A 60,948-nucleotide genomic window follows, 5' to 3' on the forward strand; every position below is an offset into this window, starting at 1 on the left:
CCTATCAGGCCCCAGGTTTGTCTCCCTCTGCGTTTCCAGCCTGCCTGTCTTTGCTTGAGCTGACTTTAGCTAGAAGCAGAGAACTGGCTCTTAATTATCTCTCAGCCATATTGAATTACTGGCCTCAGGCAGAAAGGGCCTCTCTGGGCAAAGGAGCATTTTCTTCCTCTCTGCTTTCAGATGGGCCCCTTTTAGCCAGAGTGTGTCTCTTTCTCCTTGGACATTTTTCTGCAAGTCCCCTAAAGTTCCAGCCTTGGTAGGAACATCTGAGCTCTAGAGGCCGTGGGAGAGTTTCATCAGCTGGTTTGCTGCTGTGTAGCAGGCTTCACCGACTTCTAAGCAGGGGAAGCAGTACGGTCCCTCTTCAGCTAATTCCTTCTAAAATTTTTTCCCCCAAAATTTGACTTCTGATTCTAATTTCTGAGTTTGGAATTTTTTCTGGTGCAGATAACACAGACCCAACTCCAACTGGCTAAAGCAAAAGGAATTGATTGGCTCACACAATTGAACAGACCAGGATCTCAAACAGTGTGAGGAATCTCTCTCCATCTCACTTCTACCTGTCTGTGTTGGCTTCATTCCCAGGTGGTTCCTCCCAAAGGAGGCAAAGATGGCCCTCACAGCTCTGGCCCTCCCCATCAGCTTTGAAACCTGAGCCCAAAGAGGATGCTTTCCCCAGTAATGCCAGAGAAGTCCCGGAGAAATGACTCATTGACTCAAGTTGGGTGATCTGTGCCCGTCTCAGGACTCTGATTGGCCAGGCCTATATCACATTCTTACCCCTGGAGCAAGGGTGAACCATCAACCCCCACCCAGACCACATGGACTGAGAAAGTGGGGAAGGAAGGATGGTTCCCCAAGGTCAAAGCAGGGTGCTGTTGCCAGGGGGATGACTGGGTGCTGGGCTGGCAAAGGGAACAGGCATCCGCCCATACATCCATGTGGAAAGCAAACGGAACTCAAGAGTAGGTCAGGATGGAAAGGTAGAGCTGAGAGTCAAGGCTTAAAGATGTGAGAAAACCAGACTGTGGGAGTGAACCAGAGAGAGGCAAAGGGGGCTTGAAGGCAGACCTCCCATCAGGAGATAGGAAGATTAGGAAGACAGCAAGAAGAAAAGGTCAGAGAACCCAAATGGGGCAGCTTCATGGCAGCCTATGAACATGGAGCGGTCAGTAGTATTATCCAAGGGATGAAGTAGGTGAAGACCCTTGATGACAACTACATTGATTAGCAGGTGGTCTGTGACTTGAAGAGCACAGTGATAGCAGAGGTGGTTGAAGCCTGGTAGCAGGCAGTTAGGAAGAGGAGGGCAGTGAAGAATAGGGTAGGGATCCCACAAGGCAGGGGAAGGGTGACCGGAAGCCAGAGAAGAGGGGGGATGGGCAGCAGGCATTCAGGGTGACCAGGAGTGGGATGCCAGGAAGGGTGGTGACTTGTGCCAGAAGGAACCTGGAGAAGACAAGTATCATGGCCCTTGAGGCAAAGGGCAGAGCAGGGATGGGAGGGAGTGGGACAGAAGCAGGAACGGGAACAGTGACATACACAGGTATCATCAGGTGAGGTGACATCTTGGTCACTGCAACATGGTACCAGTAGTCCAGCTGGTCTAATGAGTGTGGTTTGCAAGACACGAAATAAGCATTTTTTTTTGAGATGTAATAAGCTAGTACATATAGTACACTAATCGTAAGTGTACATATGTGTAAACTGTATAACCTTACATATACACCTGTATAACCACCACTCATATCAAGATAGAGAGCATTTTCAGCCTTACATAAAGTTCCCTCCTGCCCCTGCCCAGTCTGTATAGGCCCCAGGGGTAAACTCTATTCTGACTTCTGTCGTCATCAATTTAGTCTGTTCTTGAACTCCCTATGTGTGGAATCCAGCAGTATGCAATCTAGTCTGGCTTCTTTCATGCAGCATAATATTAAATGGATTCACCCATGTCGTTGCATGTACCACTAGTTCCTTTTCTTATTGCTGGGTAACATCCCATTATGAATATAACACAATTTATCCATTCTACTGGTGATAGGCACTTCGGTTATGTCCAGGTTGTAACTATTATAAATAAAACTAATGCTTTCTTTTTCTTTCTTTCTTTCTTAGAGAATTCTCATTCTTTCTCACTCTCATACATGCACAGCCCTCACACAGGTACTGGAGCAGGCCAGTCCCTTCTGGGAGGTCTGGCCATTGGTCTCCCCTCGCCTCTCGCTTCTGGGCACGTGTTTTCTGGGGAAGTCAATTTTGTCATGGGTGGGGGATACGGGTTGGAGGTGGGGAGGATACCAACCTCCTAAGGCTTGCTCCCTCTCTTCTAGCCTCCTTGCCCCTGGCCGCCAGCGCCCTGAGTCTGCCTGACCCCTCAGGGGGGCTCGCCCGCAGCCCCCCATGAGCGCGCCCGGCTGACCCTCAGGGCGGCCGCGGTGGAGCCCGGGAGCCGCGGGTACGGCGGGACCATGGCCTCGCTGGACCTGCCCTACCGCTGCCCCCGCTGCGGGGAGCACAAGCGCTTCCGGAGCCTGTCGTCGCTGCGCGCGCACCTGGAGTACAGCCACACGTACGAGACGCTCTACATCCTCTCCAAGACCAACAGTATTTGCGACGGCGCCGCGGCGGCCGCGGCTGCCGCCGCCGCCGCCGCCTCCGGCTTCCCTCTGGCGCCTGAGCCTGCCGCCCTGCTGGCCGTGCCAGGCGCCCGGCGCGAGGTCTTCGAGAGCACGTCCTTCCAGGGCAAGGAGCAGGCGGCCGGGCCGTCCCCCGCGGCGCCACACCTGCTGCACCACCATCACCACCACGCGCCCCTCGCCCACTTCCCTGGCGACCTGGTGCCCGCCAGCCTGCCCTGCGAGGAGCTGGCTGAGCCGGGCCTCGTGCCCGCCGCCGCCGCGCGCTACGCGCTACGCGAGATCGAGATCCCTCTAGGGGAGCTATTCGCCCGCAAGTCCGTGGCCTCCTCGGCGTGCTCGACGCCGCCGCCCGGGCCTGGCCCCGGGCCCGCCTCTGCCTCGCCCGCGTCTCCCTCGCCCGCCGATGTGGCTTACGAAGAGGGCCTGGCTCGCCTTAAGATCCGCGCGCTGGAGAAGCTGGAGGTGGACCGACGGCTGGAGCGTCTGAGCGAGGAGGTGGAGCAGAAAATCGCGGGCCAGGTGGGCCGGCTTCAGGCCGAGCTGGAGCGCAAGGCGGCGGAGCTGGAGACTGCGCGGCAGGAGAGCGCGCGGCTGGGGCGCGAGAAGGAGGAGCTGGAGGAGCGCGCTTCCGAGCTCTCGCGCCAGGTGGACGTGAGTGTGGAGCTGCTGGCCTCGCTCAAGCAGGACCTGGTGCACAAGGAACAGGAGCTGAGCCGCAAGCAGCAGTGAGTGGCCCGAAGGGCCTTGTGGGTGGGTGTGTCCGCGAATGTTCCTGAGTAGGTGACCACGCGTGTCACTGTGCCGCCACCACCACTGTGAGTGTGGCTATGTATGTGCCCAAATTATATGGGCTCTGTGGCCACTAGCATGTAATGGTGGTGTGCGTGTGGCCAAGAGTGTCATGAAGGTGTGTGTTTAGGACTCTGAGTCCATGGCAGTGTGACCGCGTGTGTAAAGACGGTTTCTCTTCGTTATCTGACCTCCTACCAAGGCCAGTTCCTGATTGTGACACCAGATCGTTTTCCCTTTTGCCTACTCAAAGACATGGCTCAATTCTCCCTTCTCCCTTTGCCCCCGTCAGGTTTTCCCTATCTACTGTATCATTACTGAAAACATACAGACATACGGTCCTTTCTCCACTCTGCCTAACCCTATCTCCCCCTTAAGCTACCACCCCTTCTCTCCTCCTTACAGAAAAACTCCTTGAAAATATTGTTTCTACTCCTCATCTTCAATTTCTTTCCCCATTTTCTCTCTTGAACCCACTCTGATCAGTTGTCCACCTCCATCACTATCCTCCACGTCATAAATGACCTTCATGTTACCGAGGCCAAGTCATCATCTTACTTGGCCCATTGGCAGCATTTGACACAGCTGATCCTTGAAACGCCTCTTTAACTTGGCTTCTTAGACACTCTCCTTGGAATTACCGTCTCTCTTTCTATTGGCTTCTTTTCAGTCTTCTTTGCTGGCTTCTCCTCATTCCTCTGGTCTTTCAGTGTAGAATTATGAAGTACACAGATGTTATTTATTTGTCCCCATTGTGATATAAGCTCCATGGGGGGCAGGAATTTTTCTCTGCTTTGTTCACTGATGGGACACCCCAACACCTAGAATGGTGCCTGGCACCTAGAAGGTGCCTGTAAATGGTGAATGGATGCATGAACAACTGTGAATGCACTCGGGAGTAAATACTCACGTGACTGTTAAGTGTACTGTGTGTCCGTGCAACTCCTGGAGGTTGGTGCAACTATAAGTGTGCTTTTCTGAATCTGAGAATGTTTCTGAAAGTGTGTGTGTTTGAATGTGTTAGTAGGACTGTGCCTCAGACTGTGTGCCTGTGAATGAACGGGATACGAGTACGTGTACATGAGCGTGGGGGGCTGTCTGCTGGGCTACGTGGACTGTAAGTGTGTGCCCGTGAGTGTTTCTGGAGAAGGGAGGTGGCTGTGTGTGACTGAGCACGCCTGTGAGTATTTGTGGGGAGCAGCGGTGTCTGGTTGTGTGTTTGGGCCTGGGTTGGTGGGGTGTGCGTGTATGACTCGGAGCATGTGCTTGCATTTCTGTGTGTGCCGTTGTGTTGTGTGGGGCAGTGTTCCTGGGTGTGTTCTGTGGGTACCCACGTGACCACGAGCGGACCCTGCGGCCAGCTGTGCCCCTGTCTCTCCCTACCGCTCAGGGTCTCCTCCGGAGGGTGGGTGGGCAGCCAGGCCAAGGCACTGGGGTAAAGAGACTGCTCCGGGCCCAGGGAGGTGGTGCAGATTGACCAGTTCCTGAAGGAGACAGCGGCGCGGGAGGCCAGCGCCAAGCTGCGGCTGCAGCAGTTCATCGAGGAGCTCCTCGAGCGGGCCGACCGCGCTGAGCGGCAGCTGCAGGTCATCAGCAGCAGCTGTGGCAGTACTCCCAGTGCCAGCCTGGGCCGCGGAGGTGGGGGAAGTGGTGCTGGGCCCAGTACCCGGGGCCCAGGCAGGACGGTGAGTGCCCACCTGCCTTCCCTCCTCCACCTGCACACCTGACCCCATACAACCATGCCTCACACATGGCCTGACAACCCCCCACCCCGTGATGCTCCGTGCTTCCTTCTTTGGCTCTTCCCCATGAGCAGATTCCAGGCCTGAAGTTGGGGTCCAGGAATAGGGGAGCCCCTCTGACAGCAGACGTGCCAGCCCTGAGGCTGTAGTGAGATACCATCCAGCAACCCCAGTCCTCAGGCAGGGGTTTGCCTCTGCCCATCCCTGCAAATGAGAGCCCAGGAGCCACAAGCCGGGGTCTGGGGTGCTTGGTGGGTGTGGGGAGGGGGCTGGGGAGCCTGCCTCTCTGGGCTGTCTATCTGTCTACTTGTCCATCTTTCCCAACTGTTCTCCTTCTCTCTTCTCCACCCCCCCCTTCTCTCCATCTTGTACCCTGTTTCTCCTGTTCCTTCTCATCCTCTGGCCTCCTCTGCCCCCTGCCCTTCCCTCCCACTCTGGGGGCCCACAGCGAGAACACCACGCGGGCCTGGCCATGCCTAGCACGTATGCAGTGTCACGGCATGGCTCCTCTCCCAGCACAGGGTAAGCCGCGGGCCTGGCCCGCCCCACACAGCCCACCCTCCCCCTGGAAAGATCCACTGGCTCGCTGGCTGGCTGGCCCATCTGGGCCGTGGCTTCCCCTTCTCCCCCTGTCCTTCTCGGGTCACCTCTGTCTGGCTTTCCACACTCAGAGGGGACTCTTGGAAAGTAAGGTGGGTGGGTTGCCCTTGGCCAGTGGTGGGGTGGCATGGGGAGTTCAGGCAGGCCTAGGACCCCTTGCTCCTCACCACCTGGTCCACCCTACCCCAGGGCCTGCAGTCGCATCCCAGCTGCATCCCAGAGCTCGGGCTGCTATGACAGTGACAGTCTGGAGCTGCCCCGGCCAGAAGAGGGGGCCCCTGAGGACAGTGGCCCCGGGGGCTTGGGCACACGGGTCCAGGCTGCCAACGGCGGCTTGGAACGGGCCCAGCCCCCTCGCAGCTCAGGCCTGCGGCGCCAGGCCATCCAGAACTGGCAGCGCAGACCTCGCCAACACAGCACGGAGGGGGAGGAAGGTGACGTCTCGGATGTGGGCTCCCGAACCACCGAGTCAGAGGCTGAGGGCCCCTCGGATGCCCCCCGCCCTGGGCCTGCTATGGCTGGGCCGTTGAGCAGCTGCCGGCTCTCTGGTGAGTCTCAGGAGGGGGACTGAGAGGCCCGTCTTTCCATGGTGCTGGGCGCTCTCGGGACACAGGGCTGAGGCAGTAAATCTCCTGGGCTTCTGCACCGCCTTTCGCCTTGCCCCAGACTTACCACAATGAGAATGACAAACTCCCTCCCGCACAGGGCCCAGCAAGTTTGGAGCAGGAGCTACTGGGACAGGGCGGTGCTGTAGCACAGGGGCACTCAGGTTGGGTATTGCACAAGGATGCCACAGCTAAGGGGGTCCCTTCACATGACATTCACAGGAGAGGAGTTGAGTGTTCAAACTGAAGCCTGGGGACAGCAGGGCGAACCCTCTCCTGTATCCACACAAAGCCATGTGCATATGTGAGTGGGTCAGGGTCAGGAGGCTGGAGAGTTCAGGTCAGGGTGCATGGCTGTGCCTTGGTGACTGCTCTGGGCAACCTCTCGCCAGCATTCTGTTCACAGATGCAGGGTTTCTGTCCAAGCCCCTTCCTTCTCCAACCTTGACTCAGTCACCTCATCTGGGGGATGACTTTGGACTATGTGATGATATACGACCTTAAAAAGAAAGTTCCCTTGAGGAAGGGCCACCTTTTTCTAATTTGCACAATTAGGAATGAGGGTGATGCAGAGGAGGGGGAAGCAGAGGCCCTTTGTCCCTCCTCCCAAGTTGCTGGTCCCCTGGGATGGATCTGTCATGCCCATTCCTCCTGCGGCTCCTACCCTACCCCAGCTCCCCACCCATACCCCACACTGACCTTTGACCCCATGATATTGTGCAGCCCGCCCTGAGGGAGGCAGTGGGCGGGGTCGCCGAGCTGAGAGGGGCAGCCCCTCACGCTCCAATGAGGTCATCAGCCCGGAGATCCTCAAGATGCGAGCCGCCCTGTTCTGCATCTTCACCTACCTGGACACGCGCACACTGCTACATGCCGCCGAGGTCTGCCGGGACTGGCGCTTCGTGGCCCGCCACCCTGCCGTCTGGACACGGGTGCTGCTTGAGAATGCCCGCGTCTGTTCCAAGGTGCCTGTCCCTGCCTGCCGCCCTGCCCTCCCAGTCACCCTTGCTGTGAACCCACCTTTTTCCTGGCAGAGTCTGGCCCCGCAAGGTCTGGTCCTTGCAACCTTTTCAGCACCCCGGCTCCAACCTGACTCCCCGAAATGCTCTTGTGAGGCCTCCTATCCTGGGTCTGGTCCACTTCCAACCAACCAAACTCAGATCCCCTCATCCCCAGGTAACCCCTCTCTCCCTGCAGTTCTTGGCAATGCTGGCTCAGTGGTGCACCCAGGCGCACTCGCTGACACTGCAGAACCTGAAGCCCCGGCAGCGGGGCAAGAAGGAGAGCAAAGAGGAGTATGCCCGGAGTACCCGGTGAGGCCACGGTGGGTGGGTGGGGGTTGCTTCTGGGCTGCAGACCCAGAGTGATGTTGGGATGCTTCCCAGAGGAGGAGCTGGCCACAAACAGTGCCCTGACCTCTTGGCTATCCCCAGGGGCTGTCTAGAAGCAGGGCTAGAGTCTCTGCTAAAGGCAGCTGGGGGGAATCTGCTGATCCTGCGCATCTCCCACTGTCCCAACGTCCTCACTGACCGTTCGCTCTGGCTGGCCAGCTGCTACTGCCGCGCCCTGCAGGCTGTCACCTACAGGTGGGTCCACACTGCAAGGAGCAAGGCCTCGGGCCCCGGGGATCCCTGGGCTCTGCATACCCTTCCCCCAGGGCTCTCGGGCAAAGGGACCCAAGAGCTCTGTGGCCCAAGGGAAAGGAGCAGAGGCCCTCAGAGTTGGTGGCCCCCGCTTTGTCTTTTCAACAGAAGCGCCACAGACCCGGTGGGCCATGAGGTCATTTGGGCCCTGGGTGCAGGCTGCAGAGAGATTGTCTCCCTCCAGGTGGCGCCACTTCACCCCTGGTGAGCCCAGGCATGGGTGGGGAAGGGCAGGGTTGGGGCTGGGTGTGGGGTTGAGGACTGAGCAGATCTGGGCCCATTCCATATGCAGTTTGGGGTGACAGACTCACATTCATCAGTCTGTGTCTTTAGGCGACAGGAGCAGGGCTTCAGAATCAGACTTGGGATCATGTCCTGGCCGGCTAGCAGTGTGACTTTGGGCTACCCAGTCGTGCCTTAGTTTCTCAACTGTAAAGTGAAGGTGGTATTAGATCTGTCTATCTTATTAGGACTATAGCTGGCTCAAATGGGATGTGTGCATAAAGGCTGCAGAGCCCACAGTGGGCTATTTCCCACACTAGCTGGCGATAGCCAGGTTTGTTTGGCCCATGAAAGGCAGTTCAGGGAGGTCATTGTATAATGTACAAAAGAGCTGGTTTTCCGAGAATCCAGGGTGTGAGATCATTCATCGTTTTACTTGGAATTCCTCAAACATGCCAGGCTTTTTCACTCCCTGTGCCTGCCCTTCAAGCCCCTCTCCACGTGACACCTCCTTCCAGGTCCCCCAGTGTCCTGTCACTAACACCCTGGTAGCATTTGTCACTGCTCCCCTGTCTCCATTCCTCTGAGAGGAATGGCCCCTGCTGTAGTCCATTTTACAATAATTTCTCTATATTTCAGTCTACACTAGACTCATGTTTCTAAGGGCAGAGGCTGTGAATGTCCCTTTCTGTATCCCTGGTACTGAGCACGTGACAGATGGTGGGCGATTGTTAAGTGATGAAGTGTTCAGGGAAGGAGCAAGTGTGGTGTGAGTGGTGGGCAGGGCCCAGCGAGCAGTGAGTGTGGAAAGGAAGCTTTGGGCCAAGGTCAGAAGGCCTTGCCTAAGGGGTTTTAGATGTTTGCATTTTGTCTAGAAAGCACTGGGAAGCCACTGGGGGATTTTAGATCTTAAAAAACGGGATGACATCAGACTAGGAATGTTCTGTGTCATACCCCCCCCCACACTGCCCACCTCTTGGAGGCAGGGACCATGTCTCTGTGTCACCACTGTGTCCCCAGAGCCCAGCTCAATTGTTCTTGGTTGTGACAGGCACTTGCGAAGCTTCCGTTGAATGACTGAGTGAAAGGATATGGGAATGCGTGGCTGGCTGTCAGCAGCTGCTGGATGAACTGACAGGGAGACTGGTTGTATACTCAGATGAATATGGATGGTGGTCTGAACTGTGGGTTGAAGAGTTATTCAGGAATCAGAGTCTGCAGGTCTTGGCAGGAGGTGAGGGGGAGGAGTCAGGGAAGATCCCAGGTTTCTGACTTGAACAGCTGGGTGGTTGGTGGGGCCTCGCCTTTGAGGGGTGGGTCCTGACAGAGGAGCAGGCTCAGGGTATCATGCAGCCAGGGGCTTCCCTGACAGCCCTCCCTCCACCCTGTTCTCCAGCCAGCAGCCCACGCGCTTCAGTAACCGCTGCCTACAGATGATCGGTCGCTGTTGGCCCCACCTCCGGGCCCTGGGGGTCGGGGGTGCTGGCTGTGGGGTGCAGGGCCTGGCATCACTCGGTGAGTCTTTCCTTGGGACTGGGGTAGGGGGTGATGGGAAGCGGGCGTGGATGCAACACTGAAATCCCAGAGGGACTCGGGGCTGCAGCCTGGGTGGTGGCAGGAGGTGACCTGGGGTTGTTTGTCAGCAGGACCTTGCCTCTTCTTCCCTCTTCCTAGCGAGAAACTGCATGCGACTGCAGGTCCTGGAGCTGGACCACGTGTCGGAGATCACCCAGGAGGTGGCGGCTGAGGTCTGCCGGGAAGGCCTGAAGGGACTGGAGATGTTGGTGCTCACGGCCACCCCTGTCACCCCCAAGGCCCTGCTGCATTTCAACAGTGAGTGATGGGTAGCGTGGGGTGGGGTCCCAGTGTCGCCTCTTACCATGTCTTGTCAGCAAGTAGCATAACCGACTCCCTCTCGCTCCTAGTCAGCAAACACCAGCACTGGGGTCAGATTGACCAGGGTTCTAGTCCTGGCTTTGCCACCAGTGCCTTCTGAGGCCAGTGTGGCATTTAAGACCTGCCAGCATCTGACCCAAATGGTTCCATTCAGTGGATTTGTATTGCCCTGTGCTCTGTGCACGCTGGAGGCATGAGCTGTTCAGTACCATCTACCATCTACCCCCACACGAGCCTCCAGCCAAGGGCAAAGGCAGAACAGATGGGTTCTGGAACTGGCTGACCTAGGTCTCAGTTCTGGCTCTACTGATTGTTAGCTGTGTGACTTTGGGCAAATTACTGTTCTTCTCTTGGGTTCTGTATCTGCATCTTTTTTTTTTTTTTTTTTTTTTTGTGGTACGCGGGCCTCTCACTGTTGTGGCCTCTCTCGTTGCGGAGCACAGGCTCCGGACGCGCAGGCTCTGCGGCCATGGCTCACGGGCCCAGCCACTCCGCAGCATGTGGGATCCTCCCGGACCGGGGCACGAACCCGTGTCCCCTGCGTTGGCGGCCTCTCAACCACTGCGTCACCAGGGAAGCCCTGTATCCCCATCTTTTAAGCTGACTTCTAAACCGAATGAGTGGGAGGATTAATGAGATAATGTGTGTGAGCCCCCTAGAACAGTTCTCAGGGGGCTTACACACACACCTCCGCTGGCCCCTGCCTCCCTCCAGCCCCCACTCCCCTCCCAGTCATTCCTCCACCTTCATTAAGGACACAGGTACCCAGCTGGGGCTACACACGCCCAAGGGTAGACCATCATCAGGGACCATTTGGCCCCTGGCAGGACCTCACGTCCTGAGCACTGAAGGTTCCTCGACCTTCTTATCATCTCCAGGATCCTCTTCCCCCAATTCAGCCTCAGGGCCCCGCCCTGGACTGACCACCAGAACTAACTCCTTGGCCTCCAAAATCATAACCTTTAGAATCCTCTCAGCCTCCTGACCTTCTTGCTTCTCCTCCCCTGACTTCATGGCAACGTCCAGTCCCTTAAGCCCTCTGCTCCCCGCTTATTTGTTCCCTGCCTCCCCCCTTCCAGTGCTCCAGCTGAGATCCGTCATCCTAACCTCAGCCACTCCGTCCTTGTAATTCATTTCCACATGCCCAGACCAGAGCACAGCGGTCTCCTCTGCCAGGGAAGTTGCTAGAGCCCCTGCACAACTGGCTGTTGTCCACTCGTCCTCCCAGAGTCCACCACAGCCTCTGCTCTTTGACCTCACCCTCCACCTTCTCCCCTTGCCCAGTTGAGTCCGGGGCAGCATGGATCTGCTCCCAGTGCCTGGCACACGACTGTCTCTCAGAGGGTTCTGATTCTGTTAATTAGTAAAAGGAGAGAAGACAGCCCCATTGCCCAGATCAGGCATGGGCCCCCATCTTACCTTTTCCCAGGCATCTGCCGGAACCTCAAGTCCATTGTGGTCCAGATTGGGATTGCCGATTATTTCAAAGAGCCCAGCAGCCCTGAGGCCCAGAAGCTGTTTGAGGACATGGTGACAAAACTCCAGGTGAGCAGCTGTCTCTGAGGCTGCCCAAGACCCCCAGTGGCATCCCTAGGTTGGGGTTGGTGACCTGGGTATTTGAAGGGAGGGCTCCACCTGTCTGCCCTGAGGGGAACTAACGCAGGTTTGGTCTACAGGCCCTACGGCGGAGGCCCGGCTTCTCTAAGATCCTGCACATCAAGGTGGAAGGCGGCTGCTAACCCGGGTGGGGGGCGGCAGGGCCCCTGCCAGCCCCACACCAGGGCACTCTCTTTGGACCTCCAGAGGGACCCTGATTTGTACTAGACCTTTGGAGGCCTAGTGTTATCCCTGGCTTCCGGGGAGGGGTTGTCAGTCTCCTGTCCTGCTGGGACAGTGGAGCAAGAGGCCTGACCCTGAGCACTGCCTCTCCAGGGCAGGGGCTTGGACAGCTGTCCCCCGACTCCCACCCCAACCCCAGCTGAAGCAGCTTTCTGGGCCCAGTCAGCAAAGAGCTGAGTCCCACCAGCACTTGGTGTCATCGCCCTGAAGATCTGCAATAACCACCAGTGGCGCCTCGGCCGCTCGGGCTGCTGGGGCAGGGCTCCCCTTTGTGAGGCCCAGCCTCCTGGTCGGGAGCCTCTGTTAAGCTCCAGGCCAGAGGGTTGCTCCACAAGGCAGCTCGGACTTGGCAAGGAGGGCTCTTCTCTTTCCCCTGCCGTGTCCCAGCCTTCTGTGGGGCACCCCCTCCAGGCAGCCCGTTGGGGCTCTGGGTCCGTATTTTCCAGGGATAACCCTAGGGGTCTGGGGATGCGGCCAGCCGAAAGTGAGAGGTAGGGGTGCAGCGAGGTAGTGGGGTGGGCGTGGAAGGGCAAGACGTTCGTCCAGAACTTCTCCCCAGGACATCGAGACCACCCCACCAAGGTAGAGAAAACTTCACGTTTTTATTGCTGTAGAAAAGACAAGATTCCCTCCCAGCCACCACATACCCACGACACACCAGAACTAAATTCAGAGCTAAAAGGTGCATGTTTCTATAACTTCCACCAATCCCGAGTCTCTGGGAAACGGTGTCAGCAGTTCCTGTCCTCAAGGAATGTACTTCTAATCTGGGTGCTTGGGCAGGAATCTGATGGTCTTTGGGTTCCCAAGGCTGTGTGAGAGGGAATCACTAGGCTGCCCTCTGTGCTAGGGCATGGAGGAGTCCAGAAGGAGGGTGGTTTAGTTTGCTTCCTCATCTGGCTAGCTTGCTTAAAGATGTGGCTTTGGTAGGGAGCCAGACCCATGGGGCCAAGAATGAGGAAGAGCCCCCGCCTCACTGGACTTGCCTCCCTCCTCAATCTCCACTGGCCTCACAGGCTGAGGGCTGTGTTGGGGGTCTTCTGCCAGGGGCAGTGCTGGGACCTGAGCCAGAACCACTGACTTAAAATGCAAGTGGGGGCTTTCACTGACCCTTGCACGGTTCCCAGAGGGCTAGGTCCTGGCACTATGGCTCTAAAGACTCAGGTCTCCCCAGTTCCACCTCTCAGGACTCACACAGTGGCGCAAAGGCCGTGGGTCCTGCCGACCTTCATTCGGAAAGTTCTTTCAAACATTGATCTAGGTCCATCTTAGGGTTTCCTTCTCTCCTGTTACAGGGTGGGCTCTCAGCCCTAATCATTAGGCCACTGTTCCTGGCTGGGGCTGGGCTCCTCTAGTTTCTCAGTCCTTTCCAGGAACCCAACTTTCTGCCATAACCTGGCACGGACATCAGCCCTGCTCTGGGTTGGTTGCCCTGCAACGAGGCCTCCAGAGCTGGGAACCCCACAGGATCAGAAGTGTACCCAGCTCTCCTGGCTCCCCACTCAGCTGTGTCCTGGCTGTTTTCATTGTTGATGATTTTCCTCCCGTGGCTTGTTCGGGCCCTGCCCTTTGAAGACACCAAATACCAACGGTGGCATGTTGGCAACTCCTTGTCCAGTCCTGCATGAAGCCTTGTCTGTGTGGCATCCCCACCCCAGAGCAGCTAGTTCCATTGGCTCTTACCTCCCCAGCCCTGTCCCCAGGAGTCACGAAGGAGAAGCACAACTTTCCCCTGTTCTGGGGCCTGGAACGGAGGTGGAGGTCCACTCGGCCTGGTTGCCCTGGGTGCCCTGGGTGTGTCTGTTCTGCTTTGCCAGCTGCATCCTCCCTCCATAGCCCCTGCCCCCTGTGACCCTAGGATGTCTCCCGGACAAAGCACAAAGGGATGCCCTGCTTGGCCTGAGCCTGTCCTACTGAGGGGCTTTTTCTGCCCTAGGTAGCCTCCATCCCTGAATACAAGGCTTTGGGCAATTTCTCCCTGGGAAGATGCCTGCTGGAATGCCTGGCATCAGTTCTGGGAGAGGTCAGGGTGCACAGGCAGCAGGCTTGAGTGGGAGAAAGGTGGTGCTGAGAGGCCTGACGGTTGTCGTAGGTTCCTTCTGTGCAGTAGCGCTGGGCACCACCAGCACTGGGGCAGCAGAGTGAACAAGACTCCCTTCTCCTGCTGGTGGGAAGTTTGCCTCAAGTATGGCTGTTTCCAGGAAACCCACCAAGCCCCCCGCCCTGTATTTTCTAGCTGAGTGTGTAAGGGCTGTGTGGGGAGCATATTGCACAGGTCCATGGGAACGAGGGGTCACAGCCTATACCGCTGCACACCTGGAGCTGACAGACTCGCGTGCCCTGGCCTTCATATGTGCCCTGAGAACTGGCGGGTTTGCGGGCTCCCCACCAGCTTGACGCTATTTTTGCCTCTCCTCAGGGGGCTGAGTCCTGCTGCTGAGTGGAGAGCTTTTGTTCACTTCTCTGGCAAGCACACAGCTAGGGCTGAGGGTGGCGAACAGGGATGTGGAGGGCCTGGCCGTCCCTAGGAGCACCTTATCCTTCACTCACCCACAGGAGAGCCCTCTTCCACATCTCACACCTTGATGAGGTGCAAAAGAGGAGTATCTGTGAGAGCAAGCCAACACAGGCCCTGCTCCAGGGGTCCCAGCATGTGTAGAGGCCCCATGGGTGATGGCCACTTGGTGTCCTTACCACCTCTCCTTGCCAGCCCAGCGCCTGGGAGGCTTGGGGTATTTGGCTTGAGTGTATCATGCTTTATTCAGGCTGCCTCCGCACAGCACTGGCAGAGAACAAAGAAGATGCTGTATCTGCATCCCTGAGGGAGAGAAAGTGGGCTACCCAGAACCATGGCTTTTCACTGGCCAGGAGACCACCTAAGGACCAAGGCAGCTCATGTTTTCCTAGTCCCATGAGAGTGGAGTTTGAGCCAGTCCCTCAGCAATTGCTGGGGAAAAAAAAAAAAAAAAAGCGCCACCTCCTTCCCAAGGCCTGCTGCTCCAAGGTTTGACTCTGTCCTTTGCCATTGGGTCGCGCCTGTCCCCCTGGTCCTGGTCTCTAGTCCTCTGGGCTGCCGGTGGGGAGCTGCCCATGCCCCAGTCCCTCTTGGGCGCTAAGTTGAAGATCTTTCCAGAGGGACTATTGGTGCCAAAGACCCAGTTCCTGGTGGACTTGGGGTGAAAACAGGAGAGATGGTGATTGGGTGCAGGGCCCAAGTGCCCAGAGGAGTTAACTTATACCAGTGGGATCTGTCCCAGCCCATCAGTCCCTGATGAGTGTAACTTCCCTCCCCCAGGGGCCTGGCACTTCTCTTTTTACCCCTGGTGGCTGTGCTTTCTCACCCAGCCTTGTCCCAGGCCCCATTTCTGTATATATTGCTGTGTATTGTGTGTGTTATTTATTCCCGGACAAGTGTGTGCATCTACAGCCTTGCCTGAGGATAAGGTTTAGGATTGGGTGAAGATCAGAATACCAGGGCCAACTAAGGCAACCAGCTCCTAGTCTGACCCCAACCCCTTGGGACCCTGGCCAGTCCCAAGACTGCCCCGACAATCAGGCAGGCTTCCCCGCCACAAGTCCGAGCCTTGTCTGCCACTGCTGGCAGGGCCCCAGGCCTCAGCTTTGCCCTGGCAGGGGTCTCGCATGCAGAGGCAGACTCGCCTCATGGCTAGTGCCAGTAGGCCTGGCTCTAGTGAGCCCTGCTGGCGGGGACCTCCACAACTGGCCCCAGGCCCTGCGTTCCCTGCACAGCCAGGCTGCAGTGGGCCTGAGCTGTGAGAAGGGAGCTTCCCTCACCCCAAGCACATCAGGCAGAGGGGTGGAGAGCATTTTTTGGTTTTGTTCCCGAAGTGGCGCCAGTACCTCCAGCCCCCAGGGGGCCTTCCCTGGCCCCACTTTTCTGCCCCACCCAGGCATCACCATCCCAGCACTTTGCTCCACATCACCCATAGATGCCCTTTGCTGAATGTACCCGAGCGTATGTATTTAAAAGGACTCAAATGGGCATCAGAATTTGTGGCTCTGTATCCAATAAAAGATGGTGAAACTGGAATCATATCTGCCTCAGGGAAGTAAATGGTAGGTGGCCACATTTCCCAGTCTGTCACCAAACATTCCTTCAGCTGAAATGCACTGAGGTAGGAAGGAGGTGGATGATCTGAATGGCATCAGTGAGGTGAACTGAAGCATTAGGAAGACCTGTATCAGGACAGTAGACATCATTGCTGGAGGAAGGCCATGCAGGTTACTGACCGTGCCACAGCTTTCAGTGTGTGCAGGCAGATAAAGAGCCTCAGGGTGTCCCTTCTGGCTCTCAGCCAGGAGAAGCCATCTTTAAGGTCAACCCCAGCACAAATATAGCAGGAACAGCACACGCTTGCCCATCCCCTCACTGGCTTGGTAACCTTAGGATGCTCTGGCCGCCAATCCGACTTTGGCCTGATGGAGACCAGTTCCCCATCATGATCTGGCTCAACTTTCCCATTTTACAAAATGGGGCTGCCCCACTGATTTAATTACTCAGGTCTTGAAACATTTAAAATCAGAAAAAAGAACAGGTGTTTAGGCTTAAACTGTGTGTGGCTCTAGCATCAAACAAGTAGACAATTTATCCCCACAACTCTGAGTCAGCTATTACCGTTATACAGGTAGAACGGCTGAAAAAAATTTACTTACAGACCATCAAGTTAGGAGGGATGCCAAACTCCGAAGTCTGGACCTGCCACCACCCCCATTCTGCTTTTGAGTTCATCTGACTTGGCTGGAACTCAAGAGATTTTTTAAAAAATCACTTCCCAGATTCAGGGAGCAGAAGCTTCCTATTAATTACAGGTAGCTGCAGGCCAACTCTCAGAACTAGCAATAAACAAGGAGGCAGTTAGACCGCCAATTTTATCCGTGCTGGCTGTTCTAAACTTCCTCTGGTCAGAAGACAGCAGAAAGGACCACTGGTGGCTGAAGTGAGAAGACCGGGTGGCTCCTTCAGCCTCCTCCTCAATGGACTTACTTCTAAGAAGTCACAAGAGTTTAGAAAGGATCTGTCCTCTCCGAAACATTCCTCCGAAAGCCCTCAAACCTCAAGGTCTTGAAAAAGAGGGATGAAAAGACTGAGCCAAAAGAATACGGAAGTAGAAGGGGGTAGACAAGGTAATGTAATGCATTTAACTCAAACCCAGAGAAACCCTGGCAGCAGAGCCAGGCGAGGCCAGGGCTAAATAAGGTGATGTCAGAAGAAAAGGAAGCAACTCCACACCCCCCAGCCACTGCTAGGACTGAGAAAACCACCAAAGCTAAACTTCCAGACAGGGGCTACTCAGGTGGAGCTCCTCCCCTGGCAGAGTGGACCTACACTCTGCCTAACAATGACTAGAGGTTGTGAAGGACTCAGCCCAAGAGGGAAGATGATTTTCTCTTTTCTACCTGTTGGGTGAGTACATATAAAGCTACAATTCTGAGCTGCAGTCAAGACATGTATGAGTACAACTCCTGTGCCCAAATAATTTGCAAAATGAATTCTAAGTCTTTTAAGTTTTATTTAAATAACCTCCAGTGAGAGCAGAGTGGGCCAAATACTACCCCTTCCTTGTAATACCATTTCACCAAGACAGAGTGAGCACAGCCTGCAGGCAGCCTGCAGTGAGAGCTGGGGTGCCACTCAATGGGGGTGGCCACGACCTCGGCCCCGGCCAGCAGCTGGGGGAACATCCACTGTTGAGCGAGGGTTCTTGATGGTTTCATCTACAGACACAATGAGGCACGCAGCCTCAGAGGCTGCAGTCAGGGCATTGATCCGCACCATAGCTGGCTCCCACACGAAGGCCTCAAAGTTGTCAGCAATGTCCTCATTGTTGATGTCCACGCCATACCACATGCCCCCCTGAAAGAGCAGAAAAAGAGGGAAAGTGACATGGAACTGCTCTCAAATTTCTTCTTGCACACCCTCTGAATGACTTGGATTGTTAGGAATCTTCAGGTTCTCTGAACCAGCTGGCATCTCCCTGAGGAAGGTGGCATTACAACAGGAGCCTGGAAGCCTCTTCCCACCCCTCCCCCACCCCCAACCTGAGAAGTGCTGACCACAGAAGACCTCCGGGCCCTCTCCCAGGCAAGCTGCTGGCTTTTAGGGAGGCCCCATCCTCAGGTCACCTGAGGACTGTGTATGTCAAACCAGGCTTTTCAAGAGGAACACTTTCCAATCCCTTATCTCATTGCTTCCATTAGTCCCGATTTTACAGACAAGGAAACAGACGCAGAGAGTGACTTACTTAAAGTTTTAACACAAGTCAGAAACTAAGTCACTCACTTAATGCTGCTGTCACCGCACTGAGCATTTAACAGACAGCATTTAAGAAACATCTCTAAATGAGTATTTGCTAAACAGCAGATGAACAAATTAAATTCTCAGAGAGATCACAACTTGGAGGTGGTAGAGCCATGGCTGGACTGCTGTCAACAGGGCCCTGGAGTGCTTCACCACCAAGGAACCCAGTACACACGGTATTTGCTTCCAGGCAGAAGGCCACAGGGTTCCTTTGGTTCCTCTCACTGCACCGTGAGGAGTGATCAGACTCTTAGAAGCACTGAACAAACCCTGGAACCACCAGTTCCAGCACTGGTCTTTCCTTCTGACCTCAGAGGAGGCAGGCAGTTGGTACTGGGTTTGGTTCCAGCACTATCACCTGGGCTGACCACACAGAGCTTGAGTAAGCACAACACACACTCAGAATCTAGCCCCGTCCACCCAGTCCCTGGACCCGGAGGAGAGGAATAACCCACCTGGGCGTGCCGAGCCCGCAGCTTGTTGAGGATGTTTGTGGCATCAAAGCCAGCGTTGTCACACAGCTGGCGTGGGATAATTTCCAATGCCTTGGCATAGGCCCCAATCAATAGCTGCTGTTTTCCTGGAATGGTCCTTGAGTAATCTCGCAGGTACTTGGAGAGCTCCATCTCAATGGCGCCGCCACCAGCCACCACTGAATCATTCTGCAGAGACCAGACCCACCTCTAAATGCAAGGGGTCCCCAGGTCTAAGCTCCAGCCCTGGCCAAATTAGGCCGTTCAGTCAATAGGCCGTCTAGCCCAGAAAGAGGGCTGGTTCCACATTCCCTCCCTCAGCCCAAGCCCCAGGAAGCCCAGACATGGACCTTGTCTAGCACATCCCAACTTCAATCTGGCGAACCTTATGGTTTCTGACCATCTTCAAGGTCACCTGTAGCTTGAGGGCACTGGCACAATCCCTGGGATGGCTGACTCTATCAGCTCCACAGCTGCTCACAAGAACAAGTCTTAGCTTTTAAGGCAGCATGACTTATTTTGAGAGACTGAGGCTGTTTCTTTATCATCTGTGAGACAAATCAGGGCCCACATGCCCCACATGGAAGGACACAAGTTATACAGGGAAGGAATCACCACACAAATCCAGGGTCTCAACAGCTCAAGAGGCAGAGTGAGCTGTGCAGGCTGGAAGCTCCCAGCCTAGTACCTTGATGGCCCTTCTGACAATCATGATGGCGTCGTGTAGGGACCGCTCTGTCTCCTCCATAAACTGCTCAGCGCCACCACGGAGAATGATAGTACAAGTCTTGGCCTTGGGGCAGCCTTTGAAGAAATTGTACCTACACCCAGGGTCAAATCATACTTGTGAACTCCTTTCTGCTGCCAACCTGCTGTGTTCTAACCTTACCAAGTCCTCCCAACACTCAGCAGCTGCTCTTCTGTTCCCCACTAAGGTTCTCCAAGCCCACTCTGAAAGACATGTTCTTGGGAAGGTCTAGGGCTGTACCACAGGGGCATAAAAGATGTGGAACCAGACTTTAGACCCAACTTGATCTTCTTCCCTCCCAAAACACTCTATATATCCGAGCTCTTTATGCCCCATGAGATATAAGACCTCAGAAGAGAATAAATAGCATGTGCTATATATACACCACACCCCAAAGATGGCAGAAGGCCATCAGGCAGGTCTCGTGAGCTAAGCAAACAGGGAGCCCAGGCCTACTGCTCACCTCTCGCCTCCAATCTGGGTCTCTTCAAAGACCTGGCAGCGGCCCAGAACATCTGATGATAGAGCGTTCACACTGGTCTGGATGGAGCCTCCGCAAGCCTGAGGAACACAAGACAACATCATCTAGCAGTGAAGGCTCACACGAGGCCAGAAGTGAGCTTCCTGCCACTTAGTCTTAAAGCCAATTCCCATGTTAGACTGCCATGGTGCCCTGGAGCTCTCCTCACTGGATGACCCACTCTCACCCTTGACCTCCAGGCTCCCTCTGGAAGAGGAGAAAAAACAGAGCTAAGACACACGAAGGGCAAACAAGCCTGGTTAAAAGGAGATGGTGACCCTCTGTTTCACCCAATACCCCCTCCCCTAAACTAGGGTGCTTTGGGCCCAGCGACTGAAGTCAGGATCAGTGCTTTAGACCTGAAGCATCTTTGGTGAGATGCTCAAGAAGAAAGGGAGGAAACCTGGCCGGAAGCATCCAGCCTGGAGTTTAGCCAGCTAATCGTAGCCCTACTGCTAGGTTTCCTTACAAATCAGCTTCCCTGACTTGTTTGGTTAGATTAACTCTTGTATACCGAGCATATACACACTGGAACTGGAGTGTTTCATGGCAAAGAGTTAAGAACACAGGTCTAGATTCACATACCAATCACTCCAGTACACCAGGGGTAAGTGAAAACCCCCCTGGGGCCACAAAGACCAAGAAGCAGCCTGTGAAAGTTTGGTTACCATCATTGTCCTCTTCAGGTCCTCCTCCGGCACTCGGCCAGCACAGAACATGTCCCTGTCAGCAAAGTACTGGGTGGCCACGTCCCCAATGGGGAGTTTGGACAAGACGACTTTGGCTCCAGAGTGATGGATCCTCTCTAACTTGTCATAAAGAATGTTCCATTCAGCATCAACAATTGCCTGATAATCCTGAAGAGACCCAGAAAAGGATGAGGATGCTTTGGAGTGGAGGTTAGCCTATACGGTATGTTAAAATAGAACACACCCCTGCCAAATAAAATACACTGATTTATTTGGGAATTAACAGGGATAAACAGAATAGCCTCCTCTCAGTCCAAATATACAAGGACCCTATAAGGTAACTTAAGAGTCACCTAAAACTTTCAAACACAAAGGCAGAAAGTAACCCCAGGACTGGGAGCTACTCCAGAGCTAGCACTTGCTACAGTGCGAGACCTACTTTAGCCCAGCTGAGTTCCAGCTCCTCTGAGGCACTGCACCCATGGAGTTACCAATGACAAGACCCTTTCCCCCAAAGGCCATTCTGTGTTGGGGATACATTTTCCAAGAATACTTGCTTACAGCTGGGTGACACTGCTACCTCCAGAGACAGCCTTGGTGATATCAATGTTGGGAGCACACCTGTCCCTGCAACACGGGACCCAGTATAGAAAGGGCAGAGTTCACATCTGCCCAAATAAGAGGAATCAAAATACTGGGCTCACTATATAGCTGAGAGGCCCCTGCAAGCCCCTTCCCTGGGGCCAGAGGATAATATTTCAGCATGTTTGCCCTATCCAAACCTCCTCAGGTCCAGGTCACTGAGAGAGAGCATAGAGTGAGAAAAGAAGTGGACCCAGTATTTAGACATTAATACTTAGGGGGATAGGAGGAGAAAGGAGCCCATAAGGTACCTGAGAAACAAAGCTAAGCCCAAGATGGCCACAAAGGTCCAAGGCTATGGCCCAGAATGTTGCCCATTTCCATGCCACTGCCAGCTGGTAGGGCCTACCTCAACTGTGTGGACTCTGATTTCCGCATTATCCTTCTCAGCTTTCAGCTCGAGCTCAACATTTAAAAGGGCAATCATTGGATTATGGTACTTTTTGGGTTGCATTTCAAACCCAGCGTAAGAGAAAGTCTTCTTGAATGCAACGCCAGCTACAAGCTGGGACTCCTGTTTAAAAAAACAAACAGTTCAATAGTTCAGTACTGGCATGAAATGAAATCAAGTTAGTGGTGTGCTGGACTAATAATGCATGTCCATTTCTGTGAACCTGAAAGAGTTAACCATGTTTTTATTTCACTGTTGTAACAAAGTTTTTCCATCATCCTAAAAGCTAGGAAAAATACAGAGCATATTTTGGTTGTGCCTTCAGTATAAGGAAAACCAGTTTGCTTGCAGAGACTAAGCATGGTAAAGGCCTGTTTGGGCTGTTCTCTAAGACTGACTTCCAAAGCAGGTGCCAAGGGATGCACTTTGATCCCAACTCCCCACCTCCCAGTCTTCTACACATACATACACATACATACACATACATACACATACCGGTACTGCACACGAGCACACACATACCTGTGTGCTGTAGCCTAGGTGCTTCCTCCTTCCAGGAGATGAAAACAAAAGGTCCTAAGGGTCAGAAATTTCCTGCAGTTCCCAGGCTGTCATTGTGGCTATTCCCATCTTGATCCCTCAGAATATGAACTACTACCACTTGTTCCATAACAGAGCTTGCTGTGGGGTGGATTTAATAGCAGGGCATAATAGAAAGCATGTTGCACTCGGGAGTGGCTTCAGCAGTATCAGAAGACAGGTTCAAATCTCAGATCTCTTTCTTACTAAAAAACCTAGTCATTTCCCACTCCGTAAAGAAGGGTGTATTCAGTATGTGAAGTAAGTCAGAAAGAAAAAGACAAATACCATATGATATCACTTACATGTGGAATCTAAAATATGACACAAATGAACTCATCTAAGAAACAGAAACACTCACAGACATGGAAAACAGACTTGTGGCTGCCAAGGGGGAGGATGGATTGGGAATTTGGGATTAGCAGATGCAAACTATTATATATAGAATGGATAAACAACAAGGTCCTACTATATAGCACAGGAAACTATATCCAGTATCCTGTGGTAAACCATAACAGAAAAGAGTATGAAAAAGAATATATACATATATATGTATAACTGAATCACTTTATTGTACAGCAGAAATTAACACAACATTGTAAATCAACTATACGTCAAAAAAATAAATTTTTTTAAATAGTGTATTCAGTTCAACGACCTATATGTTCTCTGCTAGTGCTAATCTACAAGCCTAGTCTATAATACTGTAGCCTTTCGGTGAAACAGATTGCTACATCATTCAAATCCACAGCCTCCTAAAGGGGGTGATGCCTGAGCTGAATCAAGATGGATAAGCAGAAATTAGTCAAACAGAAAAAAGAAAGAGATGTTCCCAAAAGACAGAGGCAGTGTGGTGCAATCAGGGGATGAAAAGCTACCTGCAGTTGCTGGACTACAAAATAAAGAGGGCAGGGACCAGTTTAGGAGAATCTTAAAGGCTCTGCTAAGGCCTGACTCTTATCCTGTACACAATGTGGAACCCCACAATGCTTTACACACAGAGTGTAAACTGGGGAACTTCACGCTGCAACAAAAAATAGAATGGACTTAGGGGATGCAAGACTGGAGGAAGAGTGACCACTACCAGGACAATGGTCTAGTAAAAGAGACAGACTTAGGAAACAACAAATTGGTAGGTAAAATAAACCACAGTGATCAACAGGTTGGGGGGAATTGGAAATATTTTTAAGGATGACCCTAGACTTCTGGGTTGAGTGACTGAATAATGGTGGTGATAGCAGCTATATCAAGGAATACAGAAAATATTACAGGTTTGGAGGATGAGATAATGAGTTCAGTAGCAGTGAGATCCAGGAGTGTGAAGCTCAAGAGAGAGGTAAAGGCTGAAGATATATATATCAGGAAGTTTTCAGTTAATCCTGAGAACAAGTAAATAATTACTACCACCATTTAGTGAATTGTGTGTCAAGTATTGTGTTAAGGGTTTTACATGCATTTAAGAGATGTGGGACAGTCTGAAGAACATGTGTGTGGCTTGGAGCCCCTGGCTTTCTCACCAGATAAGATTATTAGTTCTGATCCCTAGTTTAGTGAATGCCAATCTCATCTCAAGGGTTTACGGGAGTAGGAAGGCCCAGGAGGAAATGGAATATTGCTATCAAAGCAGTGTGTAAAGACAAAGTCGGCAAGCCATGATGCAAAGAATGGGCGGAAACACGAGTGGTAGTGGGGGCTGAAGATGGGGAATGGCTCAGATGACCTCCAGATTCCTCACAGCTTTATTATATAAAGAGAACCTCATCCCACTGACATGTGCCATGACAGGAGGAAGAGGGAGGTGGACAGAATGAAATGCAATTTGGAGGGGGTAGAAGTCCCTCCAAAGACTTCAAAGAACAAAAAGTAAAGGGCCAGGATATAATATTTCAAGCAGGTCTTGTCCTGTCCAAATCACCTCAGGCTGAGGTCACCAAGGAAGAGTAAAGTAAGAAGGAGAGCAGGCCAAAGACTAGAAAAGGTCCAACATGGAGACACCAACATCAAAGAAGGTTTCCAGACAGATACTTCTGTGTTAAAAAAGAACAAAGTTATAGTTATGCTGTGCAATACAGTGGCCACTAGCCAACATGTCTCTATTTAAATTTAAATAAGTGAAAAAATATGTTGTTAAGTAGACAAAAGCAAGTTGCAGAACACTATGTATTACAAGTGAGCATTTGTTTAAGAAAACAATATTTACATTTGTACTTACAGATGCAGAGTACTTCTGGAAGAAGAGGGACACGGACAGGGACACGGACACACACACACACACACACACACAGAGTTAACTGGTGGCTGTATCTGGGGCAGGAGTGGTGTAGGGGACATTTGTTTTTTCCTTTAGGAATTCTAAACAGTTTGAATTATGTATTATCTATTCAAAATTAATGAATAAAAGAAGGGAGAGGTTGGCCATATCACTTGGAGAAGAATGGACTGAAATGTACTTCTCATATATTTATTGAGGGTTTTAGATAATTTATCAGAGCTAGCCCTATCCCCCTCCCACATTAACAATGAGATTCTTAAAATCAGCCAGTTCAATCTTCCACTCTACTGACAAGTAAATATAGGTCTGCAGAGGTTACAAAATGCACCTACAGAAGCCTGTAGCAGCAGTATGGGGAACAGCTCCAGTCTGCCTTCCAGCCCAGCATGCATTCTCTCTGTTCCTGTACCGTGTGCTCTCCTACACCAAGCTGTCTGAAGGGTCAATGTGAAAGCAAGAGCCTCCTAGGGAGGCCACAGCAGGCTCACCTCTAGGGCTCCACCCTGAACCTTCTTGATTCCAATCATTTTAAGTTGCAGCAAGTCATCGAGCATCATCACCGCATCCACCACCATCTTCGCGAAGAAGGCTTTCTGCTGGGAGATCAGCTTGGAGCTCAGAGCAGTCACGGCACATTTCTCTAGCAGCTTCCTCTGCTCCCTGGGACACAAGGGTGGGACCTGCATCAGGCCTTGAAAGCCCCTCTTACCTGACTCTACTGCAATATGGAGAGTTTCTGTTCTAGTCTCTAAACTCAGCCCTCAACAATTTCATCTTCTGTATCTTTAGGGCAGATTATCAGTGACAGCCGGTGACTGCAGTCAAAGACCTTATGAGTGATAGCTTTTAAACTACAACCTACAGCCTCTTTTGTAATGCATGGGCTGGGGCACAGCCAGAGGTCTAGCAAGAGCCAAACAGCCCCAGGTCATGCAAGGATTCCACTTGCTTCTGCATTCAATTTGGCCACGGGTAAGTCAACGTTCTGACAAAGTTCACTGCAAACTTACACTTTATCTTCCTTCTTCACAGTGACGGCAATCTCTTTGATCTTGTTAACCGCCTGCCAAGAACACAAGCTGGGTGAGTCTCTCATGCTCAAGACAAACTGGAGAAGTGTGTCCCAATCGCTCCTGCTAGTCCCTAATCTGTCTGCTCCCAAATCTCAAGCATTTCTACTCCAAAGCTGAAACAACATTTCTAAGTCTTGTAGCTGCCCAGAAAAATATAAATCTCTATCGTTTAGAAAATGCCCAAAGTTAGAAATGTAGAGTAGGTATAGTTCTGAAGAATCATCAGGGTACATCAGGATTCAGCTCTGGATCTGCAGGTAACACACTAAAACAAATGAATGGAAACACACTACGACACTAAATTAGGCCAAATTTTCTGGCTTACAAACAGCACCTGTGACAACTTTTAGCACTTTATATATTAATTAGGTATGTTATATACGATACACATATTTGTATGTTAAACATGGTATCTTTTCAAAGCCATCTTTTTCAAAAGATATCCGTTCATACTTCCTTCTCATTTATGATTTCGTTTTAATGCCACCACCCCAAAACAGAGATAGTAAAGAGACAAAGTAAGGCATAGAGGAACTGACTTACCCCAGGTTACAGAATGAAAGTCAAAGGTCAATAAAAGCAAGGTCTCAAGATGTGCCACGAAGTACTTGATAAAAACAAAAACAGCTCTCACCAAGAGCTTAGGATCATAGTCTATCAGGAAACCTGAGGCTTAAAGAGATTAAGTAATATACCTAGTCAAAAGCTACCGAATGGTAGAACTGAGATTCCTAGGCAGCAGAATTCAGAAAATGTCCAAGGAACCTTGTTCCCAGTCCCTCCACACCCCAATAAAGATAGTATCCTAAGAGAAATAGAAAGGTGCACAAAGCGCCCAAGTTCACCAGCACTCCCATACCAACTGAGTGGCAGTGCGGAAAGCTCGGATGATGATCTGTGGGTGCAAACCTTCCTCCACATAGGGTTTCACCTGCTTCAGAAACTCTGCAGCCAGCAGGGTCACTGAGGTGGTGCCATCACCGACCTGGAAGAGGATGATAGTAAATTCACGTTTTCTCATGTTCAGGGATAAAGCTCCAAAACTCCACTTTTTAAGCAATCTACCCATTTAAACTGGGGACTGTTTAAATGGATATTAAGCCTTTTCTGGGAAGCACAGCTTTTTGCAACAAGTAGAAGAAAGGTGTTGGTTGATAGGTATTCATCCCATCAAATGGTCCTGGGCCGCAAAATTAATTCCCCAGCCAGGCCATTCTCCAAAGAGAGCTGATTTGGACAAATTTCCCCAGAATATGAAATCATATATGTATATTAGCCAAGAACTTATTTATTACGGACAAGATACTATGATGAGTAAGACAGTTCCAGAGATGCTTATAATACAATGCTCACATGTCACAAATAACCATAGTAGCAAGAAGTATGAGATAAATATTCTTTAAGGATTACAAAATACTACAGGAGTTTACAAAACAAACCTCTAAGGACCAGCTAAGGTCCTTTTTATTTTAAACACTATTTGGAATTAGCAGATCACTAGTCTTCTAATCTTTCTTACATAGCTATTTTCTATGATAGGATCTAAACCTTATTTTTAATGAAGGAGGAAAAGAATAAGAGCTTTCTCTCTCTCTCTCTCTTTTAAGAATAAGAGCTTTTAAAAAAACTAGCTAACCTCTGATTTAGAAGATACTTATTTTTTATTCACTTATGTCCATTGTATAATATAAGGGACTTCAGGGAGAAAAAATGGTTACTGCGGCGAAGGGTTTAAGCTGCCAAATTCCTGAACAAAATTCCTTTGTTGAAAATATTAACCAATCAAATCTATACTCTTCTCACTTTAATTTTATATAACCCATACTGTTTTACAGGCTACTGGGTCCTAACAGACCTTTTGATATAACTTCAGGACATATCTGTAATACTCTGAAATGCAAACTTGTCTCTCTCAACATTTATTATCAAGACTCCAGTGTCAGAAATGGTTTTTTAAAAGGCAGACGAGTTAATGTCACTGATTTGCACACATTAAGATGGTAAGTTCTAGGCTACGTATATTTTACCACCATAAAAATATTTTCTTTTAAAAAGAAAGGTAAACTGGAAACAGTCTCCAGCCCCATCTTATAAGGCAACCAACAGATTAGAGGTTAAATTATTTACTGAGCAATTCAAATGAATGACAGCACACAGGCCTGATCTTAAGATCTCAGCCACACACAGTGGATCAGCAGGAATTTTTAAAGACTATTAATTCCACCTAAATATTTTCGCAAGCAACTACTTGTGAAATTATAATTTTAGACATAAAATCAAAATTTTTAAAGAAAGGAGAGCAAAGGAGCAAGCAGGCATGTGTTTCACTGAAACACATAGGCTTGATTTTCCTACCTCAGCATCTTGGGATTTGGCAATGTCCACTAAAGTCTTTGCTGCAGGATGGACAACATCAAGGAGTTTTAGAATTGTGGCCCCATCATTAGAAATTGTTGCTTTGCCTTAAAAGGAACAAACACAAAGTAAAAATGTAAAGACCTTTTCTTAAATTCTGTCTTCTAGTTGGACTTGGAGCCCATATACACATTATTGGGATGGGACAGAGGGGCTCATGGTGGGAATGAACTGATCTTTTTAGAGTTAGCTCTGTGCAAAAAGGGCCACCTAAAATCACACATTCCAAAGACCATGAACTCCTGATTTTCCTTGAAGAGCAAAGAGCACACCTCTACTGGATGTAGAAAACATTTTAAAAAATAAGAATAATCATTTAGATATTCTTAACAGTTGATACCCTAGTATTTCACTTGTAAATTAATATACTAAAACATAAGGGGGAATTTGTCTTGGCAACATGATCCAATGGGAGTGACCACAGGCAACTCTGGAAGATTCCATAGTGTTTCTAGGCTAAATCTCTCTACAAGGCAACAGGCTCCTGAACCAGGCTTCTCCCATATATTCCCAGGGGGCTCAGGATTCAGGACAATGTCTGAAAAGAAACTGCTTCACAGTGAGCAATCCTTCAGAGGTCTTAAAAGCAGTGAGATTTCTGGGCTTCCCTGGTGGCGCAGTGGTTGGGAGTCCGCCTGCCAATGCAGGGGACACGGGTTCGTGCCCCAGTCCGGGAAGATCCCACATGCCGCGGAGCAGCTGGGCCCATGGGCCATGGCCGCTGAGCCTGTGCTCCGCAATGGGAGAGGCCACAGCAGTGAGAGGCCCGCGTACCGCAAAAAAAAAAAAAAAAAAAAAAAAAAAAGGCAGTGAGATTTCTAATGCCAACCTCTGCTAGCCCCAAACGCTCTGGGGGAGCCTCCTCTTCTGCAACTGGCCTGAGGAACTCTGCAGACTTACCTCGGCCATCCACAATGAGCTTGTCCATACCACGGGGGCCCAGGGTAGTTCTTACAGCCTCAGCAATCACCTGGCAGGCACTGATGTTACTTACAAGCTGGGGGATGCCTTGGGAGCTATCAGTCCCCTCTTTCAACAGGATAACTGGTGTGGGCTAGAGAAGAAAGAGCAATTGAATGGTTTTTTAAAAAAATAATCATTCATTACATAAGACTTATGGAGGGAGAGGAAAAATGCTCTCATCTCCCCAATAACAGAAATATATCTGGAGGCCCTTTTAAACCACATTCCTCCACTGTCCATGCACTATATCAATTCCTTAAACTGCCTCTACCTCCAGAGATAGCATACTTGCAGGTGTGCCAGAAAATGGTTTGAGAAGCACTGATTTAGTAAAAAGAACAAATCAAATAATGTGTTCTCCAGTGCCCAACTGCATAAGCATAGCCCCTTCAACTTCTGACTTTATTCCCTGTTTTAAGGAATTAGGCCACGTCACAGGAGGAAGCAGGCCACGCTCAGTGTTCACCCTCCAGCAAGCATTCATTTATCTGCACTAGAGCTTAATTGTCACAGGAGGAAGCAGGCCACGCTCAGTGTTCACCCTCCAGCAAGCATTCATTTATCTGCATTAGAGCTTAATTGTAGAGAAGTAGATGGGGCACTGATGCAAAACATGAGGTGTTAACAGCTTCAGATGTTGTCCTGGAGATGCCCAGGCAGACAGCTTTACCAATGATGTTTAGCTGGAGTGTAGGGAAATGGCTAGGCAGAGAAACAAATGGCACCTTTGTCCGCCTCACAAAATGACAACAAATCTAATTTGTACAGCAATCTTTCCCTCTCTCATGCTGGGTCCATAAAGCCTCCTTGTGACTAATCTCCAACCAGATACCCTAAACAAGTTTTTCTCTATTTTGCATTGGTCTCCAGAACAGTCACTGTTCTCGTAGAGGCTTTATCTATGGAACTGCTTTAAAAACTCTGGGAAGACAGGGATACCTGCTTATTTTAAAGCAGCTGCTTAGGTTCCTTTGCTCCAGTGACCATTAGCAGACAGTAACTCCTTAGCTTAGCACACAAGACTGCTTTCTCTCTGCATCCAAGCCTGTGCCTTCAGAGATGAGCTCATGAACCAGGCCCAGACTTCCCCGCATTTGTGACTGATTTCATGTGTATAAAACAAATTAAGGATAAATACTGTTGCAACATTTTTGTTATGTTAGTTATGCGTGTGCTATTACGCTATGCTTTGAAATTTATTTTTTCCTGTGGGTTACAATATAAAGTTTGAAAATCACTGCCCATGTCCACCCCTAGGGGGTACTTCAGGTGTCTGAGCAGGGAAGGCATAGGAAAGCACAGGGCTGTTTCAGCCCAACAAAAAGGAGCCAGGAATTCACACACTACAAAGTCGAGCAACCCATGAGGCTGACTCCACATTAACTGAGCAGTTTCTTTAAAAATTCGACTCCTTTGGCCAGTGTAGCTGGAGGGTAGTGAGTAAGTGGAAGACTGGAATGAGGCTGAAGAAGCAGGTAGGAACCAGGTCACTACTCACTTACAGACTATCGTAAGGAGTTTAGATTTTAGTCCTACAAAGAAGGGAAGCCCTGGAAAGGCTTTTAGCAGAGGAATGGCATAGTCTAATTTACACTGGGAAAAAACCAAAAAACAACTATAGAAAATGGGTAAGAAGAGGCAAGATATAATGTGCAAATGCATAAAAACAGGCTGGAAAAATGTACAACAAACTCTAATGAGTAAGAGTGGTAAGTAAAGAAAGTTTTGACACTTGGATATTTTGTTTTGTTTCAACTTTTTCTAACAAAGATATCACACATTATTATTATTTTTTTTTTTTAAAGAATACTGGAAGGAAAATTCCTTCCTTTTCATGGTAGAATCCCAGGTTTGGTGGCAAGAAATGGCTTCTCTATACTCTCAGCTTTCCTTCGGGTTCCTCACAAGGAAAGCTGTGTCCCCCAAAAAGCCCCACCTTCTCCCAGTCCTGCTAAATCATTCCTCAGGGCAACCTCAAGTCACCTCTGGTCCAACCCTGCCCCGGATGAAGTCCTACGTTTTAAATCAAAAACCAACTTGAGTCTTAATCCCTTCCTATTTCCTTTGACAACAGATTCTTTCACCTCTCCAAGGCTAACTTATCCAATGTTTTTATAAACTTTTTCTCCCTCTACCTCCAAATTGTACCCCCACCAACAAGAGCCACACTGCCCCGTTCTACCAAAACCACTTTACCACCAGGCCGGCAACTCCTCAGAGTCTCCATTCTTCCAAATTTTCTCAACAGCCGTTAACATGAGCATTGGGAACAGGGGATCCCAACACTCTCTGCTCCTTCTTGAGCACAATGTTTATATTGCCATCCATCTTAAAGTACAAGCTTCCCAAAGGTAAGGAGTACACTAATCTCAACGTGTAGAATGCCTAGATTTGGTCACATACGAAACAATATACAGAAGCTTTTGGTGCTGAAAATCCAACTGTTACATATCAACTGACCCTTGAAGAGCATGGGTTTGAACTGTGTGGATCCATTTATACCTGGATGTTTTTTCAATAGTAAATACTACAGTATTACACTATCTGAGGTTGGTTGAATCCTCGGATACAGAGGAACCCCGGATATGGAGGGCTGACTAAATCATATGCAAATTTTCAACTGAGTGGAGTCAGGCCTCCTAACCCCCGAATTCTTCAAGGGTCAACTACACTTGAAAATGCTTTATACAAGCCGTGAAATAAGGTGGCAGTCAGTTATTTTTGGAAAAGCATCGGCATCATGGTGATACTAAATTCACTGAAAATTCTTAAGTACAAAGCAAGGAGGGCTTGGAAGCAGCTCACCACGTTGTCCCCAAGTTCCCTACGCTTTAAAGGCCCTACAGAAATGGCAGCCTGGGTACAGAGATCATTTAAGGAGGGAAAGGTGGCAGGGCTGGATTGAGCCAAGCCAGGTCAATCAGGATGGGTCCTCTTCTGTCAGTTTCCCGGGGGCAAGCACTGCTATGGAAAGCCCAGCTTCTGTCCCTAAGTTATTTTCCAACCACATTTTTACTCAAGTAAAGAAACAACAGCAGAATCCAGTAATCTGCCAAGGGTATCATGGAAGGCTTGGTAATTTCAGCTTAATAGTCTTCTTCTTCATCCTCCTTAAAAACTTTTATTAAGCATTATTAAGCGTGACGCTCTATAAAACAACAGGTGTTCATATTCTAAGTCATGCAGTGCTCAATACCACAAAGGCAAGCATACGTTCTGTACGGCTGTACCAAAGACTGAGCTTTCTGGGGAACCCTTTTACCTCTCAATCACAGAAGGCTTCCAGAATATCAAGTACCAATTCAATAACAGCAAGGAGAATTCTTAGTGACTGAAGTTTCACACACCAAAAGGATAGCTATAATTGGTCAATACAGCAAAGAAACAGGAAAGACATCAGTTCAGGAAAAACCCAAGGTGGTGGTCTGGAGCCTCTTGGTGAAGGGTCTTATCACCAGTCAGAAGAATCTTGGTTCTGATCCCCAGTTCTTTAAAGGCCAACCAAAACTCTTATGGTAGCCTTGGCAGGAAGGTGGATTACAGGGACGAAAAGGCAAGCAACCACCTAGCAGACTAGCTAACATGCTGAGTGTTACTACCTGATGGGCACTTCATATGTATTCATTCATTTAATCCCCTTTAACAGACTGAGGGCCAGAAATGTAATACCATGCTCAAAGGCACACACCTAGTAAGTGGCAGAGCTAGTTACGAACCTAGGCATTCAGTGTAGCTCCAAAGCCCTTACTCTCCACTGCTCTACTATGCTGCCTCTGCACACAGATGAAGATGACTTCAGGAACAGTAACATTGAAGATGGACTGAAAAAGGCAGTACTGGAGGTACGAAAGGGAGAGGGAATACAGATTAATGCCAGGTTCCTTCTATCTTGGGTACAGGTGGGATTCACAGGGCATTTGGCCACAATGAACACCTCATAAGGGTCAGTTTGACATCTACTAGGTCAGGGATAAGCTGAGGAAGCAGGAAAAGAACAGAGAACTGAGTTGGATTGAGAGGCTAAAATGAACGAGTGAACTGCCAAGTGCACAGGGAGCAGTATCTTAGGGTTTTGCTTCAAACACTTAAAAGCTGACCCTGTTCAACAGCAACTCAGGAGACACCACCGAGGTGCTTTGGGACCCATGTAAGGTATGTGCAGCTGAGATGGAAAAACGGACGCCGTGGAAGCGGGGAGGGGAGGAGGGCTACAGAGACACTCCAGGATTCACCAACCTCCCTAACTTAAGAAAACAAGAACCAGAGTTAGGTGGCCAACTAGAAAAGCCGCCTAATGTCACATCTGGAGGCGCAGACAGGGTCGGAGTCAGAGGCCAGGTCTTCCCACCTCTGATGCAGTGTCCCCATCTGCCCTACCTATTCTCCTGGCTGAGGAGGTGGACCTCCGACAACCAGCAGAGCCTGGTACATTCAGTAGGTAATAAATAATGCGTTTGCTTAATGAACGAGTGAGTTAATTAAAGTACGAGCGGAGAGATCTGTTTCCATTTACGCAGCAGCAGGCGGGGAGCAGTGAGCGACCACAGTTGAGACCTTGGGCTCGGCCCGACATAAGGTCCCCATGCTGCCTCTGCAGGTTCTAGGAAGCACCCGCTTCACATCCGCATTTTCCAGGGCAGCCAGAGCTTCCTAGTTTGGCCCTCGACCGCGTATGCACGCTCAACCCGCAGTCATTTAACCCAGGTCATGATTATGGGGGCTCAGAAAACTGGGTGGCCGATGCGGGTTCGCGGCCCCGAAGCACCCTGGGATTTGCAGTCCCCAGCCGGCCAGACCAGAGCCTCCTCTTGAGCCCCACACCACCCTCTTCGAGGGCCCCTGCTCCGTGCCCGGGCCCACCAGACGGCGGCGGGCCGGGATCACCCACAGACAGGGCTCGGGGGAAGGATCGAGGCAGTAGGCTGGCGGGGGCGGGGGGGAGGTCCTACTGGACCGGCCCCGGCCAGGCGGCGCCAGCTACTGACCAGATGGCAGCGGATGGAGCCAGATGCGCAAGACACCACTCACCATCATCTTGGAAGCCTATTCAGTGGCCCGCGGTTCCTCTTCTCTGCGCCCGGACCGCCCAGCAACCCCACAATTCTCCGCGCCAGAGAAACCCCCAGAAGCTTCGCCAAGCCGTTGGAACGAGAGAGGAAGGGGATGGGCCGCTTCCGCCACTCTATGGTTCGCTATCACAGAGTCGGCGTAGCTAGAAGGGCCAGAGGCGGGGCTTCCGCCAGCCGTCTTACGAGAAGCGGTGGTAAAGGAACAGTCAGTCGCTGGTTTTCGATGGTGCCGTTCTTTTTGAGCATGTAGGATCCTTGCTCGGCCGCGTCGCCCACTAACTCTAATTCCATTTCCCTTCTCCCCTCAAACGCCAGCCCAAGGAATGCAATAAACGCAAATATTTATTGAGCGCTGACTGCGGAACAGGCTTTTGATAAGTAAGCATTTGACGTGAGCTCATTTAACCCTCACAACGCTATCGCGATGGCACTGAAATCATGCCCAATTTACAGATGAGAGAACTGAGGCTGAGAGGTTAGGTGTCCAAAATCACAGTTGTACAGTAAATGGTAGATAAACAGTCGCGGGCACCTTGCCCCAATGCTCGTTTTCTGGCTCGGCACTGGCCAGAGCTTCCTCGAGGGTCGTGTACATCAGTCTATGTCCCCAGAGCCTACTGACTATGAGAGCGCAAGCGCCGGTAGAACTAGGCAGGGGTCGCCGGAGACCACCTGGGCGCTAGACGAATGCCTTCCCAAAGAGGGGATGGGAAGGAAGAAAACACAACTAGGGGAAGGTAAATCGTCGTCTTGCGAAGCGGCCACAGGGAGGATCCGGCCGAGACCGCACGAGCTGATTGGCCAAGACTTTCGGCGGCTGAGGCGAGTACTGCGGGTCTCCCACCTACAGTTCTCCCGCCCCGCCAGCCAGCGAGGTCCTGCGGAGTCGAATCCAATCAGAGAAATGCTTGGGCAGGGACGGCAGTTGCAGTTAAGAGTTAAAACAAATTAGCCCTCGGCCCCACTTCTCTCCACCAATAGGAAGTGGGCTAGGGCACAGGGGTGGCTACACGAGCAGGCGTCAGAACCAATCAGCCCTGGGCCTCGTTCCGGTGCGCCAACCGGCGGCGTGAGCGGGTCTGGGGGCGGGAGTCCAGAGCAGCTGTCAGGCCGAAGTCCGGCGAGCTACGCGCAGCAGGGCGGCTGGAGGAAGCGCGGCGCCGGGCCGGGCCCTGGAGATGGTCCCCGGCGCCGCGGGCTGGTGTTGTCTCGTGCTCTGGCTCCCCGCGTGCGTCGCGGCCCACGGTGAGCGGCAACGGGCGGGGCTGCGCTTCAGGGCGGGGCTGGCGGTCCAGCTTAAGCCCGGCTCGGGCCGGGGTCCACGGGTCACCTTGGGGACCCCGCGAATTCGGAGCAGGGCAGGTTCAGAGACGGGCGCCTGGAGTGGGTGGGTAGTGGTTCCCGAGGGACATGAACTGTGTGCGGCCTGAGGCTGGGCTGTGAGTCCTCAGCCCCCCACGTCGAAGTAAGACTCCCTCTACCCCCACTAGCGCTGACTTAGGTGGCGAAGGGGGCGAGGAACAAGGAGCAACTAGCGATACTACAAGCTGGAGAAACGTTAAGCACTCACATACATAAACGGGGCCACACATTGCTACACGTGGGTTCACAGGCACTAGCACATACGTACACACCCAACTTGTTTGCACCTACACGAGAACATAAACATACACCCATATACGTACTTGAGCACATGTGTATACCTACACTTGATTTACACAGCTCAGCAGATGCAAAGGCCAGGCAAAGATGTATGTGGGGAGGAGGGGAAGCTTAGTGCTAATCCAGGAAAGCTTCCTTGGGAGTGTATCTACCCGATGGGAAGTCTTCACTCCCAGGATAAAAGGCCATATATGTAGACCAGTGCCAAGCCAGTGGAGCTCTACCGGGTGGCTGATTTTGGACAGTAGAAAAGGACAGCAAAAGCCACAATCCATCCCAACCCTGGCACACAGTAGCGACTTGATAGTTTGTTGATTGACTAACAGACCTGTGGCAGCAGCTTCCACCTTTTCACATTCCTCAGTCTCTCTGGGCTAAGGGAACCAGGGACTCAAGTTCAGGTAAATCATTAGACTTTGGTGCTAAAGAGATCCACACCCCAGAAATATCTGGTTATTCTGGCAATTCCCTTCCTCAACACAGTAGAGCCGGAAATAGCCGTTCATTCATTCAACAACCTTTTTGAGCACCAACTCTCTCCTAGCCACTATGTTAGATAATGTGGATACAGTATTGAATGAAATTACAAACTTAGGCCCTTGTCCTAGTGCAGGAAATAGACAATAAACAAAAAATTACAAATACTGTATAATTACAAATGATGTTAGAAGTGTCATTGGAGAAAAAGTATATTTTGAATGGGCATAAGGGGAGGGCAGTCACAGGGCAGGTTTCCCTAAGTGACATTTAAGTTATGACCTGGTAGATGAATAGAAGTGAGCCATATAAAGGGGTAGAGGTGGGGGTAGGGTGAGGGAACTTGTAAGAAGCCTTGGAGATGTGAAGAAACTGAAAGGAGGGCAGTGTAGCTTGAACATAGGAAGAGATGAAGTTGGAGGGCCAGATCAAGCAGGGCCTTGCAGACCAGAGTTAAGTTTAGATTTTAAGTGCAAAGGGAAGTTGTTGAAGTGGTGACATGATATTTGCTTTAAGATGTTTTAAGAAAATCCCTGGCAGTTATTGGGGGAATGGACCGTAGGGAGCAAAAATGGAGGCTAAGATAGACCAGTTAGGGCTTCCCTGGAGGTGCAGTGGTTGAGGGTCTGCCTGCCGATGCAGGGTACACGGGCTCGTGCCCTGGTCCGTGAAGATCCCACATGCCGCGAAGCGGCTTGGCCTGTGAGCCATGGTCGCTGAGACTGCGCATCCGGAGCCTGTGCTCCGCAACGGGGGAGGCCACAACAGTGAGAGGCCCGCGTACCGCAAAAAAAAAAAAAAAAGACCAGTTAAAAAGCTGCAACAGCCAGGACAAGAAATGATAGTGGCTGGACTAGGAGGATGGCAGTGGAACCAGAGTCAACTTTTAAGTTTTGGTGAGAGTTGCTTTGTACACAGGCTACCACATCTCCATCTTGAAATTCCCAAGTCTGCTTCAGAGCACAGATGAATTAACCCTCAGAGAGGTTAACACTGGAGCTATGTCTTCCTGGCCCACCTGTGTAAGCAGCAACAGCAGCAGCTGTAAATCTCTGGGGTTACTAACTCTGTCTGCATCAACTCTATCCTCTCCAGGGCAGAGACCATCTATCCTACCCACCTGCAGGACCCAACTGGCTGAAGCTGGGTCTCTGGGCCCAGACCTTAACCAGCCCCGTTGAAGGCATGGGGTCCATGATCTGAACCTGAACCAGCTTTTTTCCCTTGAGCCTTCTCACTTGTACATTTTACCTTTCAGGCTTACGCATCCATGATTATTTGTACTTTCAAGTGCTGAGTCCTGGGGACATTCGATACATCTTTACTGCCACGCCTGCCAAGGACTTTGGTGGTATCTTTGTAAGTTCAGGGAGGCCCCCTCATCTCTGATCCTGTCTCCACATTCCCCGCACTAAGCCGAGGTGACCCTCATCACTTCAACCCATACCTGAGTGCTGGGACAGAGAAGGGGGCAGAATCCAGCTGACTTCCAGGGGCTACAGAGCCAGGAAGGGCTTCCAGCTATTCATCTGGGTATAATACAGACCTGGGCACCACAGAGGGAAAAGCTATCTTCTTAGGGACACGAAGTAGTGAAAAACCAAGGGCTCTGCTAGCTCCATCTCTGAACTACATGACTCAAGGCAAGTTACTTCCCCTCTCTGGGTCCATACCAACTTCCCTTCCTATGTCTGGGAAAGGCAGGGTGGGATAGGACTAGACAGACCTTTGTGAGAATTAAGTAAAAATGCTCAAGTGTCCAGTACACAGAAATCGTTCCTCATTTCCCTCACACTTTGTGAGAAGCTGATAAGATGGGATGGTCAGCACAGTCCTAAAGCAGGTGTGTCTCCCCACACTCTCACCTGTCTAAATGTCTTTCAGCACACAAGGTATGAGCAGATTCACCTTGTCCCTGCTGAACCTTCAGAGGCCTGCGGGGAACTCAGCAACGGTTTCTTCATCCAGGACCAGATCGCTCTGGTGGAGAGGGGGTAAGGAGTGAACAGGCATGGGCACAAGGGGAAGGCAGGCATAGGGTAGATTCTGAGATCAATGTTGGTGGTGATGCTTTGAAATAGCTGCTTTTAAATAATTCATCTTTTTAAGGGTCTTTAAGAAACATCTTAAGATTATCCAAGCCTTTGGCCATTTACTTGTGAGCCTTTATCAAAAAGCCTCCAAGGTCCTCCTTTCATCTTCCCAGGGTGGTGGTCTGGGGAATGGATAGCTAGGACCCTGCCTTTCCTTTGGTCTCATCACCACCTCTTCCAGGGGCTGCTCCTTCCTCTCCAAGACCCGGGTGGTGCAGGAGCACGGTGGGCGGGCAGTGATCATCTCTGACAACGCAGTTGACAATGACAGCTTCTACGTGGAGATGATCCAAGACAGTACCCAGCGCACAGCTGACATCCCCGCCCTCTTCCTGCTTGGCCGAGATGGGTGAGGGCTCTTTGTCTCTGGCTGTATCAGCACCAAGCTGGGTGCCATGACTCGGGGAGGTCAAGGGCAATCACCAGTCCCTACCCACAAGCCTCATCTTGGGATGCCCTGGTTGGAGGGCCAAAAAAGTCCTCAGGCTCTGGAACTCCCAGAGTGATGGGGACAGTGGGGCAGAATGGGGTGTCAGGAAAGTGACCATCACCACCTCTCTTCATGCTCTCCCAGCTACATGATCCGCCGCTCCCTGGAACAGCATGGGCTGCCATGGGCCATCATTTCCATCCCAGTCAATGTCACCAGCATCCCCACCTTTGAGCTGCTGCAACCGCCCTGGACCTTCTGGTAGAAGAGTTGGTCCCACATTCCAGCCATAAGCAACTCTGGGCTGGGAAGGGGAAAATCCAGGAATTCTGCTGTTTGGGACTTGGGGATAGCATATGGGGACTGGGGGAGCCAGGCAGAGGAAAAGGGCTTGGGCCTTGGCTAAGTTAAAGGAAGACACACCACTGGCCTTCCCTCCCCTGGGCTCCTAAGGTGTCTCATGCTATGGGAAGAGGCAAGACCCAGGCCCCAGGTCTTAGGGGCTAGGGTCTGGAACTAAAGGGGCCAACAGCAGGTGGTCTGAGAGCCATCTGAGACCTGTCACATCCCACCTGGCTTCAGCCTCCCCACCCAGGGTCTTTCACAGCAGTTGCTGGAATAAGGAGCTGGTGTTTGAGGACTACATAATAAACCCTCACTGACTTTTTAGCAATAAAGCCTCTCATCAGGGTTGTAACTGTGTCCTAGAGTAAAAGTACACAGGGGTGGGAGGGGCCTTCAAACACTTATCTGGTCCCATGCTCTTGTTTTGAAGGGAGGAAATTGAGGCCCAGAGAGGATACATGACTTGCCCAAGGTCCTTTAGGACCAGTGCTCAGATTGCTAATCTTGGATCACAACAGCCTCCTGCTCAAAAACTTGGGAAGCTGTAGTTCAGTCCCTGAGCAAAAGCCTCATCTTGTAGCCTGGTACTGAGGATCCACATTGGACCTCAGAAGAGCCCTGCTCTTGGACTTTAGAAACCTTTGCACAGCAGAGTATAGGCAAGACCAGGGATGAACCCAAACTGGGGAGCTGCAGCTCCCATCTCCTGCAGTCCCCTGCTCTATCCTATGTACTTCTGCACCACCCGTGTGACTGCTGCCTTCCTGGAGCAGCTTATCAAGCCATTCTCCACAAAGCATTCCTGCAAAGGCCTGTCACCACTCATATTTTATTGAAAACAGTGGGCAGGTGGGGAGGAGGGGGTGCTGGCTACTGTGAAGGATTAAGAACCCAATAGGCCAGACAGGCAGATTCCACCTGGCTCACGATGCAGGAAAGGGCCTGTGGGGCGGCACCTGCCCTCCCTGGGATCCCTCAGCAGGGGCATGTGGCAGCCCCTCAGGAAAGGTAGGCAGAAAGGAATTGCAGGTGATAGGTTATAATTTCCACAGCTTCCAACCCAAGAGTAAGGGGTAGTGCTAATCTGGGGAGGAGAGGGAGAGAGTCAGGGCTAATCTGAGTATCTAGCCTAGCTCTCCTAGGTTTCTGGAAGACTTCAGTGTTCCTAAATGATCCTAAAGATGGAGACTGAGACTAGGAGAGCCCCTCACTGACCCATGCTCTAGAAGATTCTAGGACATCTTAAATTAAGGAGCACAGGCCTTTCATCCCCCAGAACTCAGCCATGCTGCTAGAGTCCTCAGTGGGAGGAGGGTGGGAGGAAGGGGTCATGATGTCCCTCCCAAGGGAGGCAGAGACCTCTTCCACACCCTGTGAGGCCAGCCACTGTGCCAGGGCCTGAGAGGCAAGGCATAAGGACAGATTCTGGGGTCTGGGGAGATTCTCTACTCCCCGGATGTCTAAATGGTGGGTGTGGGGAGGTGAGCAGAGGGAGATAATGCCCCCGGTTCACTGTCCCCCACAGAAAGCCTTAGGGAAGGTGCTCTGGAGGCCCAGTTCCTCCCTCTTGCCTCTCCCAGCTGTGCTACTGGGGAAGAGGGTAAGGGTGTCTAACCCCCTCTCTTCTTGAATGGAGTCAGGCTGTTCGCAGGTTGCCACTTTGTGACCCAACCACCACCCCCTCAACAGTGAGTTGAGAAGGGTGAAGCCTTAGGTGGATGAGTAAGTGGGGCCATGGGGCCAAGGGGAAGAAACACTGTTAGGCCCTGACCTTGGTTCCAGCCACTTACACCCATACCTGAGGGGGAGGCCAGTTCTGAGAGGCTCAGTGACAGCGCAGAGCCTGAGCCGCTCAACAGCAGTGTCCTGGGCATGAGGTCTGGCGGGAGGTGGAGGGCCTAGGGTCCAGCCTGTCTTACCCTCTGGAAGAAACAGAGCTGGCATGGGGGGAAAGCAGGCAACAGGAGTGGGAGTTCCTTCCAAGCCTCTGCTCTGGGGGAAGGCCCCCTCTTCTGGCAGGGTCTGGGGTAGGACCACTTCCAGGCAGGATGACATCACACATCAGTCATCTCATCCCCCAGCTCAGCATCTTCCGGCTCTCCTTCCTCGTCCTCTTCATCGTCCTCCTCCTCAGAGGTCATGTTGGGTTCATCAGCCTCTGCCAGACATTTGGGGCAGGAACAGACAAACAGATAGTTCTCCCTGCAGAGGGTGGGGGGGATGATGGTGAAGGTACAAAGTCAGGCAGCCACCAGCACGGAGAAGCCCAGAGCCCGGCTTCCCACCACACCCCCAGCTGGCACCTGAGGATCTTGTGGCGGCTATGGCGGCTGCGCTCCCGCTGACAGCAGTCTAAGTAGCTGATGCAGATTTCCTAATGGGCAGAAGAGAGGTGGGCTCTGACAGTCTGTGCTTCTAACAGATGGGATTAGGGCCTCCCCAACCTCTGCCCTACGTCCAACCATTGCCCCATCCCCAGGAGCCGGAGCTGCCCTTCAGCGAAGGCGCAGGTCACCCTGATCCATTCCCCTGTGCTCACAGCAGAGGCCACTATGAGGCTTTCACAATCTGTGTCTGAGACAGGGGGCTATGCTTGGCCTTGGGCCATGGCCAAGGGCAGAGGTTATCTTGGTGTGAAGCTACTTGCCCTGAAAGAAGTTTCAGCCAGGCTCCGTGCACAGCTCTAAGAGCCAGGACCCCACACCCACACTAGTACCCCACAGTCCAAGCCACAAAGGGCCATGTCCTGCTTCCTTAGATGCTGCAGATTCCTTGATCAAAAGATAGCTGGGGACAAGAACTTAGGCACACAGTTGTCTCTGAAACACTGCTCTGAGGCTTTCTGGAGTTATCTTTTGAAGTGGGGTGGGGTTAGAGTATACTCATGGGGAAGACTCATGTCCTGGAGCATGTGGGGATTCAACCCAACAGCCTGAACTTGGGACTGTAGCCACTGCTGCTCCCAATTCCTGGAGAGAACCTGCAAGGCCCACTGCCCACCCACCCCGACAGCTACTGGCCCCCTCACCTCTCCTGGCTTAATATCCTCCAGGGCGGTGAGATGCAAAAGGAAGTTGTTTTCTGGGAAGGAGGTCTCTGCATTGGGGACACAGCTGTGGTTGCCTGGGTCATGAGAGGCAGGTAATGAGGATTGTTGACTAATAAAAATAACAGCCTTAACTGTGCAGAGCACTGGGTCCCATCTTTCCTCTTTCTCTGATCCCTGCTAGGGCTAGGCAGGTCCTGGGACCCCAGTTTCTTATATCCCTGTCCAGTGCTCTTTCCTGAAGAGCACAGGCACTAATGCAATCCCGCATCACTCCCCTCCCCTCCTGCCATGACTGTCCCTTCTCTCCTCACTGGTCAACTTGATCCTCAGATGTGCTGCCAGTGTCTCACAAACGGAGGGACAGGGCTGTGAAAGGGATGCCCGTGCCAGGCCACTTAACTCAGTCCTGTCTGTTATTGGATGTCTGGTAACAGCTGAGCCAGGCCCTCTGAGAGCCTAGTTTGGGAGGAGTAGTGTCCCCAGAGCCTGGGAGGAAGGTTTTGCAGTGAGGAGAGCAGAGGGTGGGAGGCTGGGATCTGGAAAAGACAACAGTCTGAGCTGGCTCTGCCCCCTCCATCAGGTGCTGATGAGACTGCCTTCCAGCCTGAGCTCCTCCCGGGCTATCACAACACTCTCCTACCAAAGCTCACAGGGCAGTGGTGGGGCAAAGCCCAGGCTTCCCTTTGCAAGAATCAGAGCTCTGTGCCCTGCCTTAGCACTGGGCCTAGCCCACTGGAAGGTTTTATATCAAGGCACAAGAGTCCAATAAATGAATGAAAAAATAATAGAAGGAGAAGGCTGAGGGGATATCCCCAGGAAGCTCAGCCCTAACCCCACTCCTAGACTCAACTCTACCAGCCCATAAGGGGCCAAGAGAGATGAACTGCAGCTGTGAGGCTACCACTTCTCAATGCCGGGACTCACAGCAGCTCTGCAGCACAAAGAGGCCAGATCCTTCACAGTTAAGAAACTCACCAGTTGCTGTAAGACAGTAATATGCAGATGTTATTGCATCCACTTTATAGGTGGGAAAAAGAAACTAGGCTAATAAGGACAGGCATTGGCTCCACTGTCTTGCCACCCAATCACTACTATTTTACCTGAAATTGCTTCTCTGAGGCACAAGCCTTGCTTTCCTATAAATGGTACCACCTTACTGTCCAGCCCTCCCCCACCCCCAGCATCAAGCCTCCGCACGGATTGCGGAGCCATTTCTTGTGTATGTCCTGCAAACAGATCTGAAGCTTCCCATAGGCACACAGGGATTACCTTCCCCAACCACGAACTCAGAGCTCCCTGGGGGAAGACTGTGTCCACTGTCTAACTGACGGATGTCTCCAAAGTTGGGTGAGGCCAAGACTCCATCTCACCAACCTGTCTCGATGTCCTTGTACAGCTGGTCAATGAAGGCGTCCAGCTGCTCACGGTCCTGAGGCTTCAGCTCCAGAGCGTCACAGGCATGCACCCACTGGCTCAGGGAGCTGGGGGTCCCAGGCAGCCATGGTTGGAGAGGAGGAGGCCTAGCTCACAGGGCTCCCCCACTCCAAGCAAGTTAAGTCCATTTCCTTCTCCAGGGGGAGGGTGGGGGTGGGTGGGGGTGTCCTTCCCCAACAGACTAAGTGCTCCCAAGACTCAGTCTTTCTGACCCCCACCACTGAGTTTAGTCCAGCATTCTGGCCAGAGTCACACCCTGCCCCACCCTAGTCTTGAAAAGAGATGTGGCTACCTTCCTCAGTCAATCTCCCACCCCAGCCCTGAGGGACAAGTCCAACAGCTCTGGAACATTCTCTCCTAACCTGGTCCCAATTCCTTGGCCATTGGTCCCAACAAGAGCAAAGAGAGACCGGAATCCATCCGGAGTGAACCACTGTGGGGAAAAAGGGAGAAGAGCATTCAGGTTACAGCCACTAGCTTTTCTTCCTGTTGAGGAAGTCTGCTGTGAGTCAGTCCCATCCCAACTCCAGAAGACCAGGTCTGCTCTGGCTTAGCTGTCCCAGTAGGAGACGCTGACCTGGTTGCTCCTGGAGTGCTGGAGTGACTGGGAGGCCATTGGTCCCACCTTCCCCACACTCACCTGGCTGAGTGCTTCTTCATAAAGGGCCTCTGTGAAGAGTCTCCGCAGAAGCTCCAGCTGGCCCTGGTTTAGGGGAAGCAGGGAGAGACTAGCATCCCTGGGGATTTCCCATTAGCACCCAGGCAGGGCCCATAAGACCACATAAGGGAAGGAAAAGGGCGAGCTCTACAGACCGAGCTTTCTCTGGGGGCAAAGGAAAGCCACAAAATCCTTATCTCCAAGAGACTTGGCAGTCTAGTGGCCTGTTCCAACCCAGGGTAGCAAACCCCAAATTCCTCCCTATTTTCTAGCCCTTGTACCAGCAGGGCGGAGGCAGCCTGGCTTAGAATGTCTGTCCTCACCACCACCCTCCAGGCTCCCTGCCCCAGCCTCCAGACCAACTTGACCCTCCCCCTCCTTTCCTCAGATTCAGTGCAGGAAGGCCCACCCCAGCGCCCTTTCACACACCTACCTCCACCTTCAGGCAGCTCCTGCATGGAAGTCTGCTATTCTCAGGGAGAATGCATAGTTCTTTGATTTGAAGCAAGTGCTCAGTACATTGGCAACTAAAATTGTTTCACACCGCTCCCTGACCCTGTGGAACCCCCAGCCCTCCACTTTCCATTACACTTGATTCACCCACTGCTATCCTATCATGGGGTCCTGCCTTCCCACATCAGGGCACCCAGCCCTTCTGTCCTCTGTCATCACCCCACTTCCCAATTTTAAGTCCACATTAGGTCATGAAGTTAAATAGCGGCAGGAATACAAGTCTCTGAACAGATTTTTGGACCCAGGCTCTAACTTCTTCCTGTGGCTGGGAAGGCAGCAAATGTGGAGCTTCCCTTAGGTAGCCATGGACATCCCCAGGCTACTGGGCGGGTGGGAGGGTCATGTGGAGAAACCAACCTTGAATTTGTCCCCCAGGAGTTTGTGGACAATTTCCTCCTCCTCATTGGCGGTTTTATTACAGAACTGGGAGAAGAGCCTGATCCAACGATCCTTATCCTTAGCCTGCAGTGAACAAATATACTTCAGGGTCAGGTTCACACATGCTCACGCATGCATGTGCACACATGGACTCACAGACACCCTCCTCTTTACTGCCACTCCTGCCCACGTGAGAGGAGCGCTGTCATTCTAAAACCCCTGCCCTGAGAAACACCATCACACATGAGCTTCTAAGTAGACCCTTCCTGCCCACCCTGCCCACACCCAACCACCTTCCCAGCTGGTGCCAAGCTAGCCAGTTCACGACACTTGGGAAAATAGGAGGACGAGGCTGACGAGCAACAACACTAAAGGGGTCAGAGTGGCTTCTCTCGCTTTATCTAAGAGACACAATCCTGAAAAGGTGGTGCTTATATATGAATTGCTGCTGCACAGGAAGTCATCCATAGATCACAGACCACAGGCAAGATGAGCCCCCATGTCCCCTGCTAGATTTATGGTTAGCTACTCCTAAGGTTTACACAGCAAGCAGCTCTCCCTTTGGGAAGCCCAGAAGGAACTCTATATCCAAGCCAGAGTGTTAAGGTGAGAAGAAAACTGAGGCCAAGGGTTGAATGAGGCCAGAGTCAGCTTCCCTGAGATCAGGTGGGCTCACCTGTTTCACTGTGGCCACCATCCGGGCCATCAACATGATGCTTGCAGTCTCAGGGGGGTAGTGAACACTCCTGGGGAGAAAGAAAAAGGTTTGGCCTAGAACTTCCCTCCCCAGCTGAATTCAGGGAAGCCCAGTCTGATTACTACAGAGAATCTTTCCTGGCCTAGAACTTCCCTCCCCAGTAGCTGAATTCAGGGAAGCCCAGTCTGATTACTACAGAGAATCTTTCCTACCAATCTCATTTATAACCAAAGAGAGAAATTCATTGGCAAGGACTTGGGCAGGATTTTATATCCCTATGGGCTTCATGGGGCTCTTCCTGGGAGTGTGTAAAATGCTGAGAATGGTAGGACTGGTGGCTCAGATTTAAGGCAGAGGGAATGGGTGATAGTTTAGCCCTAAGAATGGAGGAAAAATCTAGGGGCTGGTAACTTAACAAAGATGGCTGCATCCACTAAGCGTGGGGAAGGCAGGCAGGGAGGGAAGGATAAAGGAGAGAAGAGAGGAAATGCTACCTACCTCCATGCCTCCTGCAGCTTATTGAGAGGATACAGGGGGTCATCCTGGGAGGGGCCTGGGCACAGGACCCGATGGTATTGCTCAGCTGCGGCTAGCAGACATTCTGTACTGCAGTACGTCACCTGTTGGGGGAGGTGGAGGTCAGCACCCTAGGATCTGGCAGTGGGGTGAGGCACAGACACCCATGTGGTCTCACCTCCTCTAACTGTACTCCTTCCACAAATAGCCCCTAAGCAGTAGTCAGTGGTATTGTGAGATGAAAAAGCATACAGTGCTCTGGAGACATGTGAGAGGGGCACGTGACCCAGGCTTGTAAAAACGTGGGAAGGAGAGACTGCTTCTCAGGTACAGGGAAAGGCCCCTGCCAGGCTCCTAGGAAGAGGGCAAGCTCCCACCAAGCCTATTTTCTAGACAATGGGACTGGAACAGAGGACGAAACTGGCACAGTAATGTCTTTTTCATGTCTTTCTCTACATTCGGGCTCTCAAGGGCCATGACCAAGTCTGTCCTCACTCCTGTCTCCCCAGAGAGGACTTCAGCTTAGCCCCCAGGGATATTCACCTGGCAGTGGGGACAATTCTGGTGCAGGTCCTTGCGCACAGTGCACAGCTCAGGGTGAGGCAAAACCTGGCCTGGTTTCCCAGTCAGTCTCTGGGCGTTCTCCTCTGCCTTCTCCAGTGCCCGGAGGCAGTGGTCACAGGCTGGGGGAGAGAGCCAGATGTTGACAATTAAGTGTCTTGAGAGCTGGGGCCACATTTGTCCTTTTCACAGCAATATGCCCAGGGTTAACATAGCACCTAGCTCAGAGAAGGTGTTCAATAAAAGTATGAGAAGTGAGTGAATGAATGACTATGTTAAATGAATGTATTTCACACGCATTATAGAGGATGCCTTCTTCCCTCTCCGAAGTCCCCACTCCTCCCGGCAGACTCTCTCTGCTTCTTGATGGGACTTAGTCTATGGGGTTCCCCACCCAGCCCCCAAACTGGGCTTTCCCCACATTCTGGAGCCGAGTGACCCTCCTTTCACAGATTTTTCTCTAGCCCAAGAAAAGTGTGAAAAAAGCATGTGACTGGCAAAGCTAAGAGCGTCCTATTTGTTTCTGACCCCTAACACAGCCTTTATTGACCAAGGGGCATGGGGTCTCCTCTTGGCAGAGGGCTCCACTTTGGCACAGAGCCCTTCAGCACGACATCTAGTACCTTACAGTATAGGCCACACTGAGTTCCACCTGAGTGACAGTCCTCCCCCAAGGAGCACTTTGGAAGAACCTTTCTGCAGCAGGCTCACAGCCCCAAATGGCCTGAGATTAGACAGAGGCATGGTTCTCAGGTGCAGCTCTCCGAGGGAAGATGCACTTTCCTCCCAACACCTGGAGTCCTAGAGACGGCAGCCGGTAGGGATGTATGTACTCTCTTCCATGCGCAAAGCCTGCTGGGCCCAACAGCCCTCAGGAGTAGGTGAGATGTGCTCACCTCGGTAGCGATAAAGTGCATTCCAGAGAAACTGTGCAGCCACCAGGGGCCGTTCGATGAATATGGTCTCCCCCTTCTGGATCAGCTGTGTGGCAAACAACCCCTTTCCCTAAGAGGGCAGAGAAGAATAGGATGGCCATAAGAAGAGACAGAGAACATAGCTTCAAGGGCTCCTCACCCCCACGTGCTTCCCTCTCATCAGAGGCCTCTGCCTCAGGAGGGTTCATGGAGCATGGTCGGCACCCTCCATAACTGCCTCCTCTGGAAATGCAGCTCTGCCCAGTTTCAGTCGCACTTCTACCAGCCTGTCCAGAGCAGAGGGCCTGGGATGGGAAGAGAGCCACCACATCAGCCATGTCAGACTAATCAGAGAATTTTTAGGATGGCCAGAGCAGGGCCAAGGTTCACAGCAGGCTGGAGCCTCCAGTACCAGGAACTGGTACAGGGCGGCCTTCTCTGAGTCACCCACATGCCCCTCCAGGATCCTGGTCGTGATGCTGCTCCTCAGGGTTGCATAGAAATCCTACAGCACGGGAGGGAGAGGCCTATGCAGGAGAATATGCCCTTCTTCCCTGGTCAGCTGGGTACTCACAGCACCTAGCATTCATAGTACCTGGCAGCCAACAAGTTCTCAGGTGTTACATTGAAAGGAATGACTGATCCTAGCACCAGTCCTAATGCTAACTCGCTGTGAAACTTTGAGCCCGTTGCTTCACTTTTTTGCATCTGTTTACCATGTGAAAAGTGGGTATTATAATAATACCTACCAGGTAGTTTCCAGGATGCAGTGATATAACACAGGTGAAGGAATTTCATGAACTCTAGCTCCTTACTACTCAAAGTGAAGTGATGGACTGGGCAGCATGGGTATTGCCTGGGAGATGTTAGAAATGCAGAATCTCAGGCCCCACTCCACACCTGCTGAATCAGAATCTGCATTATTAAAATCAGCTGCAGATGCCCAGGCAGTTCATATGCACATTAAATGAGAAATACTGGTCTAAAGCACTGTGGATATGTACAGGATGAAGCATGAGAAAACTGTTGAACTGCCATCTCTCAAATGTGCAAAGGGACGCAGGAGACAGCTTCAGAACCTAGGCAGTTACTGGCCCAGCTGGGCACTTTCTCCCACTATACAGAGGAGTGGTGCCCCTGCCAACAGTGAACTGTCATGAAAAGAGAGAGAAAGGAAATGACTGACACAGCAGTGAAATGTCCTGTCACGTTGCCTCCTGGGTAGCTCCCGGTTTCCTTCTAGCACTGGCACTCTGGATAGACAGGGGCACCTCCCAAAATCAGCAGCAGGATGTAAAGACCTGGACAGGCCCTGAGCACCCCGTGAGCCACACATCTCAATCCTGTGAATAACTCTGGGAGCTCTAATATGGCACAGTGGGGCAGCTGGAACAAAACCACTGGCAAAGCCGTGGATGCAGCCTGGTTGTCTTTCTAGAAGCCCACCTCCATGCCTAGTAGCCCCTGGGATCCATCTAGCAAAATGAAAACCTGGCCTTCCTCTGTGGGACAACAAGATATGGACAGCTATCCACATTACTTCTGACAATCTCAAATCTCAATATTGAATTAATATTGATCTCTTTCTCCCTCCTTCTGGAGGACCAAATGTAGGAAATATTTAGTAAAGCAAAGGGAAGAATCAGAGCTGTTCCTCTATGAAACCACTTATCCCCCAAACATATAAAGTATTTCAAGAAAAACAACTCTAATTCACATTACCAAGAAGACTGGAGAGAACGGAACCTGAATGGAAAGGGTACAAACTATGCAAAGTTTATCTCCGATTTGAAAAGTTCAAGTTTAAAAAAAAAAAAAAAGATTGTACCAAAATATCTAAGACTATGTAGTAAATTAATTCTTTATTAAATTATTTTCTAGAAAAATATCAAGTGCCAAAAGTGAATTCAAAAGGAAGAAAGCCAAGACAGACTTGCAATGCCAATACCTGCCTGATGTGCATGAGTACAGCATCCTGGTTGACATCTACCATATTTGGTCAGGTTTCTGTTCTGACTGGTCATGTCCCTGGCATAGCAATTGGTAAAATTTTGGAAATCATTCCTGCCAATATCCATAGAGGCAATGGAGAAAGTGGTCAAAAACTACCCCCATGTGAGACCCCCTAGGCTATATGGTTTCATGAGCGAGCTCTCTCAAACCAAATAAGTAATTCTTGTGCTATTTAAACTATTCAATAACAGAGAAAAAATGGAAAGCCTCTCTATTAAAAAACAAACAAGCATAATTTCGATGTGGTAACCTAAGGAAGATACCATAAAGGAAAAAAAAAAATCACAAACTAATCTCACTTTATGAATGTAGAGGCAAAAAGCCCAGGATAAGCCATCTTGTCACCAGGTCTGAGTATGTGATTCTTCTGCAGCAGCAGATGTTGTAGGCATGAAGAGGGAAGCCAACTCATTCTTCCAGAGCTGGGGTTTTGATAGAAGGCTAGGACAGGACAATTGGGCAAGGAGAGTGGCTGAAGTGATGAAGTAAGAGAGAAGAAGTAAAACAAGGAGGGGCCTGAGAGATAGGGGTGAAGTGAAAGTAAAGGTATCTCTGCAGGCTAAGAGCGACGGAACTGAGACGCCATCAAACTGTGAGCCAATGAAGAGCACTGGAGGCCTTGGGGTGGAGATGGAGTTGTGGGCAGCTGAGGAGGCCAAGGATATGGGAGCTGATTTACCACAGGAAGAGAGGAACACTCCAGATGCCTCTGGAGTGAAAAGAGGACAATGGAAGGTTGGGTTCGGGAACTGGATGAGTAGGATGATGTTGAGAGCAGGAGACAGATGACTAGAAGGCTGACATCTAGGGCAAAGACCAAGGATACACACAGCCACTACACATGACAAACTGTTCAACCTCATTAGTAAACAAATATAAATGAAAACAAAGCGATATCATTTTGCACAAATCAACCAGCAAAGATATCCAAGAAAGAAAATACTCAGTGCTGGTGAGAACAAAAGGATGTGTGCACAGACACTGAGCTCCAATATCTTTGACCTCAGGGATAAAAAACAAGATACAACATAAGGGTCCATAAATGAGCAGTTGTTGAGTGAACAGAGGTCCTCCCATGAAACAGACTATTACTCAACTCTTAAAAGTTACTACGTAGCATTATTGATATTGAAATATTTACTGCTGCATCAAAAAGCAGTTTCTAAAAATACAGTTTTAATATGCACATATTTGCACAAATATAGATTCTGAGTGTTTTACCTTCTCTTTCCTTACATGCGCTTTTTTTCTACAATGAACTTCTAAAACACGGTAATAAAACAACAAAATGTCACCTTCTTGATTTAAACCCTTCAATGCTACTACGGGCTTCGGTCCAAACTCCTTAACACTCCAAGCCCCTTCGTGAAGTGTCCTGGCCTTTTCCCTCAACCCCCACCCAAATCTCACTCAAAAAGTTCCCTGAGGACCCAGGCCTTTTTGTACTGCAGCTCCCCCTGCCCAGCACGTCCCGCCCACAGCTCCCAGGACCCAGCAGTAAGGTCCCCCGGCCTGGCGCTCCCCGGCCCCACTGGCGGAAAGGCCCGGTTCCACGGGGGCAGGTGACGCGCACGGAAACTCAGCGGGCTCGGGCGGGCCCACCGCATGACCGCCCCGGAACCCTGAGCGCGGGGACAAGTAGCCCCCGGGCCCCGAGCCGAAAACGGGCCGCAGCGCCCGAGCGGCAGAGGAGCCTCTAGATTCCAGGCATGGGGTCCGGTGGGGCTGTCTCCAAGGCCGGGCCGGGTGGGGGTACCTCGGCACGGTCCGCCGCGGCCTCACCTTGGCGCTGCTCACGAAGCGTACTTCCACGGCTACCCGGGCTCGGCCCGCCACGCCCACGCAGAAGGAGAACACGTCGCACATGGAGGCCGCCATCTTGGGCGTACCTCCGCCTGCTGACCCTTGACCCCGCCTCGACCCGGGAGGCCCCGCCCCTCACTGGCCCCGACCCCAGCGTGAGCGTCCCCGAGGCTGCGAGGGTTTGCGCGGTAGCCGGTCTTAATTTGGATCTTTTTGGTTTATGTATCTGTAGGTTAAGTAGTTCGTTTACTGGGTGTAGCTGGGCCTGGCTTTGCGCAGTTTTGCCTCTGTCTCTATCTTCGTGGCCAGTACCAGAGCTTGTGTGTGCGTGTAGTTTTGATCTGTGTACCTGTATCCGAGTTCACGTTTGTGTTTGTTGTCTCTGCCACCCAGTGGTCCGTCTTGAGTAAAGCACTCTCTGGACCCAGTCATGGGGTGGGACAGCAACGGGCTGACTTACTGCTATCCTCTCTGGCCCTCAACCTGAAGGGAAGAACTAGCTTACCCCACCTATCCATCCTACAAAGTCCGGCGCAAGATTTCCTATTTCCGTAGGCAGTCTGGCAGCGGGAAAGACTGTCCTACGAAAGATCAAGCTGGACATGTGTCTTCCTCAGACTCTTCAGGGCGTAGGGACCTTGTAGCCTGGGGGTGCTGGAGGGTCTAAGAACCCGTGAGATTGTATGCAGAAGTGAGTCTGCAGATTCTCATTGTCCTGACAACAGGAGAGGGACCTATTCTCTTGTTCAGGACTGACCTGAACATTTGTCCCCACAGCCAGGCCTGACCACCATGTCTCAGTTTGTTCTCTCGTCCTCCAAATGATTCCGTGCTACTTGAAAAGGGACCTGTGTCTGCATCTGCTGCGGTCTCATGGTGACATTTAGGGATTTGATAGAGCCCAGTAACTGCTGAATAGGTCACTGCTGGTGATTTAAAAAAAAAAAAAAGTGAGCCGATGGTTCCTGGAAGAGGCAAATGTAGCTGTGTTCCTTTAATAGAGCTGACTGGGTCCAGCATTAGGAAGGATTTCCCGGAAGACAGGAACAGGAGGGTTCTTGAAGCTGGACCCTGGCCTCCCTCCAGCTGCAGCTTGGTCCTGGAGGCGATGGTCAACTGCCTTGGCGGCAGGTGGTTTCCCAAGGCCACCCCTGGCTCCCTGCCTTTCCTCCCTCCCTCAGAAAACTCTGGAGAGCAGTGTGGACCATGCCCTCTCTCACCACCAGGTGGCAGGGCAGTCCTCCTTCCACCAGTTCATCTCAACACCCAGAAGTCATTCTGTATTCTAAATGAATACCCTCAACGGAAGCCCGCCAGGGAATGTGGAGTGCTAGAGAAATTAGCTCTGGAAATATTGGTGGCAGGCTTCACAAGAGTAGGCTATCAGCTACGCTTCTTGGAAAGAAACCGAGTAGATTCCTGGGAAGGAATGGGACCCATGAGAACTGGTTGTGAAGCAGGGGAATAATAATACAGCAGAGTTTATGACAAAATGCCAGTTTTGGCAAAGGCAGAGTTAAATCTCTCCGTATGAAGATGGATAGGGGGTCAAGTCAAGTAGCTAGACGGAAAAAGATGGTGTTCAGGGTAGCATGTCTGCTCCAAGGAGGCAGCTGGGCCTGAGCTCCTTCTGAGAATGTTAACAGTTCAGACAAAATAAGAAAACTTTGGTAAATTCTGTGAGAGGAAATGGGCTAAATGGTCTGCCCTTCCTTCTTTGCTCTCAACTCCACCATCTCCAATGGGGAAGAGTCTTCTAGGACCATATACTGATTCAAGGAGGCCCTCTCTCGTCTACAGCCAGGCCAGGCAAAGATTAATCCCTGGAGAAGCCAGGGGTGAGGTATTACTCCCACAGATGAAGGGGACCTATAAGCCTTAATAGTTACTGCACACTTAGTACTGAGCCTGGCACACTATAAGTGTTTTACAGACATCATCTCAGCCCTGGGAGGTCTACGTTATCAACATACCCATTATACAGGTGGGGAAAAAAACTTCAGAAGTTCGGTAACTTAGCCAAGGACACAGCTGAAGGCCAAAGTCTGTACCCATGACCATTTGCATTATTACAGCTCCCAGGGGTAGATATAGGAAAGGGGGGGCCCTGCTTGACAGTTCAGATTCCCCTGATGCCCTTTGACCTGACAAGCTCTTCATTAAGAATTGGAACAGGGAGGTCCAGTTGGTGCCCCCAGGAAGAACTAGCCCAAACAGCTTGGGTTGAGCCTCTGTCCCAGTCCTCAGCTGTCCACTCCTGACTCTGCGTCTTCTCTCTGGATGGTGGTGTTGGAGCTGCTGGAGGGCTCATCCAGGGAGGCAGCCATGGCAGATGCAGCTGGCAGTCTCAGCCTTTGCTGCTTCTGATACTTAACCCTGCGGTTTTGGAACCAGACCCTCACCTGTAATTGAGGCAGTGAGAAGAGATCAGAATGTGACCAGCAGTTCCCACTGCTTCCCCCATTCCCACAGTCCCCACTCCTCTCTGGTCAAAATTTACTCTTCATTCTAAGGGAAACACACCCTTCCCTCTAATTCCAGTCACCACTCATTCACTCAGCAAATATTTATTGAGCTCCTGATATGAACTAGGCATCACCCTAGGTGACGGTGATAATAGTGAGCAGTAGAGGCATGATCTCTGCCCTCATGGAGCTCATAGTCCAGTGGAGGGAGACTAATAACAAACATGGAAACAAATGTATAAACACAAAAGGGGGTATGAACAGGGGTTTGAGCCTCCCTGAAGAACCAGCACTTAAGCTGAGGCTCAGAGGATGAGAGGCCAGCCCGATGGGCACAGAGAAAAAAGCAAGCCAGGGCAGGGGAACCAAGCTTGGAGCGTCTGAGGACCAAAAAGGAGGACAGCATGGCAGGCACATCTGAGAGGGGAAAGCAAAGGAAGGGAAACTGTGAAGGCCGTGGGTTAGAAGTGTCAACTTCGAGCTTTTAAGTGGGATGCAACACAGTCCTATTTACATGTCAAGTAAATTGCACATCTGGCAGTTGTGTGAAGAATGGATATAAACAGATTTGGGGAGATAGCTGGGGAGACTATTGCAGGGATCCAGTGAGAGCTGGGGCTGCACGCTCCCCTCCCTGTGTGATGAGAAAAACAGTCCCATTTGGAACTGGGGGCTGGAGAGAAATGAAATGAATCCAGTTGTATTTTGGAGGTAGAAGTGAAAAGGCCAGCTGATGGATTGGAAGTGGGAGAGAAAGAGGAATCTAGGATGACTAAGTGTTTTGAGCAACTGGGTGGACGGTGGTGCCATATGTGGGAAAAGGAAGAGATATGGGGAGAAAAAAAATCAAGAATTGAGGTTCTGACTTAAGTTTAAAATGGCTGCCCACAAGACATCCAAGTGGAGGCCTCAAGAAGGTAGTTAGATGTACAAGTCAGGAAAGAGAGGTGGGCTGAAGATAAAAATTAGGGAGTCATTGGCTTACAGATAGTATTTAAAACCCATGGGGATAGATTAAATCAGCTAGGGAGGAAAATTTGAGGTCAGAAAGAGAAGAGTTGCCTACAAAGGCAACCAAGAAGAAAGGACCAAAAAGCCAGGAGAAAAACCAAGAGAGTGTGGTGTCTGGAAGCCAAGAGAAGAGTGTATTTCATAAGAGAAGGAGTGGTTGACTGTGCTGAGTGGTGGGGTAAGATGAGGAAAGGAAAGCATCTGCTGACTTTGGCAACATGGAGGACATTAGAGACCTTGATGAGAAGGTTCAATGAAATCGTAGGTAAAGAATTCACATTGCAATGAGTTAAGGAGTAGATGGGAGGTGAGGACATACAGAGAACATAGCCAGTTCTTGATAGGTTTGCCTCTGAAAAGAGCAGAGAGATGATGCTGTAGCCAGAGGGGAATATGAGGTCAAGGGAATGTTTATTATTTTTAATATTTAGTCCCTTGAATACCTACTTAATTTCACTGTCAGCTCCTTATTTAGCATGGAGACATTACATTATAAAGTTCTAGATTAACACCATGTGTTGTTTCCATAATGTGATTTCAAATAGGACTATTTTTCTCAACATATAGGGAAGGGAGTGTGCCAGTGGTTAGGGCCTGTCTCCCCCATTGGCATGGCACAGAGGATGAAGGCCTATAAATTCCTCCCAGCCCCAACTCAGGGTCTTTGAGAGAGTAGTATCTGTCCCTAGGTGCAGCCCGGGCCCCACAGGAGTCCCTGCTCTCACCTGGTTCTCTGTAAGGTTGAGCTGGGCTGCCAGCTGGGCTCTCTTCTTCCCCACTAGATTGTGCTGTTTTGCAAACACTTTCTCCAACTCTTCCAACTGCTCCAAGTTAAACATGGTTCGGACCCTCTTTTGGGATCTCTCAGTGTCCTGAAGGTCCTGAGCTTGGGCCCAGTTGCGGGGACCCCAGAGGCCTAGGCAGTGAGCCAGCTCCAAGCCTGAAGAGCAATTAGCAGGAGGAGAGGTTAGCCAGTAACCCCCTAGCTTCTCATCTTAGAGGAGAGAGAACAAGCTCACAGCTCCACTGCCCTGTCTTACCCTTGGCCAGGTAACACAGCAAGAAGGCAGGGTGGGAAGAGACTGCGCAGAAGTAAAACAAATGAGAAAGAAGGGACAGTGTTGTGAGACTGCTTCGGGCTCCATTATTCTTCAAGTGAGTGGCATAATCTTTGGCCCTTAGAGGAGCTGCCAAACCTCCATCTCTCCTTTCCTTTCCTTGGCTACTTCAGGAAAACCCTATGGGATGAGCAGAGGAGAGACCTGCTTCTGAACAAAGAGTGAGGGTTCATCCTTTTTGTTCAATCAACTTTTTGAATGTCTACTATGTTTCAGACATGGTTCCAGGACAAAACAGAAAATCCCTAACAGTAAAAAAAGGCAAATAAGTAAAATATTGAGTATGTCAGAAAAGGATTAGCACTAGTGAGAAGAATAAAGCAGGGAAGGACAGGGTTAAGTGTGTGGGAGGGGGAGGGGGGATAGTTTGTATCTTTAGAAAGGTAGGCACCTCACTAAGTTGACACTTGAACAGGGCCACTATGTATAGCTTGTGCCCTGCACACAGGTACCCAGCTGAGAGGGTAAGTGGAGTCTGAAATTCTGACCACTCTCCACAGGCCAATTCTTCCTGCCTGACAGGGTGTTGTGCCAGCTTGAAGTTAGGGGGTGACCTTTTCTAATGCACACAAGGGTGCTTTTCAGCTCATAGAGCTGTGGGCCAGCAGAGATGGAGACTGGTCTGCCAGGGGGCAGTACCTGAGTCATAACTCCAAAGGAGTGAGGAAGTAAGTCCTTGGGCTAGCTTGGAGGGAAGTGTTCCAGACAGAGGCCTGGCAAGTGCAGTGCTAAGACTGCTCAGCTCCCACTAGCCTTGGGGAGGCTCCAGGGCTGGCAAACGAAACTGCCCCAGTGAAGGGAGTGAGGCCTGGCTGCTCAAGACCCAAACCACTGGTCTCACCTGGCTTACCATAAACATAAGCATTAATAGAAAACTATGAAAAATAATCAATGGGGCCAGATTTAAAATATGGTACATCCTTACAATGGACCATTCTGTGGCAAAGAAGCTCTGCATGGACTTACAAGGAAAAAATCTCTGATGCACGGTCAGGTGAAAACAGTAAGGTGCAGAGCAGTGTGTCTAGTATGGGGGTTAGAAGAATGTGTGTGTGTGTATGTATGTATATATGTATTTATTTTCACACATATATACGTGTGTGCTGGTATAAAATACCACTGGAAGAATGAAGAAACTGGTGTCTGGCTGCCTGCGGGGTGGGGAGAACCAGGTGGCTGGGGGACAGAAGTGGTAAAGGAAACTCTTCTCCATACTATATCTCAGTTAACATTTTAAAGTTTGAACTGTGTGGATGTAATACCCATGCAAAAACTAACTTGAAAATGAGACAACCATATACAAAGTAGTAAACTGCAATTCAAACCTCAGGTGTGTGGGGATTAGAAAAAGGTGGCTTGGAGTGAGGGCTGTGGCTTATTCATGGCACGAATTTGGATGGGGTTGGGAGACCAGTGTTTCTCTCCCACGTTGTTAGGAGAAATGCCAGCTGAAGGGAGTTGAGGAGATGCAGGATGGGGGGAACCCAGGAAGTAGGAACCAGGTAAGATTGTCTTACAGGGATCTTGGTTTGGGTCAATAAGCTTGCACTAACTTTGCTTCTATTTTCCTTCATGGGAACCACGCGGATGCATGAGCCAGAGAGCCAAAGATGGCAGAAACTCGTGTAGATGGATGTTAATGCTAGAGGAGAAAGTTACCTCAATGGTTAAAGTCTCGCTGGGATTTAAGTGACTGCGCTCCAGGGCCCAGAGCCCCAAGGTACCACTCTAAGAGCTATAAGCAAGCAGGCGCAGAGCCGTAACCGCGTCGGCTAACTCCCAACAGCTCCTCGCTGGAGGGTACCAGCGGCAGCATCCGCTTCTCCCGTCTAAGACCGGGCCCTGGGTTCGCGACGAGAGCCGCTTTGGGGAAGAGCCTGCGCCACCAAGCGTTATCCGAAGCGGGTGTGGGAGGGAGCAAGGGCCTCTACCAATCCCTCGTCCAGGGACGCGGGGCTGGGCCCCCTGCAGCCCTGCGCTGGCCCTAGTTGTCTTCCGAGCCCCCTCTGGCCCGCCCTCACCTCCCGCTCCGCACCCGCCTCACCACACACAACTTCTCCCACCTCAGCGGCGGGCCGGGCAGCCTCCCACCCGGTCTGGGTCCCTCTCTCCGTCCGGTATCAACGGCAGGCTCAAGGGTCATAGCGTTTCCACCCACTCTAACAGTGTGTGGCTCTCAAACTCGGGGACTTCTCCTCTACCCTGTGCCCACCGTCGCGGCCGTCCGCCACCTCGTACCTGTGACGCCGAGGCCCTGGAGGCCGCAAAAGTGGGCGGCGCGCAGCACCGGGAGCAGGGGGCACCGCTGGTCGAGCCCCGCGTTCAGGTAGGCGGGCAGCCACGTAGCCGGGCACGCGCCGGGCAGAGCCGGAGCGGGAGGCCGGGCGGGCGCGGTCCAGAGGCCCCCGGCAGCGCCGGCGGAGACAGACAGAGAGGAGATGGCGGGCGCACGGCGGTCGGGTCTGGCCAGGATGGCCTCGACAGAGAAGGAGGACTCGAGGCGTCCGGTTGCACGGGGTGGGCCTGGGCCTGCCGAGCGGCGCGGCAGCGCGGGGGACGCGGGCGCGGGAGACGCGGGCGCGGGAGAGCAGCTGGAGCGCGGGCGCTGGACCCGGGCGCCCGAGGTAGCGGGCGGCCGGCAGCCTCGCTGCCCGGGGCTGGGCATGGCGCGGCCCTTGCCCGGACGGGCGCAGAAAGGGGAGCCGGGGGCCTCTGGGCTGTGTGGGCAGCGCGAGAATCGAGTGAGGACACCTGCTTTAAATAAGGGAGCGAGTCTTGCTGTCCAGGAACGGCCACAGCTGCCGGCGAGGTCTCTTAAATGGGACAGGGCGGGGCCGGACTGGCCGGGCCTTTTCTTCCCGCAGCCCAGGCACCGCCTCCCGGGCGCAGCCAACCCCACGAAGTTCCAAAGTTCCGTGTGCCCCAGCGCCCTCCCTCCTGACGCATTAAAAAAATCCCACCCCCAACCCCAGCCCGTACTGTCGGGTAAAGGACCCTGAGTTCGCTGTGACTTGCTGGTGATCCTGGGCGAGCCACCCTGCCAGTGTAGATGGATGTTAAGCTTTGCCTTCAAGCTTTGGCTCATCCTCTCGCTGTCTGTGAAGCAGAAACCCTGGCCACACTCACCTGTGACTGCGCAAGCCCTTAAATTAAAAAAAAAAATTAATTTAAATATCTTGTTTAACCACTGTGAAATGTAAATTTCCCACCTTTCCCTGACTGGAGACACTGCTGTAGTTACCAATTTCTTTTGGGTCTTTCCAGGAACTTTCTGCACCCACATTACTTAGGGCCCACTGGAAAAATCTTTCCTGTATACAAAAAAGTAGAAGGGTAAAAACATTAATGGTTCCAGATTAAGGAATACTAATTTATTACAAATGCGTGAGAGTTGATGTCCTACAAAACCTGAATTATGTAGGTGTAAGGCAGGCATTTGTATCCAGTTTTACAGTTGGATAATCAGTATTTACCCATGTCCTTGGGCAAGTTACAAGTTGCTGTTTGAATGTCTTCACCTGTAAAATGGATAACGATGGTAGGTACCTCATGGAGTTGCTGTGTGATTACATGAATTAATGCATGTAAATCATTTAGAATTGGCCAGTGAGCACTATGCTGTGACTGCAGAGTTCTGAGGGATTCCTGCCTTCCAGGCTCCCATAGCATTCTGCCTCCCCAAATCAATGCCTAACATTGAAACCACTCTACCAGGCCGAGGTGCAGTTCAGTGGCATTGTCCATAGGTGTCAGCTGTTTGGAACACCAACATGCCCTGTCTGTTCTGCAAAGTAAGGGCTGGAGGAACCTTGCTGGGTTCCTGCCCTCCCCCACTTCCCACTTCAGCAACTACCTGCCCTGCCTTCTGAGCAACCCCCCAGGCAGCCTGGAATGTGAGATTGTGGGCAAAATGATGTGCAAGCGTCCGATCTGATCCCAGGTCTAGGCTTACTGTGTTCTGACCAGAGTACGCAGGGTCAGAGATGAGGATACAGGAATGAGAGCCCTAGGGATGGGGCATGGGTGGGAAGGACTCTCTCTTACGTGAGGTCAGACCCACTGGGATTTGGAAAGTTCTAGATGCTCCCCGCCCCCCCCATAACTCCCAAATCTTACACACACCATTCCATTTCTCAACGTGTTTCTTTTTGAGGAGCTTTTTCTCCAAGAAGGAGGGGCTGTGTTACCCCACCACCCCACCCAGGACCCACCCAGACTGCAGTGCCAAGGCACCAGAAGCAGGCCTTGTGAGCCTGGATACACACACCCACTTTTTCGGGCCCACAAAGATAGCAGCTTATGCAGTCAGGGAACGGTGGAGCAAGATGATGGAAAATGTGGATTTTGGAGTTGGACAAACCTGGCTTCAAATCCCAACTTTGTCACTGAACTTTTCTGTGACTTCAGATAAGTGGCCTATTCACTCTAAGCCTCAATTTCTTATAAAATGGGAATGGTCTCTTAAGTGAGAAAATAATACCTAATGGGATTTTTACAAGAGTTGAATGAGTTTTTAGCTACATGCTAGCTATTATGGGGAGGAGAGAGGCTATTTACAATAACAGCATGCACCCTGGAATCGGGGGAAGTTGACAAAGAACAAGAAAAAGCTTGTAAGATGGAAGGTGTATGAACATTTTGTTAAGTATGTTTGTGCTGAGTTTTAGGTAAAAAATATGGTCA

General features: G+C 51.3%; 5 protein-coding genes across 6 annotated transcripts; 2 read left to right on the top strand and 3 right to left on the bottom strand.

Annotated features, from left to right (window-relative positions):
* Positions 1–2,468: 2,468 nt before the first annotated feature.
* Positions 2,469–11,875, top strand: FBXO41 (F-box protein 41). Its single transcript, XM_065891448.1, has 12 exons — positions 2,469–3,364; positions 4,888–5,113; positions 5,619–5,692; positions 5,960–6,318; positions 7,099–7,340; positions 7,573–7,688; positions 7,809–7,961; positions 8,127–8,222; positions 9,637–9,755; positions 9,915–10,073; positions 11,566–11,681; positions 11,813–11,875. Exons 1-12 carry the CDS (start codon positions 2,469–2,471, stop codon positions 11,873–11,875), a joined length of 2,619 nt encoding a protein of 872 aa, XP_065747520.1.
* A 5,611-nt stretch (positions 11,876–17,486) lies between these two features.
* On the bottom strand, positions 17,487–34,253 carry CCT7 (chaperonin containing TCP1 subunit 7). Of its 2 annotated transcripts, XM_065890649.1 has the most exons (12): positions 34,088–34,253; positions 28,997–29,150; positions 28,037–28,143; positions 26,541–26,666; positions 25,619–25,671; positions 25,097–25,268; positions 21,716–21,880; positions 20,704–20,892; positions 19,979–20,076; positions 19,456–19,588; positions 18,750–18,956; positions 17,487–17,850 (listed from the first exon to the last, which is right to left on the bottom strand). In XM_065890649.1, the coding sequence occupies exons 1-12, from the start codon at positions 34,091–34,093 to the stop codon at positions 17,629–17,631; spliced, it is 1,632 nt and encodes a 543-aa protein (XP_065746721.1). In that variant the 5' UTR covers positions 34,094–34,253; the 3' UTR covers positions 17,487–17,628. The 2 variants fall into 2 exon arrangements, with proteins under 2 accessions (XP_065746721.1, XP_065746722.1); XM_065890650.1 differs by lacking the exons at positions 25,619–25,671; positions 28,037–28,143; positions 28,997–29,150; positions 34,088–34,253 and having other exon boundaries at positions 26,541–26,602.
* Positions 34,254–35,158: 905 nt separating this feature from the next.
* On the top strand, positions 35,159–39,483 carry PRADC1 (protease associated domain containing 1). The gene is made up of 5 exons (XM_065891396.1): positions 35,159–35,373; positions 37,526–37,626; positions 38,152–38,261; positions 38,542–38,709; positions 38,935–39,483. The coding sequence occupies exons 1-5, from the start codon at positions 35,307–35,309 to the stop codon at positions 39,053–39,055; spliced, it is 567 nt and encodes a 188-aa protein (XP_065747468.1). The 5' UTR covers positions 35,159–35,306; the 3' UTR covers positions 39,056–39,483.
* Positions 39,484–39,951: 468 nt separating this feature from the next.
* Positions 39,952–51,746, bottom strand: SMYD5 (SMYD family member 5). The gene is made up of 13 exons (XM_065891286.1): positions 51,651–51,746; positions 47,838–47,946; positions 46,924–47,063; positions 46,363–46,484; positions 45,844–45,913; positions 45,147–45,251; positions 44,259–44,321; positions 43,981–44,051; positions 43,559–43,665; positions 43,109–43,165; positions 42,164–42,258; positions 41,439–41,509; positions 39,952–41,337 (listed from the first exon to the last, which is right to left on the bottom strand). The coding sequence occupies exons 1-13, from the start codon at positions 51,744–51,746 to the stop codon at positions 41,190–41,192; spliced, it is 1,254 nt and encodes a 417-aa protein (XP_065747358.1). The 3' UTR covers positions 39,952–41,189.
* Positions 51,747–53,914: 2,168 nt separating this feature from the next.
* NOTO (notochord homeobox) lies at positions 53,915–58,930 on the bottom strand. Its single transcript, XM_065890810.1, has 3 exons — positions 58,504–58,930; positions 55,873–56,087; positions 53,915–54,073 (listed from the first exon to the last, which is right to left on the bottom strand). Exons 1-3 carry the CDS (start codon positions 58,928–58,930, stop codon positions 53,915–53,917), a joined length of 801 nt encoding a protein of 266 aa, XP_065746882.1.
* Positions 58,931–60,948: the final 2,018 nt, after the last annotated feature.

This window comes from Phocoena phocoena, chromosome 14 (assembly GCF_963924675.1).
Source record: "Phocoena phocoena chromosome 14, mPhoPho1.1, whole genome shotgun sequence".
NCBI lineage: Eukaryota > Metazoa > Chordata > Mammalia > Artiodactyla > Phocoenidae > Phocoena > Phocoena phocoena.

Excerpts from the sequence above, each read along its gene's own strand:
- FBXO41 (XM_065891448.1), top strand. The coding sequence starts at position 2,469 with ATGGCCTCGCTGGACCTGCCCTACCGCTGCCCCCGCTGCGGGGAGCAC. Across the intron at positions 3,365-4,887 it reads GAGCTGAGCCGCAAGCAGCA|GGAGGTGGTGCAGATTGACC; the intron begins GTGAGTGGCCCG and ends CTCCGGGCCCAG. Across the intron at positions 5,114-5,618 it reads CCCGGGGCCCAGGCAGGACG|CGAGAACACCACGCGGGCCT; the intron begins GTGAGTGCCCAC and ends GGGGGCCCACAG.
- CCT7 (XM_065890649.1), bottom strand. Across the intron at positions 26,667-28,036 it reads CCAAATCCCAAGATGCTGAG|GTCGGTGATGGCACCACCTC; the intron begins GTAGGAAAATCA and ends ATCCTCTTCCAG. Across the intron at positions 20,077-20,703 it reads ACCTGAAGAGGACAATGATG|GCTTGCGGAGGCTCCATCCA; the intron begins GTAACCAAACTT and ends TGTGTTCCTCAG.
- PRADC1 (XM_065891396.1), top strand. The coding sequence starts at position 35,307 with ATGGTCCCCGGCGCCGCGGGCTGGTGTTGTCTCGTGCTCTGGCTCCCC. Across the intron at positions 37,627-38,151 it reads AGGACTTTGGTGGTATCTTT|CACACAAGGTATGAGCAGAT; the intron begins GTAAGTTCAGGG and ends AATGTCTTTCAG. Across the intron at positions 38,710-38,934 it reads TTCCTGCTTGGCCGAGATGG|CTACATGATCCGCCGCTCCC; the intron begins GTGAGGGCTCTT and ends ATGCTCTCCCAG.
- SMYD5 (XM_065891286.1), bottom strand. The coding sequence starts at position 51,746 with ATGGCGGCCTCCATGTGCGACGTGTTCTCCTTCTGCGTGGGCGTGGCG. Across the intron at positions 44,052-44,258 it reads ATGAAGAAGCACTCAGCCAG|TGGTTCACTCCGGATGGATT; the intron begins GTGAGTGTGGGG and ends TTTTCCCCACAG. Across the intron at positions 41,338-41,438 it reads AGCCGCCACAAGATCCTCAG|GGAGAACTATCTGTTTGTCT; the intron begins GTGCCAGCTGGG and ends CACCCTCTGCAG.
- NOTO (XM_065890810.1), bottom strand. The coding sequence starts at position 58,930 with ATGCCCAGCCCCGGGCAGCGAGGCTGCCGGCCGCCCGCTACCTCGGGC. Across the intron at positions 56,088-58,503 it reads CCAGGGCCTCGGCGTCACAG|GCTTGGAGCTGGCTCACTGC; the intron begins GTACGAGGTGGC and ends ATTGCTCTTCAG. Across the intron at positions 54,074-55,872 it reads TCAACCTTACAGAGAACCAG|GTGAGGGTCTGGTTCCAAAA; the intron begins GTGAGAGCAGGG and ends CCTCAATTACAG.